General features: G+C 44.2%; 1 protein-coding gene across 1 annotated transcript; it reads left to right on the top strand.

The window, feature by feature from the left end:
* The first annotated feature begins 22780 nt into the window (after nucleotides 1–22780).
* On the top strand, nucleotides 22781–29963 carry BMP2 (bone morphogenetic protein 2). The gene is made up of 3 exons (XM_005287429.4): nucleotides 22781–23805; nucleotides 24690–25030; nucleotides 27978–29963. Exons 2-3 carry the CDS (start codon nucleotides 24697–24699, stop codon nucleotides 28820–28822), a joined length of 1179 nt encoding a protein of 392 aa, XP_005287486.1. The 5' UTR covers nucleotides 22781–23805; nucleotides 24690–24696; the 3' UTR covers nucleotides 28823–29963.
* The last annotated feature ends 42126 nt before the right edge of the window (nucleotides 29964–72089 follow it).

The raw sequence follows: 72089 nt of genomic DNA, 5'->3' as shown, positions 1-72089 counted from the left end.
AAGTTCCATTGACATGCACATGATATACCAAGGCATGCATAGAGAAAGACAAAACAGTAGCATCAAAGCCTCGAGATGGAGCATGGAATACTAACGCTGTAATTTCAGTTGTGTCCTATTAACCCACCGCCACCAGTGTTTCCCAGAGAGCTGAAGTCCTCTAAGCACCATAATATACTTACATGTGTTGGGAAATGCATGTAACAGGATCGTGACAGAAAGTGAGACTGAGAAACCTGAGTAGACTCATCAGGACAAGAAATGGAAGAAAGGGGAGTGCACAGAAGAACCAGAATTAACACACTCTCTCTGTCCCTTTGGCACATTCTGTTGGGCACTAACTTTCTGTTCCTCCTGGGCAAATATCGGCTTGAGGAGAATGTTTGTAGTGGAAGATAGTTAAATGATATACGGGATCCGCTAGGAAAAGTTCTCTCTCTGCATTTGAACTTGGGCGTGTTTGTCTTTCAGTTGCGCCCTGCATGTAAATCTTCCTGGTGCTGTCGTTTCTGACAACGCTGAACTAGGTTGTGGTGGTTTTTTCATGCAGGATACAAATTTAAGTCCATTCTTTGCTATGCCCTCACATTGGGAGAGCCCAAAAATGTTTATTTGGTCATTCCAATGCTCAACATTGCCTAGAGTTTTCAAATTTTCCTCTACATTTTAACAGGCAAAATCTAACTTACGTGGCCTCTGTTCCCACCACAGCTGACACTCTCTGATCTGTAGTGCACTCTGCCTCACAACACCCCTAGGAGTTAGGGAAGGGCTATTTTAACCATTTGACAGCTGCAGGATTGAGGCAGAGAAAGAGAAGCACAAGGTCGTGCATGAAGTTTGTGGTAGAGCAGGAAATTGAAACCAGGTCTCCTGTATCCAGGATAGTGACCTAACCACTGGCCCATCCTTCTCCTCACGTGGCATGCAGCTTGAAAAAGAAGCCCAAACCCTTCCATGTACAAACACTGATGCCTTTCTTCCTCAGCTGAGATTTAGTCTCTGGCTCTGTTACCTTTAGCCAGATCCTTCTTTCCCCAGTACACTGCTGTTTATCTAAGCCCAGCCCAAGAAGGGATAACTGACATGTCTTGCCCTGATCCTGCGCTTTGAGTTGCTGTACCTTTGAGGAGCATGCTATCAACCCGCAACACTGGAGGATGCTTCCTTCCTCTCTCCTCCATGGGACTCAGATCTCAGTGAGGACCCTCCCTACTTTTGAGGTTAACTAACTGGGTCTGTCTTGAATCCTCACAGAATCTTTCACTAGCGGGGTTGCCAGAGCCTGACCCACCCAGGAGGGGAGTGGGAAGGAGCTTTGCATGCTACTGTGGACGGGGCTTTCCCCATTCTCTCCATGCATTAATCCCATGGCGCTAACTGGAGCTACTCTCATCTGCTGAGCAAAGAATGGACTCCCACCCAGAAAACTAGTGACTATGGGTATGATCCAGAAACACCACTGAGTATGGGAGTCTTTCCCATTGACTTCAGCGGGCTCTAGATCAGGCCTGTATCTTTGTATCATGCTCAGCAGAGCGTAGGCAGGGTGAGGCCAAGCCAGTAGAGTGGTCTAGGATAAGCAGAAGCACGCTTTCTTCTCCCTGAGAACCTCCTGGGTGAGTGTCAGAAGAGAGTTCAAAGGTGGCTTTTATAGGCATCTGAAACCGCTTGCTGCAGCTCTTTCTTCCTGACTTTAATCCAGCTGCCGCAGTGATCCAGCTGGCACTGGTCTGGAATTGGCTTCCTCTACTACATGCTCAAACACTTTCTCTGAAAGCGGCTGCTGCAGTAGGGGAAGATGCCTCTTGCTCACCCAACTTACGATGGCTGAAGGCCTATTAACAGATGTCTTTTCCTCCTTTCCCATGCGTTTTTTACTGCTTTCCTGGATCGCAGCATGTTACATTACTGTGGGCAGCTAACAGCCGTGTCCAAAAGCAGAAACAGGTTCCCTCATTTGGACTGACACTCTCATGGCAGCAGCCAATCGTAAGTGGTGCGACACGCACTGCTCAAAACAAAGGCTTTATTCCATCTCCCCATTTGATTCCTTTTATACCAACAGACACGCTATCTTTAAAATGCACGGGGGGAGGAAGAGCAGGGAAATGTTACAAAAGTGCAAGGTCTCAACACGCTTACTAAGCCTGTGATTTACTTGTAGAGCTTAACTCTTTTGGCCAATTATTTTAACGATGCTGCAGACGCTCCTCATTCTTGCGGTGCTGCTGAAACAGTCTGTGCAGATCACATGGGTAATATTCCGACAGAGAATGGGTCACCCAGTAAGAAAAAGCAGCTAGGGAAAACCACTGCTCCTTTTTCAGGCATCCTTTTCCCTCCTCCCCTTGTGTGTGTGTGTCTCTCTCTCTCTCTCTTTAAGCTTTGAAGGCTTAAATCTCAGATGGGGGCTTACTTGAGCTTTTATTGCCTTTTTTATCCCCAAAAGCTTATGTTCACTGAAAATGGCAATTACTCGAATTTAATTGAATCCATTTTGTGTCACTCCAGACTCATTGCTTGATCTCAATAATAAATGAACTTGCAACGTATTTTGATTACTCAAGGCTCTGTAGTCATGTAAGCCAGCTCTCCTGAGTTAGGCTTTCCCTTTCGTACATAATACATACCGTATTCAGTTCTGAGCTAGCGCTTGTAGATTTGAGCCGTGATAAGAACATGAATGTAGCCGTCTACATTTGAAATCAGGTACACTGACGGAAGAGTTTAACTAACATCTGTCAGCGTATTATGGTTTGTTTGTATTGCGGTAGCATGTAGAGGCCTCCACTGAGATTGGCCCTCTGCATATATACATAGTAAGGGTATGTCTACACTATAAGTGCTACAGTGACACAGCGGCAGCTACACTACACTAGTGTAGACACATAGCCCTGATCAACACTACAAAGTTAGACTGATGTAACGTTGATCTAACTCTGTAAGCGTCTACACTACAATGTTGCTCCCATCTATGTAACTCGCCCACTACACCGACTTAATAACTCCACCTCCGTAACAGGTAGGTCAATGTAGTTAGGTCGACGCAGTGTCAGTGTAGACATTGCGTGGCTTACATCAACTGTGGCTGCCTTTCAGAAGCCATCCCGCAATCCCTCACAATGCCAGGTAAATCCGTGCAAGCGATCCTGGTGAAGATGCGCACCGCCGACACAGAGACCATAGAGTGAACGTACAAAAGCGATTTAAGTACAAAGACCATAGAGTGAACGTGCAAAAGTGATTTAAGTGCTGCGGTGGCTGTACGTTGACGTAAGATAGGTTGACTTAATTTTGTAGTGTAGACATGGCCTTACTACAGTGCGGAAGGTTTTTCATTACTATAGTAAATCCCGGTAGCTAGGTTGACAGAAGAATTCTTCCATTGACCTAGCTGTGTCAACAGTGAGAGTTGAATTGACCTAACTAATGCCACACAGGGCATGAAACTTTCCACAGTCCTGAGCAATGTAGTTAAGTTGACCTAAGTTTTTAGGTGTGGACCAGGCCTCAGAGGCAATGCCTGTCTCAGACAGTTTAAATACTAAATTGGCAACAAGGATAAGGGTGGAGAAAGGAAGGGTTGTTTTCCCCATTTTTACAGATGGGGCAAAGAAATATTAAGGTCCTGATCCTACAATGTGATCAGAGCCCTGCACTCACACACAAACCCATTGACTGCCATGGGACCCTGCCTCGGTGTTGCACATGAAGCCACTGGCAGAGGTAGGATATGAGCGCAGATTGCCCGAGTCCTAATTCCAGTGCTTAACCCCAATCCCAGCCTTCCTGCTTGACTGCAGTAGAATAAAACACTAACTGGGGGTCAACTTAACCCTTTGTCTCCAATGTACAGGAATTTTGCTGGCCTACTGGATAAAAATGTGTGAAATGTTGGAAATGAAATATGAACCAAAGTGAAACTTGCCGTGTGACAAACCCAAAACTCAGACGAGGTCAGCCACAATGCCAGTGAGCTTGGCACCTGGTTGACCCAATTTTTACTTTTGTCTCAAACCCATATGGAATCCTGATTGGCTGCTGTCAGCAGTTTTGCCCGTTCCCATTCGAGCTGCGGGGCAGTGTTGCCATTATGGGCAAGTTTGTCATTATGGGCAGTTGTCTAGCTCCCCAAAGGAGCTCTGTTTGTACCAGCTGAGGATGTGCCCCCACGCCCTCCTGGAGTCTACATGGGCATTCCTGCCTTTCTCTGACTTGGCGTTATTCGAAGGATTTCATTCCATTTTATAATCAGTCTTGCATGACAAGGTGCTGTCTGCATCACTGAAAGGCCATCTCCTTTTTAAGGTGTGTTAGCTTTCAGGCTGCCTTAAAAGCTCTCGTATCAAGAACCTGGTTTTCTTTAAAGGTTTGCTCTAACCAAGTGTTTGCAATCATGATTAGAAAACTTTCCAAACCTGCTCTCAGTTTGCTTAACTGATGGGATCCTGATTGGGTCCTGGGAGGTAAGCAAGTCCCCAGGTGAGGCTTAGGAAAGGGAAGCCAGACAACATCCTCAGGGGAGGAGGTAAACACAGGGAATTTGGAAGCTGCTACATCAAATGGCCAGGGAATTATGATTAAAAGACTAGTCTGACCCAGGGATAAAGGTTAAAATCCTGGCTCTACTGAAGTCAATGGAAGATTTTTCCCCTTGAATGCAACGGAACTATAAGGGAACAGCTATTCATGTGTTAAAATAATCTAACCTTATCAGACCTAATGCTGAGTAGCAGAAAGGGGTTAGCCAAGAAACTGGAGCCGAAGAAAGGTTCTTTAGTAGTGAAAGGGCCACTTAATCTGTAAAGATCACGTGTATGTAGGAAATTGCAGTGTTCCTAACTAGGCGTCCACTCAGCTCCTAATGGAATTTTGCCATTGACTTTGCTAGGAGCGGGATTGGCCCTTTAAAATGGAGCCCAGAAACAGCCCCGAGAAATTTACTGCAGAAAGGATGGAAAGGCCCAATAGGTTTGGGACTCCTAGGCAGTAATAGCATGATGATGATAGTTAATGCCGGGGGGTATGGAGTGCCTCGAATTTCTCCAAGAACTTCTGAGCGGTGGCTGAGGGAGTGGTGTGACAGGGCACTCAAAAGCAGTTGACTCTAGATTTCTGGTTTGATGAACTAGCAGTGTTATAAACAATGTGTCGGACACAAATGAGGGAAAGATGAAGCCATGATTTTTCTGCACTAGAGCATGTCCAAAGCCCTGGATCTGAAAACCCATTCTCTTTGTGGGACTAGGAAATCCAAATCTAAACTTTGCAGTATACGTAAGGCGAGCAGAACTATTATCTCTGACAGTGCTTACTCCCCCGACTAGCCCCAGTGCCCCGAGCACCAGCATTCTGAAAATCACACCAGTATCTGGAGCTTTGAAACCTATGGACATTGTGCCCTGCTCTGAAAGATGGAAGCCAGAATTTTCAAAAATGGCTGCCTAACGTTAGACTCTGAGGGCCAGATTTACAAAGATACTTAGGCATCTAAAAGAAGTAGATGCCTAAACTTCTTAGTCAAGGGAAGGGGCACCTAACTCACTTAGGGGTTTTTGGAAATCCCACTAGGTGTCTACATCTTTCGGTTGCGGGTACGTAGGTATTTTTCAAATACCTTTGAAAAATTGGCCCTTAAATCCTTCTTTAGGTGCCTGAATATAACTGGTCCGATTTTCAAAAGTGCCGAGTGCTGCACAGCTCCCACTGCAGTGAGTGAGGTGGTTTGAATGTAAGACAGAGCCGTGGTAGCAGGTCCATAGTTAAGGCTGCTAGCTCACTTTCCAGCATGGACGGGGTTTTCAAAAGCACTCGGCGTTGGCCTAGTTCTGCCTCCATTCAAGTCAATGGTAAAACTCCCATGGACAGCAGTGGGAGCAGAGTTGGGTCAATGTTGGGTGCTTCTGAATATTCCACTGTCTAAAACCAACTGTGACCCATGCAACCGTCAGGCCCTCTGTGGTATGCAGCGTTGTTGTAGCCGTGTCGGCCCCAGAAACTTAGGGCATGTGGTGGAGATGCTCTATGCCAATGGGAGAGAGCTCTCCCATTGGCATAAAAAAACCACCCCCGCAAGCGGCACAAGCTATGTCGGCAGGAGAGTTTCTCCCGCCGACAGCGCCGCGCACACTAGCGCTTATGCTGGTGTAATTTATGTCGTTCGGGGATGGAATATTCACACCCCGATCTGATTTTTTCCATCACGCTTGAGATTTTTCCTGTGCTGTGTAAATAAGGCCCAGCTATTTGGGGGAGGGGACATAGGATTGAGCTCTTAGGGTATGTCTTCAGCCTTAAATCCATTGCTTTTTGAAAAGCCCTTTAAACACTTCTCCCCAACCTGGTGTTCTCCCAAATTTTGCCCTCTCATTTTTGTACAACTATTCAGCTTTTTTATTGGTCCTTTGGAACAGTTTTAATTATCCCTAAAAGATCATAATCAGCTGCAAGGAAACAACCTGAAGAAGAAACACACTGATTAAAGCATCTATAGCTGTTGGAGTTCTGTGGCATGATGCTTCCAGCTGTTTAAGTTGGGTAAAAGAGCATTTTAATGGCTCAAAGCCATTTAAAAATGTGTTTTTTATACATATAACACATGCCACTGTTTGCCAGCTGGCCCTGACTGACAGCAAATTGCCTGGCCTATAACCTACTGCACCATAAAGCTGCCTGATTCTAATGGGTTATTTATCCTTTCTTGCTATTACCCCATTGTTTGTTTAAAAATAGCAATATTAAAAATTCCTTTGTCAATGGCAGGGCTGACTAGGAGATTGTTGCAAAGTTCTAGCTGGCAATCTTGAGGGGCATCAAAATTGAGTTACATCTCCTAACACAACCGGGATATTCTCTTTGCTAATTTATTGCTGACATTAAAGAGCTTCATTTGGCCAGTTTACACCTGACAATCCAGCAACCTCTACATTGACAGGATTCTTTAGAAAAGCTGAAAGGTCTTTCCTTGGCTTCAATGGACTTTGGATCAGGCCCCAAATCTAAATATTTCAGTAACTGAAACCCATGTGGTTGGGATTGAAAACAGAGAATGGTATTTTCTGCAACCGTTTGAGTTACTACTGGGGGAATTTGTATGCACAACTTACCAGCAGGGTGGATGGGCTGGACAGCTTAATACACTAGTACAACTTCCCGCATACGCCATAAGTCTGAACACTTAAATAAACCTTTCAGCTCTTGCCTTTTGTTCTTGCTATGGGGACATTAAGTCAAGCAACAACTTTTTGTCGCTGGCCTGTTTTCATGCACACTCTGTGCAACTTCAGAGGTTGACCACAACGTGTCTGGGGTGCGCTGTGGGTGAAATTCCTACCCACGCAGTGGACCAACACGAGGCCTATGTACAACTTAAGTCATAGTTTGAGGGCTTTGATGCACCATACATGGTGCATAGGAGTTGCACTGGCCCTTTGCCCAGGAGTGAATTTCACTGCTGTAATTTACAGGCTTGTGAAAAGTGGGATATATGTTTTACCTAAAAATCTTCACTACCATCTGGTGCAGAGGAATTTTGTATTTGCAGTTTTCCATTGAGAACTAAACTTCATGCATGTCTGTGTGTTTCTGGGGCATGTTGGTGTGTGGTACCATGTGCTAACATAGATGGTTTTACTGGCATTCATTTAGGATGGCTGCATTACTGAGAGTGATACAGTTCATCCTGACCTAGTGATAATGAAACCTTCCTACTACCACATTGTGATGGGGTGTATAAACCCCATCCTGCCACAGTCACTAAGGGGTTAAGATAAAAACATGAACAATGTCATAGAAAACTTTCAGCAAAAATGACAAGATAAAAAAGACGCCCCCACCAGAACAGAGTCTTTATTTACATCACTATTTTTTAATCTCTTTGGGGGGGGGGGGGGGGAAATACCCCACCAGCTGTAGCAATGAACATTGCATTTCACTGGGCAACGTGGAATTTCAGTTTTCCACTAATATAAAGACTGTGGCCTTGATTCTCCAAACACTTATGCATGAGCTTAACAGTTATGCCTTCTATGGGACTGTCCTTGTAAGCATGTGAGTAAATGTTTGCAGGAGCAGAATCTGTGGTTTGTATTCTGGATGGCTTGCTAGTATAAGATGAATTTGACTAGCAATTGTTGGGTATCAGACCAGTAATCCATGGGCTTACCTGATTCAGGTTCCTGACATCTTTGGGGGATGGGGGGGTGGGGTGAAGAATAATATTTGGTGGGCTGTTTTGTTTTTGTTTTAAAAAGTGACTGTTTGGAAATCTACTCAGAGGTTTGGAATGTTAGTCCCAGTCCCGACGGAGACAGATCAGGGAGCAGAGAGGAGGTGAGAAGGTCAAAGATGCAAAATAAATGGAATTTATTCCATGGTTCCACAGCTTGTTTGTTTATTGAGTGTTTTGATTGATTTAAAATGAGTTTATCCCATGGCTGAGTAAAGGCATTTATTCAATGTTTGTCATACCTACCCACCACATGGGAGTGTGTACTGAGTGTATATGTGTAATATATATATATTGTATATAAATATGACTCAAAACAATATAAAAGGCAAAAATCAAACACCCCCATAGTAATGCTATTCTAACTGCACCATTCAAATTAGAAAATGCAAAGTTTAAGGCACCAACAGGAATGTTAACCAAAATACACTGTGCATCCTGTATGTTTTATGCTGTATAATGTCTTAAGATCCTGATTCCCGGAAAAACTTAAGGACATGCCTGACTTTAGGGCTATTTGCAGCATGTATTGAAATGAGTAAATGTGTCAAATTAAATGGATAAGTCACTCTATGCAAGAGTGGAAACTCCAGTTGTTAAATACTGTAATCTGCTCATTTAAGAAGAAATGCAGGTAACTTTTCTATCCTTCTGTGCATCATGGGCTGGTTAAAGTTGTTGTAGGAGATGTAATTTTTATATTTACTGACACTGCAACCCTAAAATTCCACAGTCGTTTGCTTTTAATTTTCTAGGGGGTTTATATTTTAAGGGGGGGGAAGGGAAGAGAAGGGTCTGGGACATAAATGCTCCCTTGCACAGCCAACAGATACCTACTAACGCCCACCTACTAACTGAGTGATGCTGCTGAACTTTGGAAAGTTACAATCCCTATTATGAATGTGTCACATCACCCTCTTCTTATGCCCTTGGATCTACAATCTTCACAACAAGAGGAAGATTCCAGTGACAGCCTGGTTGCTAATTTTGGAGCAGTCTGTGCCAAACAAATTCCAGGAAAATGAAAACCGTGGCGGCTGACTGCTCTTAACAGTGGCTGGAAGAAGAGAGAGAACCGAGGAGGAGGTTCTCATGAGCAATCCACCTGAAATACTGGACTTGAAGGATGGCAGATTGCCCCATGCTCCCTGGAAGACTGCACAATTGCTGAGGAAAGATGGAGAGACGAGGAGGGAAGACAGGAAAAGCAGAAGGACGCTGAGGAAGGATGGAGGAGAGAGATGCAGAGGGGAGAACAGTCATGCATATTTGCTGCTATGATTGAGATTTAGCAGCAACACCTCTGGTTTAGCTGACAAAGACCTGATGCATCAACATCCCTCCAAAGCCCCCAATGATGTCCTGGTGCTGCTGGAATGTATTAGACTGCTGCTCCAATATGGGGCAAGACCCATGCAGAGAAAATCAAACACAGGCCTGGTCAGACACATATTGTCACTCTCATGTACCCCAGCAGTGTTCTCCCAAGGGGCAGGACTGGACTTGGTCCGGAGTCCTACCTGGCCAAGCTGAACCAAGCACAATAAAGACTTGAACCTGGATATGGCTTCTTCTTATATTGCCTCATCTTTCAGGAGCATTCCTGCATGCTCACCTTCTAAGCAATCACACATAGAAATGGGACAGCCAGAGGATGCAGGACACGGAGCCACCAAACAGCTCTCAATGTTCAAGAAAAGCCAGGGGGACCTTCTTGAAAATCTCCCACAAATCCTCTAGGCCAGCAGCACTATAGGAGACTATGTGTAGGATCGCTGCCTGGATTCTTTCAGAGTACACTGGCATGAAGATGTGGACAGACACATCCAGGCTTGACTGACTGCTGTAGTGGTAACAAATCTGCTGTGTAGACATCCTGAGTAGTGTCTGTTGTAACACAGGTCAGACAGCTGTGTTGGAGCCCATTTATACTAAATGAGCTTCCACTGACAGTGAGCATGATACATTATAGACCCAGAGATGTCCTCTAATGCAAGATGCTCATATTCCTGTTGGGCCTTGAAGGATACAATAGGAACAGTCATCAGCCACCCCCCAAGGATTAGGGCCAGACTTTCAAAGGTATTTAGGCACCTAAAGATGCAGCAAGGCACCTACTGGGATTTTCCAATAGTGCCCATTTGCATCTTTAGGTACCTTTGATCTTAAATGTGTTGCCACTTGCTCCTATTCAGCATGACAAAAGGGCTGAATGCCTGTTACAATAGGAAAAAATGGTTCAACATACGCTCTCTTTTGTGGTATAACTGTGGATGCTTTCTCCAATTTGATACAGATTGTTTAGGGTAGGGTGGGGTTTTTTTGCAGGGGGTGCTTTGCAGGGCTTTATTTTACAGCTCTCATTTCTTCCGTTCTGTACTCACGTCAAATACAAACTTTGGGTGGGTTTTTTGGGGCGCGGGGGTGGGAGGGGAGAAAGGCAAACACTGTTCGTTGGAGTTGTCTACCTCAGTCTCCTGTGGACCATCCCGCCCACGGGCTACATTATCTTCTGTTGGCTTCTATGCAATTAGCCACAATCAGGTTGAGTAAAAACAAACGTCTGATCTATGTTCTGAATTGCAGTGATTTCATGTAAGCTATTTGTATTGCTCATGGCCGGAGGCCCAGCCAGGCTCAGAATGGTAGTGTGCTGAACACTTACAAACACAGAGGACAGTCTCTGTTCCAAAGAGCTTGCAAACTAAATCGAGACAGACACATGGTGGGAGGGTAAACAGGCACAGAAAGGTGAAGTGATTTACCTGGGATTACCCAACAGGCTAGTGTCAGGAATAGGGTCCAGGTCCCCTGAGTCCCAAATCAGTGCCCTATCTACTGGACCCTACTACTTCACTGAGTTCTGATGCAGGAGGGATAATCCGGGGGTTAGGCTGTTGGCCTGGTATTTGGGAGGATAGCGTTCAATTCCCTGCCCTGCACAGTCTTCCTATGTGACCAGGGGCAAGCTACATAAGCCCAGATCCTCAAAGGTATTTATTTAGGTGCCTAACTCCCATTGACTTTGTCTCTCTGTGCCTCAGTTCCCCATCTGTGATGTGGCATAATAGCACTTCCCTATGTCCCAGGAGAGTTGTGAGGATAAACATTGCAAGATCATGATGGACTCCAATACTACAGCAATGGGCGCCATGTTACCCTTGTCTGATCTTTACTTGTTTCTATTCTATTTCCAGGGGAGGAGCACTCGGGAAGCCCAATCAAGATCAGGGCCCCATCGTGCTAGGCACCATACCAAGACATATTCCCTACTCCAAGAGCAGCCGCTGTAAGGTTCCACTCCTGTAACTGGATCTGCGTGGGCTGACCCTGTTCCAGTCCCTACTGTAGTCAACAGGGCTCTGAAGATCGCATGCCAATCTGATTTCAGCAGCGAGGCCTCTAAGACTATCACTTATAAGAGCCTCGTTAACTATTAGTTTTTTCAACTAATGTGATGTGAGTTGACAAAGCAGGTGGCAGAGGAGGGATGTTCCAGGGGTTAGAGGCACAGGCTTCCTGTGTGACTTTAGGCAAGTCAGTTAGGGCTAAATCTACAAAGGGACTTAATTGCTTAAATCCAACACTTATGTGCTATCAAGAGTCTCAAAACCTCTGCTCAGATGCTGCCTTGCTCTGTGGGTACCTAGGTTTCTGCTAGGAAAGTCCCATATGTCAGTGGTTCTCAACCAGGGGTATGTATACCCCTGGGTGCACGCAGAGGTCTTTCAGGGAGTATATCAACTCATCTAGCTATCTGCCTAGTTTTACAACAGGCTACAGAAAAAGCACTAATGAAGTCAGTACAAACTAAAATTTCATACAGACAATGACTTGTTTATACTGCTCTATATACTGAAATGTAAGTACCGTATTTATATTCCGATTGATTTATTTTATAATTATATGGTAAAAAGGAGAAAGTCAGCATTTTTTCACTAATAGTGTGCTGTGACACTTTTGTATTTTTAGGTCCTGATTTTGTAAGCAAGTAGTTTTTAAGTGACATGAAACTTAAGATATTCAAGACAGATCAGACTCCTGAAAGAAGAACATGTAGTTTGGAAAGGCTGAGAGCCCCTGCCTATGTTTCTGCTGTTGGGCATGTGCAAAACCACCTAAGTCCTGATGCTGATGCTCATGCCTAAATCCTGGCAGGATTCTTCAGCTGGGCATCCCCCTGCCTATCTCACTTGAGGGGCTTGGTCTGGTAGATGTTCTTAGGCCTTCCACAAAAGACAACTGGGGCTGACCAGGATGGGAGTCAGGGGGTGTGCCCACCCCAGCATACCTAATAGCCAGGGCCCTCATCTGGGAGTGAGAAACCTGCTTTCAGATCCCCACCACTCCATCTGATTCACAGCAAGGACTTACACTTGAGTCTCCTCCATCCCAGGAGTGCCCTCACCTTGGAGCGATTGGCTATTCTGGAGTTGGATCTCAGTCTCTCTTGCGGAAGCTGTTTTTTCTTTGTATGAACTACATATTCCTGGGTGAGACTGACTGGATAGCTCAGTGGTTAGGGCCTCAGGTAGGAGACCTCAGTTCAAGTCTCTGCTGAGGAATGTTTTATTTATTCAAAGTGGAACAGCTTCACCAGGAGATACTGAGAGATTCATTCCATGATAACCAAGAGCCTGGGGATTGGGGCTCTGATGTGGAACAGGAGAGACCAAAGTTCAAATCTCTGCTCCAAACCAGACAGAGCAGGGATTTGAAAATGAGTCTCTTGCATCCCAGGGGAAGGCCCTAACCACTGGGCCTCTGGCTGACCTAGCTTAGTCACCTAAGCCCAGGAGAGGGCTCACGGCTGAGAAAACTGATAGGAGATAGATGCCTAACTACATTTCAGTGGTGGGACCTCTCCTTGACATTTCTGACTGGCTAGCTTAGGGGCTCCCTACTGAGGTTGCTAGCCTCTGTGAGTCCCCTCCTTAGGTACCAAACTCCTCCTGCATAGTATAGGGGATCTGGTCACCTAACCATGAATTTCACCGGGCAGCAGGTGCCTAAACGTTAGGGGTTGAAATGTTTAACTCCCTTTGTGGATCTGTTCCTTAGAGAGGGTCTACACCACAAATTAGGTTGGCTTAACTACATCGCTCAAGGCTGTGAAAAATTTCACACCCTGTGCGATGTAGTTAAGACGACCTAATTTGTAGCATTAGATGCCACTAGAATTTGTCCCTCAACCTACCAGCTGCCTCTTAGGTGGATTTACTACAGTGAGGGAAGAACCCCTTCCGGTGCTGTAGTAAGTGTCTACACTACAGCTGCAGCTGTGCTGATTTAGGGTTTCGAGTGTAGACGCACCCTTAGCCTCTCTGTGCCCAATAAGCATACTAACACTGCCCTACTTCACAGGAGTAGTGTGAGGGTAAATACATAGAAAGATTGTTAGATGTTCAGCTATTAGAGTAATGGAGGCCATATAAGTACTGCAGATAGATAGAAAGCCACTATAAGTTGGGGGAGCAGGGCAGGGTATTGCTGCTAATGTCTGGTCTCTGTATTATAACAATGCTCCCCAATTTGCTGTAGGCGGAACTTTCAAAAGCCCCAGAGGGACTTAGTGACGGGACCCATGCTCCTAAATCACTTAGGCTATTTTGAACACCTCAATCCTGTTCTCATCTTACAGTGGATGTAAAAAAAAAATTCATCCACCAAAAGCTACATTAAGAGCAACATTCAAGATGATAGACTATGTATGAACTAAGACAAATCATAGCTAAAGCTCCTCTGAAAACTAGGCAGAGCTGGGACCAAGCGAGTAATTGAAACAAAGTGATCAAAACCAAACCTGAAAACAGCTTTACTTCCAACGTAAAACAAATGTCCTGCGTGAGCACTTGTGCAGAGTACATACCATACAGCAGCCACAAAACTGTATTATTATTTTTTTTTTGCAGTCCTGTCAAGTTCTAAGAGGATATTTCTATTCTAATCGGATATTTTAAAAAACTGGAATGATAATGAGCTGAGAAAACATGACTCTAGACCAGAAAATAAAATCGCAAGTGTTCATTATCAAGGGAATATTGGCAAATAAGTGTTCGAGAACAAGAATGCCTGATGATGCAATGTTTTTCATCTGACACTGAGCACAGAAAACCTTTTCATAGGCTCTAAATCTGCAGCTACAATAAAGCCTTCATAGAGACAATCTGCTTAAACTGAACGTCATACTTGCCTTTATTTTATTTTAATTGCAAAACGCTATCCAGTTTCACTGCTCAAATACGCAGCTCTTAAGGCAATATGCATAGCTCCATATTAGCCTCCATTTTATTGGACGTCAATATCTCGGCAGTGACGAAGTTATAAGCTACTGAAGTGGCATAGCTGTGACGCAGCCGTCTCTTTTATGCAGGATAACGCCCACACCTAATTTTTTAACCATTAAGAATTATATAATTGAAAAACCCTGCTTGTTCTTGACCTTCCTGTTTGAATCCGCTACCTCTCCATAACACTATTGTTCAAATATCCGATTTTACACCATTGAAGTAGGTGGAACTTTTGCCATTGACTTAAATGATCACAGGGTAAAGCTGAATAGTATTGGGATAAAGCGAGAAGTTGGCCCCAAATAATGCCTACCTCTGGTATACTACTTTTTATCAAAAACAACAAGGAGTCTGGTGGCACCTTAAAGACTAACAGATTTATTTGGGCATAAGCTTTCGTGAGTAAAAACCTCACTTCTTCGGATGCATAGGACAACTTTACGAAAGAGGTCAGTCTGATTATCCCCATTTTACAGACGGGGAAACCAAAGAACAGAGAAGGGTAGTGATTTGCCCCATGTCTTTCAACAGGCCACTGGTGCAGCTGGGAGTAGAACTCCGGTCTCCAAGCCAGCGCACTATCCAATGAGCCATATTGCCTCCCACAATAAATGATATTCATTATTCATGTAACATATTGTTATGCCTAAAAATCAGCCAGATCATGGCTCCATGGTGCTAGGGGCTGTACAAATATATAAAAGAGCTGGAAACACACTTTTTTTTGTTGCAAATTTCAAAATTTTGAAATTTCAGGAGGAAAATATTGGGGAGGGTGGCAAATGATGTGAAAATGTTTGTTTCCTCCTTCCCCTACTGGCCTTTTTGGTGTGTGTGTGTGTGCGTGAGAGTTTTGTTTTGTTTTCTGAGCAGCCCTATAAATGATAATCACAGGCGTTTAATATGTCTCTTAGCATTAATGCCTCACAAACGTGAACGGATCAACATATTCTAGATCCTTTGCAGATGAAAGTCAATTGATATTAATGGTACTTTCCTTGGATTGAGAGCAACATATGGCTCTGGAGACAGTGAAGTAATAAATCCATAAAACAAATATGGCCTTTAGTGTGATCTGGAGCTCAATGAATCTTGGGGTTGAGGGTAATGCTGCAAATGTTCATTCCAATTGTTAAATCAATTTCTGTTTGCTTTCCGGAAACACTTGTGCAGTTGAATTTTACTAGCACAAATGGTTGCAGAAAACAAATTTCAAAGCCATATGTGTGAGTATTCCTGGAAACGTAAGATTAGGACAGAAGACAGCAAGGTCTGGAGTTTTACACCAATGCACTTCTCAATTCCCTAGTTACATTCTACTTTATTCACTTTGCCATTTTGCAGTACTACACAATCACCGAATCAGTTTCTCTAACAACATCATTTTCATCTGAAAGGCTTGTTTGTCCCATACGTGAGGCCTATTCTAGTTACAGATTTGTTCTTGTGTGAAGCATGGGCTCCTTTTCGATACTGCCTTGTTGAAATGATCAGTTAAAAACAACATAAAGAGCAGAGATATCAACGTGGAAAAGACAAAGAGCACCGAATGGAGTCACACCCAGTCACAACAGCAGGATATCACACCCCAGTTAATTTATGGTGATACATACTTCTTAATTTTGCATAGTCACAACAACCATTACAGAGATGCAACACTGCAGAACAAACCTCACAATGCAACATTACAGTATTGCCTGTGACTGCTTATTGGTTCAAATCCTCAGCTAGTACAATCAAGCTATGCCGATTTACACCAGCTGAGGAGGTGGCCCACTGTGGAGTCATTCATAGAGTTTAAAACCAGAAGGAACCATTAGATCATCTAGTCTGACGTCCTATATATTGCAAACTCTTAAATTTCACCCATTTACCTTTGTATTAACTGCAGTTCCACAATGGCTGGGCCCTGTCTTAGAACATAAGAATAGCCCTACTGGGTCAGACCAAAGGTCCATCTAGTCTAGTATCCTGTCTTCCGATAGTGGCCAATGCCAGGTGCCCCAGAGGGGATGAACAGAACAGGTAATCGTCAAGTGATCCATCCCCTGTCGCTCATTCACAGCTTCTGGCAAACAGAGGCTAGGGACACCATTCCTGCCCATCCTGGCTAATAGCCATTGAGGGACCTATCCTCCATGAATTTATCTAGTTCTTTTTTGAACCCTGTTATGGTCTTGGCCTTCACAACATCCTGTGGCAAGGAGTTCCACAGGTTCACTGTGCATTGTGTGAAGAAATACTTCCTTTTATTTGTTTTAAACCTGCTACCTGTCTTCTTCTTTTAGGCATGTGCTAAAGTCCCACTGATGTAACTGCCTTAATGAATAGGGATGGATTTAAGCACATGCTTAAAAATGCTTTGATGAATTGGATGGAAGTCATTGCTCTGCATTCCACCTGTAGCCTTACTAAGCATAGAAAAGGGCTCTTCTTGAACCCACAGCCTCAATAAATGCTGCAAATGTAAATGGATTGGTGATTTCAAGTCATTTGCTGGTCTAAGGCAATACCTACAAGGAAAACTTTGACGGTAAATGACCCTGAAATCTCCATTCTATCCCAGGAATACAGAAATTAAAGTACTATTGCTTATAAAAACACTGAATACAATTTTACATGTCATTTTTGCTCTTTGATGCTTGTAAGTTTTGCAGTGCAAAGAGAGAGAGAAAGGTTCACGTGATAATATTGTCGCCGCTCTGTTCTCTGTCCCAAGCAATGTAGGCATTATGGAAATGTGCAAAACACTGGGCCTGTGTTTCTTAATACAATTCTGATTTCCTTACAGCTATGATGGAAAGGAAGTCAAGATTTGATTAATGGAATTGAGAGATGCTGTTAAAGAAAGCAACAACTTTGAAGAGATGCCAGACATCAGACAAGGCGGAAAAGAATTAAATGGAATGACTGTCATTGAAAACAACTCATCTCGTAAGTAGCCTCCTGAGTGGGAATCCATCCTCTTTCTTTAAGGGGACGGAAGAAAGGCGGGCCAGAACATACAATTGGTAGACCTTAAAAAACCAAACCATCAAGAGCAAACATAACTTTTAGGCTCCTATTAAGTGAGATTGTCGGAAATGTCCACCCATCAAATGCACATCGATGCAAACAGGAAGAACAGTTTAGAAAGAGAGAGCGAGTTCAGGATGGTCTTGACTAATTATGAAGCCAAAACGGCACTGGCACTAACACCTTTCAATCGTTTTCTGAAACAGCCCCCTCCCTTATGTGAGATCACTTATATTTTCCATATTTTAGCATAGATTTTTTTCCTGATTTTGAAACTGATGGGTTTGGGGGAGCACGGTTGTGACAGCTCAGCCTGGGAACTTAAAATCCAGATGGCTTCTTTCTGGCATGTGCATCATCACCAGGCTAAAGATTCAGCAGGCCAAATGCTATGCAACTCTTTCTCTCCACTGGCAACTGTGAAGGTGTAATTTGAGGACGGTTGGGTTGTACAGGTGTCCCTGCAAGTCAAACCTGGTTAATGGTTATGCTGATGAGGCATGAAGGGGAAAGGATTGTAGACCCGATGCACCACACACAGCTCTATTTGGGGCTGAAGGATATAGCCAGAACTTCGCTAGCTGAGTCCTCCTTTGATAAAGGCACCTTTGTGGGCCTTTGTAAGCTGCAGGGATACAAGCACCTTTGTGGGCAAATTCTTCACGAGCTTCAAATCAGTGCATTTCTGAATCTCTCATTAGCACCCTCAAAAGGTGGTGCACCCAGACTAGAACATCCTACAGCTATTAAAATTGCTCAGCAGAGGATCTGCTATGGGGCAGGAAAATAGGCACCGCCCTGTATGCCTTACCTGTTTCATATGAGAAATCTGAACGGATACAGGTCTCTCTGCTTCAGTTCTGATATGCCAGTCTGTTCAGATTCCCACTTCCAATGTAGAAGTCTTTTGAAGGAAGAGGGGGACTAGGCATTCAGGTCTGGATTTCATGTGGGAGCAATTGGTGGGGAGGGTATAATGAACTTCCCTTCCACAGCTAGGCACTTGAACAAATAAATAATAGGAGAGAGTCCCTGCCCCCAAGAGCTTTGTGGCCAGATGCCCAAAGGTATTTAGGTACCTCACTCCCATTGAAATCAATACCTTTGAGGATCTGGGCTTTACATTCTGCACAGACAAGCGACAAAGGAGGGGAAGGGAAACATCTCTCCTTTTACTCCATTAAGTCCAAGGCTTTTATGGCTTTAACATCCGAAGGATCCACGGACCTATTTATATTTAAAATCAGAAATAGGCAGCAAACCTATAGGAACCGTTTGACATGTTAAATCAGGTCAGAGTTTATCCAGGCCTTTGGAACAACTGTAGACACATTTCTCCCTGCTATGGCTCATCATCCTAATATAGCAACCATATGTAGATAAAGTGAAGTTGGGCATTCAGTACAACCCATGCTCCAGGCGCAGGGACTAAGTGTTAAGGCAAGAAATGACTTTTTCCTGGCGTGGCCCACTGCAGATTGAACTGGAATTGGCAATTAGACGTTGAAGTGCTCATTTAATGTCAGTGATGTGTAAACTACATTGCTATTGTTATTTTAGTGCTGATTTACATAATTGGAGTGCCCTGAAGTCACACTGCATGCACCTTAAATTCATGCTAAAGAGCTCCAGGAAGTCATAAAATTAAACATGATCTGGGATGGAATGCTGAAGGAAAAGTTGCTAAGCTATCACCCTCTCTAGGGCTTGAATTTCAGCCTGGGCCACGGCTCCTGCCCATGCAATGAAGAGGTAGCCAGGTAGAAATCAGAGCTTGGTGAGTCTCAGGACTTGTATTCTTCATAGGAAACGTTTATCAGTGACATCATTATCTCGGTATCGTTAAAGTGCTATAGTTATACTGGTATAACTCCTCGTTTGGACACTCTTGCTCCGGAATAAGAGTGGCTTTCTCGGGGTTGGCTTAACGCCTTTCCAAAGCAACAAAAACTAAACCCAAAAAGGCTGCTCTTTTACCAGTGTCTCCATGGGGAATGATACCCGTGTAACTAGAGCCATTTAAATTCACACCTTAGCTTATACGGGTATAACTTTCCTATATAGACAAGCCCTAAATTGTGCAAAACAGGCCACTCAGAATGGTGGAAATGACCATGGAACTGTCTCCTGGTGGTTTACATTCTCCACACATTGATTTGATCTGTCAAATCCCATCAGTCTTTTGCAAGGCCCTTCCCCCGCCCCTCCTGGGCAGTGCTCCGAGGAAGAGGAGCAACACGGCAAGGGATTCTGGGCAGTTCAAGTGCGTCTATGGTAGGATCTAGAGTAGACAGTTGATCCTTTGTATCATTGTTTCTATTGCATTAGTACCTACAGGCATCAACTTTGACCAGGGCCCCATTGTGCTGGGCACTGTATATACATATAATAAGGGACAGTCTCTGCAAGGAAGAGTTCATGATCCAAGTAGGACAAAGGGTGGGGGAAAGGAAGTATTAGTAGTAACCCTATTCTACAGGGAACCACGTCACAAAGAGATTAAGGCCCAGAAGTTAGGAGACTAAAGACTTGCCTACTGTCACACAGGGGTTTCACAGCATCACACTCCAGCACATGCTCTAGGATAGACGGGGACTAGTCGTGAAAATGGGCAATCAGGCCACGAAGCCTATAGACCGGCACCCTGCGTCTGCTGAGTAGGACACAGAGAGCGGCTCAGTGGTAAAGCCAATCCCAAAAGGTTTTCTAATGGGGAGCTGCACATCCAGAGAGTTCTGACACATTTCCACCACTGGAGGGCAGGCATATCTTAAAAACATTCAGGGCTCTCAGCAAAGCAGCCCTGAACTCCCAAGAACTAGGGGGCTGAACCTAGAAAGTCAAATGCATTTAAAATGATGCTTCCCAAAGGATAAAAGGAGCTTTCTCGGGAATCTGATGCTTTTCTTTCAATCGGGGCAGCACATGATTTCCAGCTCCCCGTGTGACTTATGGGCTGTGTGAAATGCAAGGTGTAGGTGGCAAACGTTTTAGCAGGGAGCTCCACTTCTCTTCTGCCACTACTTATCAAACTAGATGCTAGAGTTTAACAAAGAGGGGCCTATGTCACTCTGAGTCTCATATCTCTGCTCAGGCCTGGGGACACAGTGTCAGAGAAGCGGCCAAGGTTGGCCTGTAAGATGGGTACATTTCAGGCAGTGTTCTTTGAAGGAATGAAGAAGACAAGGTGCCTCTGGGAAAAGGAACTGATCTGAGTCCAGGGGAACATTTCTAGAGGTGCTCCCACTACAAGAAAGCAGCACAATGAACTTGATACCTACTAAAAAAAACAACAACAATATATTCTTGGTTGTGGAGTCATTCCTCTGAAATCTTTTGAATATGAAAGGTCGTACCCCTGGGAGATTCTACAAGCTGGCGATATGCACCTCCTTCATTTCAGGGGTGCTTATGGGAACTCAACCTATTTTTTGTTGCTGGCATGACAGTAGCAGTTAGTTGTCCTCTCCAAGAGCCAAACACATCCACTGCAATCTAAACAGGTTTTAAAAAGTGAGAAATGAGCTTTCTGTTATCTGTGCAAAGTTCAAACAATGGTTGAGGTTTGCTTTAGATTTGACCAGGGCTACTATATTGTGTTAGCCATTTTAACATTAGACAGAGTCTATGTAGATGCATTAGACACAGTACCTTTAGATCAGGGGTTCTCAAACTGGGGTTGGGACCCCTCAGGGGGTCACGAGGTTATTCCATGGGGGGGTCGCGAGGTGTCAGCCTTTACCCCAAACCCTGCTTTGCCTCCAGCATTTATAATGGTGTGAAATATATTTAAAAGTGTTTTTAATGTATAAGGGGGGTCACACGCAGAGGCTTGCTATGTGAAAGGGGTCACCAGTACAAAAGTTTGAGACCCACTGCTTTAGATTAACCATTCTGATGCTGTTTCTAAGACCCTGAAGTCTTTGAACCACAGACATGGGGCGAGGCCATTTACACCAACCGAGGACCCGGGGTCTGTTGTTTATGTCATCAACTCTGAATGCTTTGTGTTCACTCACTGAAAAGCTGGCGTGCCTGGATCATTTTTACTTTTTCTATAGGCCTAGTTTATTTTAAAACACTCCCATTCTCCCCAAACCTTATTTGACCTTCACACCTTAGAAGTCAGCAAACACCTAAATCCCACTACAGGAAACTAATCCGATTTGTATAAGCAGAGCCCGAGACTTATTTCACTCTTCGCGTACAGAGGGAACGTATAATGAATGGATCATTGTTCAATATACATCTCTGATTTTCCTCTGCCTTTCCAGGCTCTAGCTAATGCAATTGTCATTCCCTAACTCCAAGGTTGTGCTCTGCTGGACGGTTTAGCCGATGCATGGATTGATCCCGATTCCCGGGTCTCGGGAGAAGAAACTATTCCCTGGAGGGCTAGAGCTTGTGTCACGGGAGATCCCTAGGACTAGATTTATTAAACTTGATGCGAAACTTAACAGCTACCGGGTGACAGCCTGATCCAACTCCTATTGGAGCAGAATTATCCGCTTCCCATCGGAGGCGCCTTATTTGCAAAAATCACGCTGCACGTCCGTTGTCTCTCATCGGTAGGACTAGATCGGATACCGGCGGGCATGGCACCGTGCGATGCATTTATTTATTTACTGCATTAACCGGCAATGGTGTCTGCCGCAATCAAACCGCGACAGGGGGGCCGTATTGATGGGAGAGGAAAAAAGGGGGTGGGTGGAGGGAGAGACAATAAAGATTTTATTTTCAATGCAGGGAAGGTAAATCCCCTAAAAAAAAAACAATTTAAATGTCCGGATCCTTGATCTTGGTTTAACTTTAGCGACCAGGTTATTGGAGTATTTAAATCACCATCCTCCGAAATAAACCACCTGGAGGGAGATAATGCTGCAGGCGCATGGGCCAGGGCTGCTGTGTCGCGTGACTACTGCAAATACCCCCCGCTTCCTCCCAGAAGTTTTAAAATAAAGTGCTTGCGGGTTGCATCTGGCAGCCGAGCCTCGTCCTCGCTTCCCCCATACCCTTCTCCTCCTTCCCCAATCCGGAAAGGCCGGGGAAGCAGCAGCAGCAGCAGTGGGGAGGAAAGAGGTGAATGAGCCGGGACTGGTCCGAGGAGGCGGCGTCCCCTTTAAAAGCAGCGAGCGCCGCGCGGCAACCGCTCGCTCCCCGCCTTGTGATTGGCGAGGAGCCTCAAGCCCCCGGGGTCGTGACATCAGCAGCGCCACAAAAAGCCAAGGAGGCATCCAACCACCTCAATCAATTTGCAAGCGAAGGGAAGGGCCCGGGCACCCCCCGCCTCCCCCAGTGCGCCGCGGGAGGAGCGCGTGCGAAGAGAGGGGGTCCCCCTACCGCTGCTTCCTCCTGCCAGGCGACTTGCAAAGGGAGCGGAGGGAAGAAGAAGAAAAAATAAAGAGTCAAACTTCATCTGGCTGCTGCTGGACTTGTCTCGCTGCTGATGCTAAGGGCATATTTTTTCCAAGGAGGCTGTTAACTGTATTGCATATAGATCTCTCTCTCTACACACACACACACACACACACACACCCAGAGGAAGCAACAACGCTTGTGGCTCGCTGCTTTGCAAAGGGAGAGCCCCGTCCCTGGCTGAGACTTGCCCTCTGCCGCCTCCTCCTTCTCAACCCGCTGGCTCCAAGTATGTTTCAGGGGCGGACTGCGCTCCGGGGCGCTTCTGCGTCTTGCCCCGCCGCTGTCAGCGGAGCCGCGGCGGAGTGACAGCCAGGGATGCCGCAGAAACGCACCGGAGTCCCTCCTGCAGACACGACCCCGCTGCTGCTCGCAGGTAGCGCCCGGGCCGTCGCGGAGCGGCGGGAGCCCTCTGCCCGGAGATGACTCCCCGGAGGAGCGATGGGCTGCAGCGGAGGCGTTAGGGCGCCCAAAGGAAGAGGGCGACGAGCCCAGCAGCCGCCCAGCCTCTCCCAGGAGAGGGAAGCCGGTGGCTTTGGCTAAGGACGTAGCAGGACTATTTCCCTCTTGCTCGGAGAGCTTCCCCCCGGGCTGCTGAAACTTGCCCGGAGAAAATAACTTCCCTCCCCGGCTCTGTCTGCTGGGAATCTCGCCCCCCTTCCCTACCCACGGGGGTACCTCATCGCAAACCCCGCACGCCACCGGGGAGGTGCTTGTAGCGGATACAAACCCCCTACCCGGCCGGGAACCCCCTTCGCTCTTCCCGGGCCAGACCCTTTCTATGTGGAGCCCGTTTCAATGGACGTGCCCCAGTGCGCCGCTGCGGCTGCTTAGGCGATCGGCGGGCTCCTAAAGGTAAGCGCGGCGGAGGGCGCCCGGGCTGGGTGACAGGCGGCGGCCGGGCACCTGGGCTGGCCCCGCGAGCCTCTAGCTTTTGCACACCTGTCCTGCCTGGCTCCGACCGGACGCCGCTACTCCCCCTTCTCCCCAGGGCGGATCAACACACTGCAGTCCACACGTATAGCCTCCCCCCCACACACACACACATTCACCCTCAGTGCAGCCCGCATTGGGGCTACTTTATGGTGGCTGTTCGCACCATGCGGGGGGCTCTTTCTAGTGGTGCTAGGTCCAGGCTAGCTCAGCCCTTGACCCGCCCCCCGATCTTCTTTGTTTTGCACCCCCATCTTTCTGTAGCACCCCGCAACCACCAAACGAACACCTCTGGCAACAGCTGGCCATGGCCCTAGTATGATCCTACCTAGCCCTGGCGATGGCCAGACCGGTTCCTGCCCACAGTCGATAGCCGTGTGGTCGCATAGCTGCCACCTGCACAGAGGTGCCCTGTATCTCTACATCGACCAGGCTCAGCTCTGCTGTGCAAAGGGGCCTGGTCCATGGCGGGGGTTTGGATCAGGCCTGGAATCAGGAGTCACTTCGGGAGGCGGTGGAGCTGCTCCAGGTGTAACCGAGAGCAGGACGTGACCCGGTGTGGACGGGGCAGTCCAGCTCAGATCCGTTCCCACGGCCACTAGCCGTGGCCTTCCCCCTCCCTCTGCAGGGGGAGCAATAGGTGATGGGCAGGGTGGGGAGCAATAGGTGATGGGCAGGGTGGGGTCCCTCCCTATCCCCACTCCTAGGGCAGCCCGCTCCGGATCGGGGCCGTGAGGGTCATGCCGGGGTGGGCGCCCCGAGCCGGCCCTCCTGACTTGCCCCCCGTCCCTCCCTTGTCCGCGCAGGTTGACCATGGTGGCCGCCATCCGCTCCCTGCTAGCGCTGCTGCTGTACCAGGTGCTGCTGGGCGGCTCGGCCGGGCTCATCCCGGAGGTGGGCCGGCGGCGCTTCAGCGACTCGGGCCGCGCCGCCCCGCAGGAGCTGCTGAGCGAGTTCGAGCTGCGTCTGCTCAACATGTTCGGGCTGAAGCGGCGGCCGAGCCCCAGCAAGAACGCCGTCATCCCGCCCTACATGCTGGACCTCTACCGCCTGCAGGCCGGCCAGCAGCTGGGCCACTCCGCCCCGGGCTACCCGCTGGAGAGAGCCGCCAGCCGCGCCAACACGGTCCGGAGCTTCCACCACGAAGGTGTGTGTGTGTCTGCGCTGCCCCCTCGGGATCTCCCCCCTAGCGGTTCTTGGGAGCCCTCGGTGCTGCCCCTTCCCCTACAGGAGCGAGGGGAGGTGGGAGGAGACGGGGTTCGGTTTGGGGGAGTGTGTGTGTGTGAACTGGGGGGGGGGTGGTTGGTAGGTGGTCACTTGCTATGGGTCCCAAAGCCTGTGTTCGGTTGTCAAGAGTGTTGTGTATATGAATGAGTGTGAGGGGGGTCTTGTGTTTTTGTGTGTGTGCCATCAGCATTGGACCAAAAAAAAAAAAAAGTGTGTGGGGAAATCTTTCCAAATAGTGACTAAGTTTTGGCTGCTAATAACTCTTAACTCACAAGAACGGTGTAGTCAGGATTTTTGTTTTGTTCTAAAAGCCTTCGTCAAAGCAGTCTTTTTCAATGTAATGTTCTGAGGCATTTATTCTAAAAAATTCCTCCCTCTTGTCTCCCCCTTGTCCCCTTCAGCCCATATGACATTTTCATTTTATTTTTACAGCTTGGGTTCAAATTAAGAATTCCTACAAATAGCCTTCAAAAATAAAAGCTAAATACCAGAAAAGTCTCCTTGGCTTATAGTTGATCTGGGTTAGTTTTTTAGAAGGTTTCTAATCCCTGGGAGAGATCAATGCAACAATCAATTGTATTGTTTGCACAATGACTTTCTTGTCTTGTGTTTGAATCTAGGATAGATTTAGTGTAGATCTAAGGTAAGCCTTCAAAAAACAGGTTGATAAAAGCATTGCCACAGCTGGTCATTGGACTTCATGTGCACCTGAGCCATCAGGTAACATGGTCATCTCTTAATTAAGATGCTGAATGCATTTTAAAAGAAGGTAAAATGGGTACTCACAAGAACTGGAGTGTCTATAGCATAAAGTAAAGCTATTCAGTTGTTCAACAAACGTTTAGTACCCATCCTCTCTCAGCTTTAAGTGTGCGCATAAACCTATTTGTTGAAAGCTTTCCAAGTTCTGTGAGTTTGAATCTAATTAACTAGATTAGTACTGTATAACTAGTCTTACATGTCAGTTTCAAAAACTAGTTGCATTTAGCTGTTATATTCAGCTGTCTAACACTCCTATCTTTGATGCCTACTAAATGCACACAGAGATGATGATTTTGACTTCCTGGACGAGTTTCTTCCTTTTTAAATTTGTCCATTTTGTAGTTAATTGGCTTACCAGTTGTATGTCCATGGACTGACTAATAAACTCACATAACATAGCTGAACTGGGGTATCTAATCTGACACAGGTAGACTTGTAGAGTGAGTGGCTTGCATGTTTCCCATCTGCTCTTTGCAAAAAAAAAAAAAAAAAAAAAAAAAAAAAAGTTTCCAGAACTTGTAAATAACTTCTAGCTATTAGTCTTCAGTGGTGGTATGCTATAGTCTCACTGTACGTCTAATGAAAATACAGACTCCACATGTTATAACATGGAGCTGTGATGAAAGAAATTTTATTAGGATTTAATTAAGTTGGTATACAAAGGAAGTGGCCTAAGATCAGTGGTTATACTGTCTGATGGGAAGCCTTATAATGAGGAAGGAGATTAATGGTGAAATCTAACCTTGCACTGTGGTTTGTGCTTGTGTGTGAAAGTGGATTTCCCCCCATTCATTATGAAGAATTTAGTGTATGGTTCATTCAGGCTAAAACATTTCTGAATGTAAAACTATACATGGGAGGGAGGGGGGGGGACTCTACAAAAGTTGGAAAGTAATAGCACATTTTATAGCTATGTAGGTCAGAAAATCTGCAATTCAAGTAATCATGCAACAAATAATAATTTAAAAAAAAAATCTCACCACTTGCCTTAAAACCATTGGTCAGTTCTAGCTACCTGGAAATCCTGTTGACTGATGGAAAAAACACGAGTCCATGTTTTGAGGTAGACAAATACAATACAGCTGTATATATTTGGGCTGGATCCAAAAATGTTTATGAATAATGCTTACTCATACAAGAAATCGAAATTAAAATCAATGGGATTAATCACTTGATTAAGAATTACTCACCCAAGTAATGATTTCAGCTAATAAGATGAATGAATTATCTTCTAGCATGTTTATCACCAAAGTTAAAAAGAACACTTTTGGAAAGGCTTCTTTGTAATACTCTTGTTTATAATTTATAGGGCTACAGACATGGTCTGAGCCACATGCATACTTTTTTTTAATAACAAAAAAAATCCATTTCCCCCCTCTAATATCCCAGAATGTTTATTATTTGGGGGTGGGGGAGAAAACAGAATACATTTTAGGAAACCATTTTTCATTTGTATTGTTTAGAATGAACTCTGTTTCGTTGTCTGAGTACCACCCCCTGAGTTTCAGCAGAAAAAATTCAATACAAATGCCACCTTTTATGGATATTCAGAGTAAAATAGTAGGGTGTGCTTCATAAAATACCATCACAGATGTGGAGTTCCTGGTCTCCAATTGGGACTCAAAATCTGTATATTAAGATTTGTAAATCTAAATAGTGGAGTAATATTTTTGGAATGGAGTTTAAGGGATTGACATAAAAGCCATATTTTTGGAAAAACCAGAAATGCAATAACTACCTTAAATCCTCAATCAGTTTTAATTATTCTGATTAGACCTCCACTAACTACAGTGCTAAAGTTTTCTTGCTAATGTCCTTGAATTCCAAAGTAATGCTTCACATTTCTTACCCGTTATTATAACCACCTGGAATGCACAGTCTACCAGAATTAGATCAAAAGGCTTGACAATGAATGAAGTATTCTTAACTTCATGCTATACATGCTTGCATAAATAAACAGACAAGGGAAACAGTATTTTTTTAATAAGTTTCAAATCTCGCATGTGGTGTTACACTGTTTAAAGCTTCCAGTAGAAGAGTAATTCACGTTTTCATTGCTTGTCTGTTACTGATTGTGTTTTGTTTTCCCTCTTTGATGAACTTAGAAGCTTGGGAAGAGCTCCCAGAAGCAAGTGGGAAAACAGCACGGCGCTTCTTCTTTAATTTAACTTCCATCCCTAACGAGGAGTTTCTCACCTCGGCTGAACTTCAGATTTTTCGGGAGCAGGTGCAGGAAACCTTTGAGAACAATAGCAGCTACCATCACCGTATTAATATTTATGAAATTATAAAGCCAGCCACAGCCACTTCTAAGGACCCTGCCGCAAGACTTTTGGACACCAGGTTGGTGCATCAGAATGCAAGTAAATGGGAAAGCTTTGATGTAACACCAGCTGTAATGAGGTGGATTGCACATAGACAGCCTAATCATGGGTTTATAGTAGAGGTGGTTCACTTGGACAATGAGAGCAGTGTTTCGAAGAGGCACGTTAGGATTAGCAGGTCTTTGCATCAGGATGAAGATAGCTGGTCTCAGCTCCGGCCGTTGTTAGTAACTTTTGGCCATGATGGCAAGGGACACTCTCTCCATAAAAGAGAGAAACGCCAAGCAAAACACAAACAGCGCAAACGCCACAAATCCAGTTGCAAAAGACATCCTTTATATGTGGACTTCAATGACGTGGGGTGGAATGACTGGATTGTTGCCCCACCAGGATATGGTGCCTTTTACTGCCATGGGGAATGCCCTTTTCCATTGGCAGATCACCTAAACACAACAAACCATGCCATTGTTCAGACTTTGGTCAATTCCGTGAATTCCAAAATCCCTAAGGCTTGCTGTGTTCCGACAGAACTGAGCGCTATTTCCATGCTCTACCTTGACGAGAACGAAAAAGTTGTATTAAAGAACTATCAAGATATGGTTGTGGAGGGTTGTGGGTGCCGCTAACTATATTAGACAAATACAAAAAAAGCTGACACTTTAATATTTCCCAATGAAGACTTTATTTATGTAATGAAATGGAAAGAAAAAAATACAACTATTTTGAAAATTATATTTATGTCCACAAAAAGTTTGGGAAAACAAATATTTTAATCAGAGAATTATTCCTTTAAAGATTTTAAATGTATTTTAGTTGTACATTTTATATGGGTTTAATCCCAGCACATGAAGTATAATGGTCAGAATCTTATTTTGTATTTATTTACTATTATAACCACTTTTTAGAAGAATAGCTAATTTGTATTTATATGTAATCAAAAGAAAAAAAATATAGGGTTTGTACATAATTTTCCAAAATTGTAGCTGTTTTAATTGTGTGTATTTAAATTGAAAAGAATACATGGAAGGTTACTATGGCAAAGTGCATAGCACATTTGCTTTCTGCTGTGCTACTGTTAAGGTCACAAGTTCAAGTCCAGAAAAAAGTGGATAATCCACTCTGCTGACTTTCAAGATTATTATATTGTACAATTCTCAGGAATGCTGCAGGGTGGGCTGTCCAATCCATGAGAACTGGCATCCTCGTTAGGTGGAACATTTTGGATAAGAACCAGACATTACTGATCTAGTATACTGCTATTCCCAACTCATTTGCAGAGTGAATACAAGCAGGGCCAATAGAAATCTTAAGGAAAAAAGGCTGAACTCTTCTTAGACCTACAGAAAAGTTGAATGTTTGTCATTCTTCTCCTTTACTAGTCCTCTCATTTAAATCCTTATCCTGGCCAAATATTAAATAATAAAATATGATTTCTTTTTCTTTTTTTTGTGTGTGTGGTGATATATGCTAAAAAAGGAACAACAATTTTCTTTCTAGTGGCCCTTGTCTAACAGTTGGGAATACAATTACTTTTTTCTTACCTCAAATGAGAGCTCCTTTTATGTGGAATACTATAGAGAATTAATCTTCAAACTTTATCCTAAGTAGAGCCCACAGATAACAATAGTTTGCTGTATCTACTTTCAACTGCTGGTTTTGCTGACTCTTGGAGTAGTTTTGTCTTTCTTTCCAGGGTCTTGTGTTTTGAAAGCATTTTCCCGCCAAATGTTAAACCGATTTCAGATAATAAATAATAGAGCTCTGACATTTCATTCTGCAAAGTCCCATCTGTAAGAGCAAATGGTTCATTCACAAAGATAAACTGTGTTTTCTGGGTTTTCTTGCTTCTTAAATTCTTCATTTTATTATATAAAAAAGGGCAAAAGCATGATTTGCAGTTGGCAAGCAAGGCCTTAATTGCAGCTCATACTTACCGAACATTTACAAGACTGTTGGTGTAGTAATTTGCAAGTAACTTGTAGAAGATGGGAAGAGGATACAGAGGCCTGGGTTTCTTGTTGCATTGGAAGCCCTGCCAAATATTAGACTTAAAAAATACCTGAGATTGGCTTCTTGCTGATGTATTGTAAATTGGACTGAAGCCAAGTGCAAAATGAAGTCAAATTAGCCTACAGGTGGTAAGTTCATTCTTAAATTCAGAACTCCTAGCTCTTTAAAGCTGTAGAATTGGCCATAGAATAATGATTCTGTGATTATATCCTCCAGGAACTTTGAAAGTTGCTTTTTTGTTTTTAAATCCAATCAACCAAAGCCTTTGCCAGAAGGTGTCACTTCAAAGCCAAGAGGGCAGTTCTCCATCCATGGACCTTTTAGGTCAGCTTCTGAAATAATATCAGATGCCAGCCAGTCACTAACTTGCTTAACGTTTGGGGTTGTTTTTTTGTTGGTTTTTGAACTACTAATAAATACCAGTATGCTACAATGGATATACTAACTGGGCTTGTGGGTCAAAAGATTTCTAAATAGATGATATCTTTAAGGCCTGTTAAGGAATAATTCCTCTCCCTCTGCCCCAAATAAAGCTGCAAATGCAATCGTCATTAGAGGGGACAGGAGAGAAAAATTAGCGTAATTACCAGTTGGTTGCCTTTTTTTTTGTGAGCCTAAAATATTTACTAGGTTCATAGTCAACTTCTGTGGCAGGATAAGTTTAATAGATACATAATTTATTCTAGCAATATGATTTTTAACACCTCTATAAAGAGATCTTCCATTCTATAGCTTTGTTTATTTTGGAACATCTAACGTTTATTTGTAATGCTGATTCAAGATTGTGGCCTATGTTTTTGCTGGATGACCAGTCATCTTGGTTTCTAAAGTGCTCGTGGCATTTTGTGAAGATCTGCTTAGGCTATTATAACAATCGCCGATTTTAACTTTCAGTTCCTTGCCCCCTTAAAAAAAAATATGCACCGTGTTTTGGTCTGCACTCGAACTTGTTGAACAAGCCGCTGGCCATTGGATCATGAAGGCTGCAAGTCACAGGAGTATGGGGCAGTTAACAGATTCTCTGAGAGTTCAATAGTGAACAGTTGCAATGCATAGTCTTTGCAGTCAGAGCGATACTGGAGCCTTCTCCCCTCCGTGCTGCAGAAGCAGATCTTGAACCGCAGAGAAATTCAAGAGGTCATGCCTTGGATTAGACCACTTTTATTAGCGTGAAGGGTCCGATCCAAAACCCACTGAAATCAATAGGAAAACTTCCATTGTCTTCTATTTACGCTTTTGAATTAGATCCTAAATTCTTGTGTCTCCTGACTAAAGTTCACAGCTCCTAACTCATTGTATGAAACACTAATTTTAGAGGCTTAGAGAATAGTGACTGTTTCACTTCTCCTCTAAGGCATGAGTACACATTGATGCTACAGCACTTGTCCAAGCATGAGCTGTAGCTGGCTCAGGGCCTGACACTGCATTCCTTTATAAAGGCAAAATTCATACTGAAACCAATTGGCTTGGTTTCAATTGGAAACCAATTGGTTTGGCTTGACTAAAGACTGCACCTTAGTAAAATACATGGTGAGGCCCATGAGTAGCTGTAAGTCCATTAGGGCCCTGATCCTGGGAACACTTCTGTAACTGTGAATGACTCGTGTGCACAAAGAGGCTTCTTGTGTGCGTCAAGTGAGGGGTGTCTGCAGAACTGGGTTTACAATATTTATATTTTTGAAAAAAGTGTAACCCCCAAAACCATTTCTCTAGATTGAAAATGTCATTGAGTTGAAGGGGGTGGTCAGGGACTTTAAAAGAATAGCATAGAGTACATCTATTTGTAGTGAATTTGTCTTGAAGGTTAATTGGGACCCACGACTAAACTCCAGAAAATAGTCTCTGATAGTCCCATTGGAGTTTTGGGTCTATTGACAATTGCTAAATCAGCCTCCTCAATACTAAAAGTGTGCTATTATAACAGTCCTTAGAGTATTCTCTTTCTACAAGAAGAAACAGTTGTCTTTTATTTTATTTTTTTTCCTCATAAGAGGAAAATTCAGAAGATACAGAAGCCATACCCTTGCCCTTTCTAATCTGCCAGTGTTTGAGACACAATCTTAAATTTCCATTAGCAAGCATATTACTTGACATGCCTCTGATCTATGTGTGGTGAATCTGGTAGACAGGCATGTTATTGTTATTTGTAAGTTTCAAATAAGCATCTCTCCAACTATGAAGTGATCGGCATCTCTGCCTAGTATCCCTGACCTTTTCACGGGACACCCTAATGCAGTGGCTCTCAGCCTTTCCAGACTACTAGACCCCTTTCAGGAGTCTGATTTGTCTTGAGTACCCACAACTTTCACCTCACTTAAACTACTTGCTTACAAAATCAGACCTAAAAATACAAGAGTGTCACAGCCACTATTACTGAAAAATTGCTGACTTTCTCACTTTTACCATCCAATTATCAAATAAATCAATTGGAATATAAATATTGTACTTACAGGTCAGTGTATACTGTATAGAGCACTATAAACAAGTTATTGTATGAAGTTTTAGTTGGCACGGACTTTGCTAGTGCTTTTGGTGTAGCCTGTTTGTAAAACTAGCATAAGTTGATGTACCCCCTGTAAGACCTCTGCGTACCCCTAGGGGTACGTGTACCCCTGGTTGAGAACCACTGCCCTAGTGAACCTAAACATTTTTGCATAGAATTCAGTCTGGTTCTGAGGTCAGCAACATATAAAAACATATGTGGGAGATCCATGTAAATGACCTTATTTATACAGCGAGGTCTTCATTGCTGGTATGTTAGGGTTATGCCTACACCAAGAACTATTTGCTTTCACCCCTCTTAAGCTTCTAGTGGACTTTCACTTTTATGCAATCAATTTTTATGAGGCTTGGATATGAAAGCTACTTGCTTATTGTATTCTTGACTATGAAGTAGGAGCTCATCTGGACTGCATTTACATTCGATCCACTTTGCCACACCACTAGGAGTGAATAATTATTGAACTATTTTACTGTACAACTATTCCTAAATTGTTGTTGTGTGTGTGTTTTTTTTAAATTTGATTTCGGGAGGCAGCTAATTGCCATATGGCAGCTTGATGGGAATGTTTAATGAAGATCAGGAAACAAAGTTTATGAAAAGCTTTTGTATAGTAACTGCAGAGTTTCAAGAACTGTTTTATACTTCCTGACAGTGCAGGTCTGGCTTAATGGCTTGTTTTTATTGCTTAAGAGTGTAAACCTTTCTTCAGCGATGTGTGGAAATTATATTCTCATCCTGCATTACGCATTTCTCATTGCTCATTACTCATTCACTGCTTTCCTTTCTACCATCTGTAAGCAGAGCTTTGCTGTTTCAACTACATGCAAAATACTCCTATCCTTTGCACAGTAAGATACTTTCCTTAGCACCCACCCACCCCTCAAAAAAAAAAAAAAAAAAAAAAAAAAGCCTACTCTGTGTCTATATTGTTTTTCTCTGTTTTGGGTGGAGTCTGTCTTAGATTTTGGTTGCTAGATGGTTTCTGTAGTAACAAGCAGAGGAAAAACTGAAGCCTGAAAAGGCATTTGTAAAGATGCCGTATCTTGCCTGAAGTATTATTTTATCTCATTATGTAGATGGAATATGCCTTTTTTTAAAATATAAAGGCTACCTTTTCCCTTTTGGTAGGGCAGACTGCTGCTATGAGACTTGATTTGTTGTGTTCTTACAATATAGGAGTGCATGAGAACCGCAAGTCTTGTTCCCCATCAACTTAAGCTGCTTGAAATACCAATAAAAGCCAAAAAGTATTAAAGATGTATTTTTAAAGAAGTAATAAATGGTTCTTACAGCCACAAATCACTTTGTTTGTTTTTTAGTTTACACAGGGGTCAAAAAGGGCTAAATGCAGAACCTTCATAGTTTCACAGTATGTCAGAATTGTGGCTGTTTTTTACAACAAACTACTATTTTTAAAGAAATACCCTGGTCTTTGCTTAACATACTTTAAGAACCTAATTTTACTTGACTGTACTTTAAAGCACTCATCTGTTTCTCTAAGAAATTCCAGAGATGTAATAGAATTTAATGGTTCTCACACATCTGTCACATTTGACTTAGTGTCCCAAGTGCATCTGGGGACAAAGTTGATGGGAGAAATATTGTAGATTGGATCTTTGCTTCCCTTGCAGTGTTCACCTTTTGTTACCTGTACCTCGACCTTACCTGTAGCAAGCACTGGGTTTTCATCTACACTGAAATCTAGTCAAACAGGTAGTGCTGTCTATGACTCTTCTATACTGGTCACCTGGATCCCAGAATATCAAGTAAAAGGCTTGGTCCTGGTTCTGCAGTCTTTGTTTTGTACATCCTATGTCAAAGGAGACAGGCTTTGTAAGACCAAGGGCCATCTTTGTAACGTGCTAGAAGTCTGAGGGCCAAAGCTCTTTTGCATATATATTTACATACTGCTCTGAATGCATTCAGCTGTGATACTTGTCGGGACTTGTATTGCCCTTGGTGAATAGAGATTAGAGAACTCCTGACAATTTACAGAGACAGAAAACCTGCAGTGGATCAGCATCAGCTTGGTCCTCAACTTGTATGGAGGGCTGGCCCTGGGTTGTATGCTTTGACTCCACAGATCCCATATGAGGTAGCCCTCCAATACATCCTTAGCCGTCAGTGTAGAAACTATACTAGATGTTGTGCTGAGGTACTGGGGCCGGTCCCAAGTTGGGGTCAATTGGCATAATTCCCCGAACGCCACTGAAGCTATGCTGATTTACAGCAGCTGTGAATCTTGCTCTCCCCCCCCCCCCCCCCGTTTGTAGTTTTCAACAGGTGCAGGCTGAGATTTTGGGGGGGGGGGGGCGGCGGAAGGAACAAGGAAGAGAGTTGAAGTTGAAAGTGCTTAAAGCTTCTAAACTACTTCAGGTAGAAAGATCACAGCAGTAAACTGATAAGATTCCAAAAGTTCAGTTTCCCACAACAGCTGGATGATGGCAGATTTACAGTTTAATGAGGCCGTTAATCCCATTAGAGATTAAATTAAGAAGGTCTTTCTGGGAGATCACCAAGAAACCTCTGAAGATTGTACTGCAGTTTGAATAGTAATTCTAAGGCCAGGGAGGGTTGTCAGTCCTTTCTTGAACTGCAGGATATTGTTTCATTCAATGTCTTTCATTAAACCAGAAAGCATCCAACTTCAGCAGCACTTAACCCAAAGCACAGGATTTTTTAAAATTATTATTCTGGAAGTAACATGTAAACAGAACTTTGAAATATTTGGCTGGATCCTTGGGGGGGGGGGAGGAATCAGCACAGATCCATTGACATCACCAGTTGAAGATCTGGCCCATCGTATTAAAACAAAGCTTTGGAAGCCAGAAAGCCCATCTATATTTAAAGTAGCTATGGCCATAACTCCAGGAGCTTGGAACGTGCACAAAAGCATTTTTATGGCACTCGCTACATCCAAGTGATGGGCAAGTGTTCTATGATATAATGATGGTGTAACCACAGGCTTCAAAAGCATAGAATGTCTGTGGTATGATGCTGTTTCCCACATCAGTAATATACATACAGGCATATTGAAGCTTTAATTGCAAGGCCAAGGGGGGATGGGGAGAATATCTCACTACAGCTGCACCAAGCCTGCATGCTGAGCAAAATGCTTCGGCTCTTTACAGCCAGAAACAATGCTTCATTTCATTATAACCTTGACTTTTGCATTTTTTCTCATGACTTATTGATAATTTCATATGAGACTTAATAGACTAAAGGAGTCACTGACTTTTTAGGAATTGGGACAGGGTACATACTATTTCTTGTTTCCATCAGTGGGGCTGATGTTTATATTTTAAAAAACCCATTCTGTTTAAGGACAATTCAGATATCATTTTCCTGTTCTTATTTTTTCCCTCCTTCCTTCATTTGCATGAAAAGACCCATTGCTTAAAAGCAGGATCGCCCTTTAAGAACTCATCCGCTCCTGCTCTTTTCTTCATCACGACAAATTCTAATCCTCCATCTGACATTATGATATCCACAGCAAGTTAGTTTAGTGTTGCAAACTGCTGATAGTGGGCTAGACCCTAATTTACAGATGCCCCTTATAGCACTGGCAGGGTAAAGGGATCTTACAGTCAATGATAATTGGGGCCCAATAACTTTAGATGAGGAATAAGAAAGTGCAAAGGCCTCTATGGTAAAATGGTGCTGCCTTTATTGATACAGTTCTTGTTGTTCATCACACAGATCACATAGGAATGGCTATGTAGATTTTTTTGATACCATATTCAATATATGAAGCATGGGCAACTCTCACAATAGTATCATGAGTCTTGCAATAACTGGTGATTATCTTAAAGCTCTAGCTCCTGGAGTCAAATGATAACATCAGAATCTCAGCTTTCAGTTTTTTTAAAAGGAACTTTTTAGCCCTCCTGATTGCAGCAGAGGAAAACTTGAAAGTGTGACCCAAGTGCACCCTATAGGCACAGAAAGCAGATGATAAAGAAAATGAACTCGCAACTTTAAAAAACAAAAAACAAAAAACACCTTCCCTAGCCTTAAAAATCATCTCACAAATTTTGAATGCTCGGGTTTGGCAATGGTGTACATGGTAGGTGCTTTTAATATAAAAACAGGATAAAAGATTAATATATTTTTCCTCAGATATTCTGTGGTTATTTCTTGCAAGTGTTAATGTGTTAACTCTTAAGTTTCGATGTTTAGGGGCAAACAGTTTTTCAAGGCCGACTGAAATGAAAATGTTGAGCTTTGAAAATAGGGCAGAGTGTTATACAGCTCACTTCTACACCTGTTAATAAGGTGTTGTCTCGCGCCCACTACGATAGTTACTTGGCTATTGGCACAAAGGGATGAGAAACTGTTTGTGCCCATTGAGCCTTCTGTCTTTGAAAATGGGTTATTTTCCTGACTGTTGATTGGACAAACTTTTGTATCTGTCTCTGTAAGATAGTTGTCTTGTTAGAGGAAACTCTACAGAAGCATAATACATGCTTGAGTGTCCCTCTATAAGCCAGTGGCCCCACACTTTGGCCTGTGCATGAATAAAGCTCCTCAAAGCACTAAAATTTCTATCCCTTTCTTCAGAGATGGGTTTATTTTTCTGAACAGAAAGAGTTCAACATAAAGCAGATAAACCAGGCCCTTCCTAAAGCCTCTTCCTTCCTAGGCTTAAGCCTCTGACCATCCAAGAGGTGTCTCCAGCCACGTCTTCCACCTGGCAGGTGTGGAGGGGCCCCTCCCAGGTCCTTTCCCATGAGTCTGGATTTCCTGCAGGAGCCGGCCCATTCCCTGAAGACGTCTCCTGCTCTTCCAGGATGCAAGCCCCTTCCGCACAGCTCCCCAGTTACTCTGGTACCAGAGCTTTTAATCCCACTTTCCCTGTGAGCACAGGAACTCTGCCAGACACACTCCAGACTCCGGGTTAGTTTGAAGAGAACTTTCCAATCTCTGGTCTCCCTCCCCATGACAGAGCAGGTTTCCTCTTGGAAATCCCACTCCTGGGAGATCCAGCCCTGCCCCCCTTTTATGATTTATCTACAGAGACTGAGGGGAGCCCCACATCAGAATATCCCATAGCCCAGTGACTAGTGCACTCTCCTGAGAGATGAGAGATCCCTATTCACACTGTTTCTCCCCTCAGGCAGAGCGAGGAATTGAAACTGGGTGTCCGGCTTCCCAGGTAAGAGATCTACCCACTGGCTAAGAGGTTTAAGGTGGGCGATGGCGGCCAGATTTTGATGTGACCCGATCCAGTAGGTGCGCTCAGAGACTGCTTAGGTGCCTACAGGGTTCAGCGGGAGTTCTGTGGATTGCAGTGGAGACTAAAATGGGGATGTAAGTACCTGAATTTGAGACTTAAGAACCTAAGTTTGAGGTTTAGGCACCTAAGTACCTTTGTGGACTGGCAGTTCTGTGCCTTTTGAGCTTCTTTATCCCTACTCTAGCCCCATTCCTTAGCTACCTCATCCCTGCTCCATCTGGCCTTCTTTAAAGTAGCTCTGAGCTTCCTTTTTCTCAGGTGGTCTTCTCCCAGCCAAGTGATGGGCTATATGAATCGTCATTCCCCCCAAAAAACTTTTGGTCGTTGTTCATTGAATATGCTGCCCAGGAGGAGCCTTGCGAGTTATTATTCTGTTTAGAGAAAACATTTCATTCATAACAGTTATGGCAGAAGATATTTTTAATGATTGTTTATGCAAACTGAATGTAAGCAATAAAACTAGTGAGGCACAGGGAATCTCCTTGAGATTTAAGGGAGACAGGCTCAGCCTGGCCTAGGACATAGCAGTTATCCCCCAGCTGATCCTGATCTGGTGGCGTAAGTACCATTAGTGAGCACAGCTGTGAAAGGTCCAGGGCAGACTCCAGTGCAAGAGAGGAGAACTCAGTCAGGAAGGAGATCCAGGAGAGTGGAGGTAAGGAGTCTCTCTGCCTAGGAAGGGTCTGGAGAAGGTAGTTTGAAAAGGGCCTTAGGGATGGAGTTAGTCTCTGGAAAAGGGGCATGGCCCAGTGCGGTAATGCTGTGGGGTACCATTCCAGGGGAGGAACGAGGAGTAGGTGGGGACTCAGAAAGAAGCCTGTGAATCAGAGAAGAGCCTGCATTAACCACAGGTTACTGGGAAACAGCACAAGGGGCTTGGAGGTGGGAAGTGGCCCAGGAAAGCAGCAGCAGGAGCAAGGCTTAGCTGCTTAAAACAGGGTCTCTAGGTCAGAACCCAGAGCAGAGGGTGGGTCTGGGTACCTCTACTAGTCCCTACGAAGAAGCAGAGAAGCTCCAACACAAATATCCAGTCAGGTGCAGCTGAGGATAGCCCAGAAGATGGGTTGAGAGGTAGCCTGAGAGGGGTGAAAGGATTTCTTGTTGGGAAGTTTGGACTTCTAGTTGTCCTTTCCTTACCCCGGAAAGGCTCCGGACTAGATGTGACTTAGCTAGAGGGCTAAGTTGTGGACAGAAACAGGCCATTGTGGGACCCAAGTGGCTGCACAAGAGTGTTTGAGGTGAAGACACCCACAGCACCATCCTCTGACACCAGAGGGCGACTGCTACACAGTTCCTCTGTGGGCTGAATCCCATAGGCATGTCAGCCAAGAGTTTCAGAACCAACTAGTGATTTGGGGTGCCTCACTTCCCGAGTGCCCCAAGTAAGAGCCTTTACGGTGCCTGATATTCAGGGGGTGGGGGCTTAGCACTTTCGGAAAATCAGGCCTCTCAAGTTGTGTCCCCAAGAATTGAAGCACCTGAAGTAGCGAGTTGTGCTCAAAACTCTTGGCCATGGATTTCTCTTTCTAGGAGGTGCTGTACTTACCCTGGTTACCCACAAGGCATTTCTAGGGAACTGTGCACTATATATTCTAGGGAATTTGCTTCAGCTCCATGCAGCTTAGAGAGCGCTTCATTGTGACTGTGAAATATGACCCAATTGTACATAAGGATAGGAAGTGCCTGGGACTGGTGATCTGTGCGAAATGCCTCTACTCCTGCCGGAGAAGCCTTCCCAGAGCCAGATACACAAGGGCTCGGCTCTGCAAGGCAGCAATACTTACAGCTTTCACTCTTTGGTAACTAGTTTGGATGTGAATAAGGTCTGGTCAGTATTAGGTTGGGAAGGAAAGATGGTTCCAGTGATTAGGCCACTGGCCTGGGAATGTGGGGTCAGCCATAGACTCCCCGTGTGACCTTGGCAAGATAATTAGGCTGAGATTTCAAAGCTGTCTAAACAATTTGGACACCTGGTTCCCAGCCATTTTAATTAACTGGGAAGCTTTGAAAAATTACAGCTTTAGTTTCCCTGTGCCGCAATTCCCAGTCTGTAAAACAGGAGGGAAATATTTCCCTACCTCAAAGGGGCATTAAGAGGATACATTAATTAATGATTGTGAAGGGCCACAGAAGTATCTAGCTAGATCTACATAGACACAGGTGCTGATGACTTTCACTCAGGTTGATGAGAGTAGATTGTATTCAGCACCTTGTAGGCTTGGGCCGCAACGATGTATCTAGCCACATTTTAGGCATGGGATATAGAGATTACGTTAACAGCGTGTATATATGTGTACACACACACACACACACACACACACACACACGTTAAAGAAAAACAAATACACTTGCTGAAAGTTGCAATATAACATTTCTTTCTTTCTTATGCCTGGTCTACACCTAAAACTGAGGTTGAACCAGACTTCTGGCACATAAAATGAAAAAGAGTGTAGAGGATTTTTTAATGTAAGGGTTGGGGGAAAGCCGACTGGTGTGGAGGAGCACACGTTTTGGGCAGAGACATCCCTTAGGGGTGAATTTATTAGCAGGGGGAACTCTGTATTTTAGTAGAGAGGATAGGAAAGAAATTGGTGAAGTAGAGCTAGGAGCTAGTGAGGATCAGTTGAATGTAAGAGTCTCATGTAAACAATACACATGAAGGCAAGCAACTAAATATTGACAAAATGTACTAGTACTTACATACAAATGCTAGAAGTCTAAATATTAAAACGGATGCTCTAGAGTGCCTGGCATTAAATGAGGATATTGATATAATAGGCATTGCAAAAACTTGGTGGAATGGGGATAATCAATGGGATGTAGTAATACTAGGGTACAAAATATAATGGAATGATAGTAGGTGGTGCTGGGGGGGAGTGGCGTATATGTTAAACAAAAGCATAGCGTCAAATAAGATGAAAATCTAATATGAATCAAACTGTAGAATAGAGTCTCTCTGGACAGAAATTCCATGCTTGAATAACAAGAGTATAGCAGTAGGAATATACTACTGACCACCTGACCAAGGTGGTGACAGTGATGGTGAAATGCTAAGGGGAGTTAGAGAGGCTACACAACCAGAAAACATAATAATAATGGGGGATTTCAACTATCCTCATATTGACTGGGTACATATCACCTCAGAGCATGGTGCAGAGAGAAAATTTCTAGATACCATAAATGAATGCTTCCTGGAGCCGCTAGTCCTGGAACCCACAAAGGGAGAGGCAACTTGATTTAGTCCTAAATGGACCCAGAATCTGATCCAAGAGGTAACTATAGCTGAACCACTCCATCATAGTGACCATAATGTAATTCAATTTAGCATCCTTGTAGGGGGGCGGAATATGAAAAAACCCACTACAGTAATGTTTAATGAGGAAAATAGGAAGGTTCACAGATTCTGGCAAGTAAAATGTAAAAATATAAGGCAGGCCAAGGAAGAATGTGAGAAGCAACTTGCTAAAAATGCAAAAACTATTTTTTTTGTAAAAGTACTTCAGAAGAAGGAAGCCTTCCAACTAGGCAGTGGGGCTACTAGACAACAAAGGTGTTAAAGGAACACTGAAGGATCACAAGGATGAATTCTCTGCATCGGTCTTCACTGAAGAGGATGTGGGGGAGATACCCACATCCAAGCTATTCTTTTGTGGTGCCAAATCTGAAGTGCTGTCCTGCATTGATGTGTCAATAGAACTGGGTTTAGAACAAACTGATAATCTAAACAGTAATAAGTCATTAGGACCAGGTGAGATTCACACAAGAGTTCTGAGGGAATCAGGTTACATTACATACTACAGTTATTGGTTCTGCAATTTCATAGCTATCAATTAAATCAGCTTCTGTACCAGATGACTGGAAGGTAGTTAACATAACACCAGTTTTTACAAAGGGCTCCAGAGGAGATTCTGACAATAATAGGCCAGTTAGCCTAACATCAGTACTGGCTAAATTGGTAGAAACTATAGCAAAGAACAGAATTATCAAACACATAGGTAAACATAATTCGTTGGAGAGGATTCAACACGGCTTTTGTAAATGGTGAGGTTTGACTTCCCATCTGAGAATGCTTTGAGGGAGTCAGCAAGTAGGGGGATAAATAAATATCATGTACTTGGATTTTCAGAAAGTCTTTGACAAGGTCCTACTTCAAAGGGTCTTAGGGTAACTAAGTCCCCGTGGGATAAAAGGGAAGATCCTCTCATTGATCAGTAACAGTTTGAAAGGTAGGAAACAAAGGGTAGGAATAAGTGGTCAGTTTTCACAATGGAGGGAGGTGAACAGCTGGGTCTAAGGATCTGTACTGGAACCTGTTCTGTTTAACATACTCATTAGTGATCTGAAAAAGGGGGGAACAGTGAATTGGCAAAGTCTGCAGGTGATACAAAATGGTTCAAGACAGTTAAGTCCAAAGCAGACTGCGAGGAGTTACAAAAGGATCTCACAAAACTGGGTGACTGAGCAACAAAATAGTAGATGAAATTCAATGTTAAGTACAAATTGGGGGGGGGGGGGGGAATACATATTGGGGGAGGGAAAAATAATCCCAACTATACATATACAATGACATGACATATACAGTGTCTAAATTAGCTATTACCACTCAAGAAAGAGATCTTGGAGTCACCGTGGATTGTTCTCTGAAAACTTCCAGTCGGTGCACAATAGCGGTCAAAAAGGCTAACAGTATGTTAGCAACTAATAGGAAAGGGATAGAAAATAAGACAGAACATATCATAATGCCACTATATAAATCTGCCACACCTGTGCCACACCTGGAATATTAAAGACTAACAGATTTATTTGGGCATAAACTTTCGTGGGTAAAAAACCTCACTTCTTCAGATGCATCTGAAGAGGTGAGGTTTTTTACCCACGAAAGCTTATGCCCAAATAAAACTGTTTGTTAGTCTTTAAGGTGCCACCAGACTCCGTGTTGGTTTTTGTGGATACAGACTAATATGGCTACCCCCTGATACTTGACACCTGGAATATTGTGTCCATTTCTGGTTGTTTCATCTCAAAAAGAATATGAACTGGAAAAGAGAAGGGCAACAAAGATAATCAAGGGTATGGAATGGCTTCTGTACAAGGAGAGTTTAAAAAGATTAGGGCTGTTTAGCTTAGAAAAGAGACTAAGGGGGATATGAAAGAGGTCTATAAATTATAAATGGTGTGGAAAAAGTGAATACAGGAGTGTTATTTACCTTTTCATATAATACAAAAACCAATTAAGTTAATAGGCACCGGGTTTAATACAAACACGAGGAAGTAGTTTTTTTACACAACATACAACTAACCTGTGGAACTCATTGCCATGGGATGCTGTGACGGCCAACAGGCTAATTGAGTTAAAAAAAGAACTGGATAAATTCCTGGAGGATAGGTCCATCAACGGCTATTAGTCAGATGGTCAACGATGCAACCCCATGCATGGGGTGACCCTAAACTTCTGACTACCAGAAGATAGAGGTGGATCACGCCATAATTGTTCTGTTCTGTGCACTCCCCCTGAAGTTCTGGTGTGGGCCTCTGTCAGAGACTGGATACTGGGAAAAATGAACCATGGTCTGACCCAGTATGGCAGATCTTATGATATAGCTATGGTACTATAGGGAATGAAAAATTCATATTCTGAGCTCCACAGATATGCTGGCATAAATCCCCGTGTAGACACAGCTAGGTCAATAGAAGAATGTTTCTGTCGACCCAGATTCTGTTGCTTAGAAAGGTGGTGGGCCTAATGCGACAGAAAAACCCCTTCTGCTGAAGGCTTCATCTACACTACGGGGTTAGGTTGATATAGTCACTATCGCCCCTGTAGTGTAGTGCACAAGAACCCCAAAACAGAGAAAGATGAAGCAGGTTTCTCCCTAAAACAGAGGCACAACTGAGCCCACCTTACGCTTAGGCTGACTGTAGATTGGCTGCTGCTCCCAGAAACTTCCCTACAGAGCCCCCTGCCCTGCAAGCAGAGCCAGAAAACCCCTTAAAAGCGATAGTTTGCACTTCCAGCACAGTCCTCAATACACCGCAGAGTTTGGTCAGGGCTTCTTAAAGAGAGATTTTGTTTACACCTAGGCATAAGCCTGGATAGTTACTCACAGTACACAATTGGGCCCACAGGGAGACAAACACCATTGCAAAAACCCTATAAACAAAATATTTATTAGCGGGAAAAGCTCATTTAATTTAGATTTCATTTAAGTTCCATAATGTTCTGCCATTTTTTTTTTACAGTGAACATTAAACTTTTACAAGACAAAATGACTACTTATTAATATTTCCATTTATTCAGCCTGACTTCATAACAAGCCATACACCCCGTTCAACATAACTTACGGTATGTCCCGTTGCCCAGCATTATGTGATCATGCAATGAAAGCCCCATAATGCACATGGGCAAAGGGAAGGGTTAGAGGAGCCGAGGGAGCCTTAATTTCTGAGTTCCTTGATTTTTGTGGGGTTAATTCACAATCTTAACATTCCGTTAATAAGTAGTTTGTTTTTTCTCTATTTCACTTCAGAGATTCAAAGCTCCTTCGGAACTGACATTTTTGTTGCTCTCTTCAGTCATGTATCAGCCGGGAAGGAAAGGGGAGCAGTTATCAATAACCAATTTTTACATGTCGCCAATCTTACTCCCAAAACTGGTCATCAGAGATCTGTTCAACACAGGGCTGCTACTCTTAATAGGACTTCGGTCAGAAAAGTGTTTTGGAGGCAGTGTTTCCTATTGGCTAGAGCACGGGACAGGAACTCAAGAGACTGGGATGACTTTAGGCAAGTCACTTTCCTGCTCCGTGCCACAGTTTCCCCATGTGTACAATGGGGATAATGATACTGACCTATTTTGTACAGTGCTCTGAGATCTACTGATGATAAGAGGCTGGTGGCATGATCATTTCAGTTGCCTGCTGTTGGTGGGTCTGATGCTGCATATCACCCTTCTTGTTTATATGACAATAATACCTAGGAGGCCCACACAGGGCCTTACTATACAAACACAGTAAGAGGACAGGCCCAGATACTCAAAAGTATTTAGGCTCCTAACTTCTATTGAAATCAAAAGCAGTTTGGAGCCTAAATACCTCTGAGGATCTAGGCCCTACCCCCAGTGCTAAAGAACTTCCATTAAAGTCATGGTGTCTTTAACTTAGGCAGGAAAAAAAATCAGGCCCATTGTCGCCAATGCGTGTACTGGTGTATCACATGACCACTTTGTGGCCAGAAGACCAGATTCTGACACCGTTACTGATGATGAGTGGCAACTTGCTCTACGAGTAATTCCACTGAAGTCAGTGGGATTACTTTTATGGAGTAAATTGCTTTTTAACATGAGCAAGGGTATCAAATATGGCCCCAAATTAATCTTTGATATCATTATAGGTTTTACATGAACTAAGTCCTTTCCTCATTTGTTGACACATTTGTTTCCAGGGACCAAAGATTTGTGTAGCAGATTCTTCAATCTCCCTTGTACATTCTTTATTTTGAAAGGTATGTTGAACTTCACCGATACTATCGTTTTCCTCTAAAGTTTTACAGTGTCATGTTCAAATCCCTGAGCCTCTCTCTCTCTATATGCTTTCAACTCTACTCAAATGTTATCTGTGAAAACTGAAACCACTTGGCATTTTAAAATGAAGTTGGGACAGTGACTATTATTTTATAAGATTTTTCTGATTACTCTAGTTAATCTTTATTCCCCCAAAAACCAAGATATTAAACGTTGACATATGGTCTTCCGTAACATGTACATAAAACTATTTCCCCTAGAGAAATTTCAGAAGGATTTCTATTAAATGGCCATGTAAGTATTTTCATGTACTTTCACACCTCTAAATTTGCTCATTTGCCTCTGCCTGGTAAATATGTGGTTTAAACCTCTATGCAAACATACAATATGAAAGAATCCTGTCTAAATACTTATTTACAAAAGAGGGTTAGAATGACAAATATTTGCCTCCTAATCTTCCAGAAAAGATTTTATTTATTTCTTCTTTCAGTAGAAAAACAAACAAGCACCATCAAAATGACATTAACATTTTTGCCTGGGGCCCTGATCCTGCAAAGACTTACATGTGTGCTTAACTCTAATTGTATTGGGGCCTAGGCAAGACTTTTGTAACAGAACCACAAACCATCCTGCCTCACTTCGTATCTTGTTACAAACCCCAAATGCTGTCCAGGTTTACCAAAGTTTGTGACCCTTCTGAGCGTGCCTGTTCCTCCACTTTCTTGCCTTGGGTTCTTGGGAGGGATTTATGGTTTTATGTGAAAAAGACTGTGAAACTTGGCACTTCTGCATGGTTTCAGCCCTAACAACTCCAAAACTCAAAGTGAAACCAGGGCTGCGAACTCATCCACACCAGAAGCAAAGAAAAAGTTCATTGAAACCCATGTGAACTACAGCTATTAGGGTTTGCAGTGTCTGTCTACATTAGCAGTATTGCCCACCGCCAACTGTTCAAAAATCATGAAGTTGCCCCCCTGTAGCGAGGTGGTGGGATACCCCACAGTCCCGCTGAGGGCCGAACCTCCCCTAACACCAACGTGGGAGGAGCCACCGGGTCCAGCACCCGCCCCTCAGAGATCACAGCGCTGACCCGGAAGTATAAAAGCCCGCCTGCAGAGCTCAGTGGAGAACAAGCCGGCGGAGAGAGCAGATGTCTGTGGCCGAGCTCCTGGTTGGGAGACAGCAGCAGGCCGCGACCGGCCTGCTGACTCACCAGGCCAGCTGAGCCTACCCCTCGCCCGTTACCCCGAGGAGGATTGGCCGAGCCTGCCCCTTTCCAGCTACCCCGAGGAGGAGCCGAGCCTACCCTTTGCTACCTACCCGGAGGAGCCGATGCTGGTGGAGAGCACTGAGGACACGAGTACGGCCCAGGTACCGTACGAGGGGGAGTGTGGAAGTAGCCCGGGGGCAGCCAACCCGAGTCTGGCTGCAGCACTGCCAGAGCCTATGTTAGTGTGTTGCAGCCAGGATCCCCATTGACAGCAGCGAGTTTCTGCCACTGCTAGGGCCCCGGGCTGGGATGCCGTGGAGTGGGAGGGTCTGCGTCCCCCCTGCCACCCACTCCTTGGGTGGCAGACTTTCCCTGGCCTAGAGAGGCTGGGACCTCTTGCTCATTGACTCAGCCCCTGCAAGGGCCTGGGTTCCTGACTATTTGATTGCTGCCCCGCCCTGACCTAGGGCCTGGGCCGCTAGAAACCCATTGACTCAGCCCCTGCTTAAGGGCCTGGATTCCCGAACTATTGGCTCAGCCCCTGCTTAAGGGCCTGAGTCCCAACCATGTGTTTGCTGTCCCACACTACCGCTGGACCAGGACTGATGGCGGACCAGAGCAAGGCGGTGGGATACCCCACAGCCCCGCTGAGGGCCGAACCTCGGCCGAGACTTCTACACCCCCTTCTACACAGGGCCTCCAGCCCTGGTTCAATGGGCGGTGTGGGCACAGAGCCGGGCGGGCACTGCGGCCCGAGCTCCAGCTGCCCAAGGTCCTCGCGGTAGGCCGGCCAGCAACAGCCTCAGCCAGCCTGGGCCAGGGCAGCTGCAGAACAGTGGGAATAGCAGGCGGGAGCCTGGGGGTGGAGCGTGGGCAGGGCCACGCCAGGCTGTTTGGGGAAGTACAACCTCCCCCGGCCTATGATACCCGCTGCCCATGCTAATGTTGCTAAAACCAGTACGACTGAACTAGTGTTAGCACCAGTGGGGCTTTTTGTGGGAAAATTCAGGAGTGTGGAAATTATGGTATCACTGGGACAAAACCCAGACCAATTATTTCAGTGGGAGTTAGACACCTAGGTACTTTTGAACATCCCACTAGGCATCTATCTGCATCTTTAGGCACCTAAATACTTTTAAACATCCGATAGTCTCTCTGTGTTCCCCATCAGTAAAACAGGGATAATTGCTCTTCCCTACCTCATAGGGGTGTTGTGAGGCGATATATGGCTCTTGTTGCCACAGTATCTGAGCACCTAAGTACCATAGATAGAAAGGGAGACGGTAGATGACCAAGAGATGCACCCAACGTATTCTGACCTCATTCCCAAATGCCAATATTTTGGCTATTAGAAAAACAAGGTGACTTCTGTTGGGCCAATGAAAGATATTATCTCATTCGCCTCATCTCTCTAATATCCTGGGACTAACACGGTGACAACTACACTGCATACAATATTTTTATTAGGCAGAGTTACAAAACTATCCCTGGTCAATCACAACAGCCTTCCCCTAGGACAAGTGCATCTTGGTACAGAGAGGGATTAGGACTTGCCTCTTCTCAAGTCCAACTGACTGACATAGCCAGTGTTTTATACTTCGTTGTTCTGAGTCTTCTGCCATATAAGATCTCACAATGACAACAAGATTAATTAACTAACTCCAGCTTTATTGTGGCTGCTTACAACATGGCTTCTTCAGCCTCATGGCTTCTCAGGCCGTTCCCCGGAGCTATTGCCTCCAAACACTCTTCCCCCCTTTCCCCCCAGGAAACAGTAAGCTGACTGAAAGTGCCTGCTTAAGCAACCTGCAATTCCCAGATGTGACTAATGAACTTTGTGCCTTCTCTCATTCTTCATTCCAAAAAGTATTTCTAACAACTCTTTTTCAATTTGAGCATAGACCTTCTCTGTCACGGACAATGCTCTGCTTGCAATCGCAACAGGTTGTCCCCTTTACAGCATGGTAGTTGACTCAGATGGTCAGGGGTTCCTCTGCATTGTAATATTTTGAAATGGGAGACTTCCCAATCCTCTCTTTTCCTTTCCAGAATGTTTGAACGTGTTGGTCTGTCCAGTCTCATAAGGTGTCTCGACTTGTCAGCTGTCTTAGGATCTCGCAGCTCTCAGACAGTTGGTTGCAAAACTTTTCTAAATAATTGACCGATCACAGAACTCTTTGGACTCCTTTAATATCACTGAGACTTGGCTTTTGCCTAATTGCCTTCACTTTCTCGGAGTCTACTTTCAGCCCTTTGAAGGTCTCCAAATGTCCAATGTATAGTACTCAGTTACTCTCAACTTGAGCTTGTCTAAGGGCAATTTAATATTCTTTTCTCTGCATCTCTGTAAAAATTACAGTCATGATCTCGTTGTGCTTGTTCTGGGTGGTCATTCTCTCCCTCGTCAGTGCATAGTCTGCTATTGTCCAGATTCCCGTCAGGGTCAATCTGGTCTGGAATACTTCTGGTGCCAGACTGATTCCCACTGGCATCCTTACGGTTCATTGGTATCTCCAATATGGAGTTACAAAGGTTGTCAAGTAACTGGATTCTTCCTCCAGTTCGATTGTGCCAGAATCCATTTTTTACATCACACACTGTAATGAGTCTCGCTTTAGACCAATCTGGTAATATGTCCTCAATTGTAGGCACAGGGAAATGGTTCCATTTCAAAGCTTTATTTAAAAGTTTTGAGTCTATGCATATTTTCAGTTTTCAGAATGGCTTTCTTACCTCTGCAAGATTGCTTATCCAGTCTGTGATCTTCTCTATAGGCTGTATAATTCCACAATTCTGTAGGCTCTGCAGTTCATCTTTCAGTGGCTGTAGTAATGCAATGAATGCTTTTTCTTTTTGGCAATTTAACTGGCTTCACACTGGTGTCAATCTCTATTTTATAAATACCATCTAGCAGTCTGTCTCCCTGAACACATCTCTATACTCCCTCTGTATCACATCCTGATCTCAAGTAATACCATCCAAGGTATCTTCAGTCACCTTGCTATCCACTTTCATTATGTTCTAGAACTGTACTTCTATCTGGTTCATGGTTGGGGCAGTCTTGCTGTCCAGAAGTGGGACTGCTGTCTCATCTATGACCACAAAGTCCAGTCTGTATTTCTTCTATATCTTGGATTTCTTAATTTAATTTTACATTTCCCCCATCGTCGTTAAAGTGGTAAGCTTCTACATTGTTAACAGCAGGTTAGTCTCTTCCAACTGTATGTCTGGGTTCACTGAACTGATCGGGATAATGTTACAACTTGTGCCACAATCTAATTGAAAGCGCATCACTTTCTTCCCAAGTAACATGGCTGCATATAACAGTTTCTGGGGCTTACTAGGGCCTTCTTGCGCTGCGTTTACCACTATTCAGTCACCCACATAATGTCCTCATACTCACTGTTGCTCTCTTCGGTTACTCTGTGTACCTTGGATTTGTTTTTCTTCCTTCTGGACAGACACTTGGCTGCAAAATGATTAAATTTGTCACAGATATGGCATTTCCCCCCATAAGCCAGGCATTTCTCTTTCTATCTTATGTCTTCTCCCACAGTAATTGCATGTGTCCGCACTGTTGCCATCTACTGATGTTGTACCTGGTTTTGACTTCTCTTATGTATTGCATGGACAGTTTCCGCTGACTTCCCTTCCACATGTCTAGGCCTCTCTTTGGACAGCTCTGCAGGCCTGCATATCTCCAAGCTTTTCTCCAAAGTGAAGTCAGCTTCCCTCGGCAACCACTCTTGGCTTTGCAAAGCTCACATCCCACACACTATCCAGTCTCCTATCTTTAATATTTCCAACATTGCAGCTGGCTGCTAGCGCTTTTAAGTTGGTGCTCTGCTGAGCTATACTCTCCCCAGCTGTTTGATCCCAAGTAAAGAAATTGTATCTTTCCACCAGTTCATTCTTCCTGGGGTTACAGTGAGTATCAAAACAGGCCATTTGCTAAGGTGCATTGAGCTTGGGGAATTCCTATGCACAGAGGCTCACTTATCTCTCTCCCCCTTTCTCCAGTCGGGTACCAAAACCGTTTTATTTTCACAGGATCTCCTTTATCTGCCATAGCGATATATACTAGAGGTTAAATTCCTCTTTCCAGGTCTTCCACACTTAGCCTGCAGGTTTCATGTGCCTGGAGACTTCAGCCCCTCCATTTTCTGTTATCAGCCCTGTCTTGGAAAACAAACTGTGTACTGATAGAAGTATCCTTATCTCTGCAGTGCAGCTCTCTCCTGCTGTCTAGGGCTCTATTACCACTGCCATCGTGTTTTATGGGACGTCTTCTGCCCTATAAGATCTCACGTCAGACATGGGGTGAATTAATAAACTCCAGCTTTGTTATGGCTGCTTCCAACATGGCTTCTTCAGCCTCCTGTCTTCTGAGACGCTTCCCCAGGAGGTGTCGCTTCCAAACATTTCCACCCAGGAAACAATATGCTGCCTGCGAGTGTCCTCTAGCACTTTCATATTGCAACAGCCCACTTCGAGCAACTTCCCACCGTTTCAGACATAAACCGAAGGCCTAGTTCTCCCCTCAGTTACACCATGACTTTCAATGTGGTGAAAGCAGTGAAACTGGGGATTTGGCCTAGTGCTAAAAGGCTCCCTGCTACCTGTTTTCTAAATCAACAACCCAAAAAGGGCTTTGTGCATCAACAGCTGTCCACTGAAAAGTGACACCTTTTGAAGATTTACCGTATATACTCGTTCATTAGCCCGTTCGTTTATAAGCCGACCCCCCAAGATGGATAGGTTAAAAATAGCAAAAACTGTATGACCCTTTCATAAGCCGACCTTCTATTTCAGGGGTTGGCAAACTTTGGCTCCTGGCCCATTAGGGTAAGCCACTAGCGGGCCTGGACGTTTTGTTTACGTGGAGCGTTCACAGGCACGGAGCCCCTCAGCTCCCAATGGCTCTGGTTCGCCGTTCCCAGCCAATAGGAGCTGCGGGAAGTGGCGTGCCATTTCCCGTAGCTCCCATTGGCTGGGAATGGCGAACTGCGGCTACAAGGAGCTGAGGGGCTCCATGTCTGCAGACACTCCTTGTAAACAAAAGGACAATGTATTAGATATTCAATGATTCCATAGAGTTTAAAATCATCAAATTTTGGTGTAGACCCGTTTATAAGCCGACCCCTGCTCTTTGATGCATCACTTTTTTACCAAAAATATTCAGCTTATGAACGAGTATATACAGTATATCTTAATGTTCTTAAGCTCCACCTCCACAGAGCACACTTTCATAGCATCTGTTCCAAAGCCTATTGGAGTTGATGGAAAGACTCCCACTGACTTCAGTGGGTTTTGGATCAGGCCCATCATGTGCTGGGAGATTTCTTCATTCACCCACAACTGGGTGAGCCCTGCTACCAGGAGCGACGGAAGCACCCTGAAAATGGGGGGAGGGCCTACAGGCACCCGAACTATGGCCCCGCCTCCCACCTGCCACCCCTTTCTCTGAGGCCCTGCTCCCTGTTCACTTCTCTTCACTCCCTCTTCCCCCCCCACTTGTCGCTTGCCCTTTCGGCCAGTGAAAAGTTCCCGCCCCCATCCATTCCAGTGCCCCTGCCTGCTATTTTGACAGTCATTGCATGTAGGCTCTATACCTTTGGTCTTTCCATCCTTCAGAAGGTGAATGTTAACCCTTTCCTTGCCAGCTCCTGAAATGGGTCAACGCATCTCCTCACAAAGCCCCAAATTAGTTCTATGCAAGCACTTCAGGTCTGGGAATTACCCACTTCTGCAGAGCTCAGGATACTCACAGTTCCTCCTCCACAGGTGGTGCAGTCAGGCTGGCAGTTCTAGTCTGAATAGACCCTTTACAAAGCGACTTGCAAGTTGTTATTGCACTTATAGAACAAATGCTCTAACTGAGATCCTAATTGTGCTTATGAAACTAGTCGCCCTGCCGATGAATTCAGGGTGAGGCTGTTCCACCATAAATACGTACCCATTATCAAGAGGTACGTGCACTTAATGACAATGGAACAAACCTCCTTTAAGAGGAAATCTCATCTATTGGGACAATCAGAAAAGCAATTAAGGAAGAATGATAGTTTAGCGGAGTCCTTGTGTACTTAATATCATACTAAATTGTTTTTGCTCTCCACTTAATTATCTGGCCATGTGTTTTGCGTTTCTCTCTGTTATATTTGGCTACAAATATAGAAAATTAGCTGCATTATGCAGATTAAAGAGCTAATTATTCATTAAAACAATATAGCCAATATCTGAAGAAATGGATTAGTTGCCTCCTGTGTTGTCTCTGGCAGGTATTTTTTTTCCTCTTAAGTTTCAAACATGAATGATTTCTAACAGGGGACTTAAAAAGCTTTATATGGAAAAGAGACTATATAGTGCTAACTTCTATCCTACCGTACAATAAAAATCCATTACCTTCAGAATGGCAAATGACCACAATAGAAGACATGAAGAATGTTTTGGGTTCTTACTTACAAAAAATGTTATGCCAATGCTGATAAAGTGCCACGAGGAAATCTTTAACCGATGGGAACTTAAATACCCACATACAGGCATTTGAATCAATTAAAATTCAAACTTATGCTAGGGTATCCAGTTTGTGATGAAATATGGGGGGGGGGAGAAGGAGGTGCGTGCACCTTAAACATTGCTTCAGATCCTGGTGTTATTTCACAGGTGTATCATGTTAAAGTGAACATGATCGTTTTGTTAATTGCAGTTCAAGCTCATTATGGAACTATAAAAGCAGAAGAATGAATGTACCCATGCATTTAATGGTAAATGACCTTGGGGTGGGAAGCAGTCAGGTGTGTTGCCCTAGGCTATGATTTCCTCCCCCCCCCCCCCAAATTAACATACATAGCAAAGAAAGGAAGAATGAACAGGGGGAAGGGAAAAAGACAGCAGGTAACCAAAGCAATCTCTCAGACTTCCAGGGACATTGAAGGGAAATGTTCATTTCTAAATTGTTGGGAATCTTGCAGTGGCTGGGTCACACCAGGTGACTGCTGTTGTTGGAAGAAACCTAAACCAACAACCAAATATGGTGAAAACTAAACCAGTGAGGTTTTGAAACCGCCAAACTCACACTTTCGACTATGACTGCCTGTACGACCAGCCAAACGCTTCCCCTCTGAGTTTGAAAGTGTTTCTCACAAAACCTGGCTGCTTGCATTTCCTTACTGGGATCCCCAAGCTACCCATGTTCCACATCCTTTCAGGTTTGGTTGGCCAAGATTTTCAAAAGTGACTAGTGATTTTTGTATGTCTCAATATGGGGATGCTTAACCTGAGCCAGTTTCAATGGGCTGAGATTTCCCCCCCACCCCACCCCACCCCCCAGAGGGCAGGTGCACAGCACTTTCTGAAAATCTCAAGTCGCTTCACTTAAACACTGACTATCTTGGCAGTGCTGATGATAATAAATAATGGAGGTGTTGACAGAAATAGTAAATCTAAGGCTGGTTAAAATTTGCCATTGGAACATTTTTGACTGAAAATTGGATTTTTGACCATGTAAAATTTTCGGTAGAAAATGTCTATTCTCCTTTAACATTTCTAGGGTGTTGTTTTTTTATTTTTAATTTTTTTTTGTCAGAAATGTTTTCAGTTTTCTGCAGGTTCTGGTGTGGGTGGGGCCTGGGGGGGGGGGGGAGGGAATCAGTTTTCAGCTGTTCTGGCCAAAAATATTTGGTTTTTAGGTTCTCCGTTTTTCAACAACAAAAAAAAAAAATGAAAATAATTGTTTTTGGCTTCCATCAACATTTTCAGTGGAAAAAATTAAACCATTTTCCAACCAGCTCTAACTAAATAAGTCATTTAAATATACAGAAAAAAAACCCTGTAAGGTGTCAAGGATATACAGCATTAATTGCCATCATTAATATCTGTTGACATTCTATACTCCTAGGTCAAAGGCAGAGTTTAGTTGTTTCATTACACCTGACTCAATCTAGTCATATTTTTCAGACGACTCCTAAAGGACAATAATGGCTAAATAATCCTTCCTGGCCTAAGTATTTAGGTTGTATCTTTTGTTCCTGGTAGATGACTCCTAAATTACTAGCCTCAGTCCTGAATGTTACTGCAGCAAATAATGGCCATCTAAAATTTGCTGGAGGAGCTGTTTAACAATTCCAACCCAAGAAATCTATAAAATAGAAGGCAGGATTACATAAATCTATAACCTTTCTCTGCAACGTCTGGTGCTGGTCATATCCAGAGACAGAATATTGGACTAAGGTATGACTTCATTTGGAATGCTGTGTATAATTCTGGTTAACCATGTTCAAGACAGGTGAATTTAAACTGCTACAGGTGCAGAGAAGAGCTACTAGGATGATCAGGGGAATGGAGAGCTTATCTTGAGAGGAGACTGGAAGATCTTGTCTTGTTTGGTCTAGAAAAAGGAAGACTGAGAGGGGATATTATTGCTTTCTCCAAATACATCAGTGGGATACACACCAAGTAGGGTGAACAGTTATTTAAGCTAAAGGACAGTGTTGGCTGAAGAATAAATGGGTACAAACTGGCCATGCACAAATTCAGGCTGGAAATTAGCAGAAGGTTTCTAACCCTCAGAGAGGTGAGGGTCTGGAACAGACTCCCAGTAGGAGTACTGGGGGGGGGGCAAACAACTTAATTAGTATTAAGAAAGAGCTAAATGTAGTTGTTTGACGGGGTTGCTTCAGGGAGCAGGGCTCAGAAGCCTTGGGGCTCACTTCTGATTTATGTCTTATGTTTCTAAAGGTTTGTGCTTCAGGATTTCAGCTAGCTACCTGAAGGGTTCAGGAAGGAATTCTGCCCCCCTCCTCCTCAATATTTTTATCTCCTTCCTCTGAAGCACCATGGATGGCCCTGGCTGGAGATGGGATATTGGTTGGGGTGGACCAGTGCTCTCAGGTGGCACTGAGCATTCTCTTTCTCAGGTGCTTGTTTGGAAGTTCTTGCTCACATGCTCAGGGCCAAACTGATCACCACATGTGGGAGTGGAAAGAACTCCCGTCCCGCCCCCCCTCCCCCAGGTCAAATTGGCAGGGACCATGGTTTGTTTGTTTGTTTTGTCCCCCCCCCCCCCCACTGCAGTGTGAGAGTATGGGTCACTTGCCAGAATTATCCAGGTGTTTCTCAATCATTTTCCTGCTATTGTGTGGGCTGCAGGCACTGGTGCACTTCAGTCCCTCCTATTCTCTTCCCGTGGCACCTAACAGTTTAGTCTAACATTGGGCTGTAATGTTATGGTCTAATTTCAGTTGTCGGGTTTAGCAAGCAGGTGCTGGGTAGGGATGGCCGCCTGTGATATACAGGAGGTCAGACGGGATAATCTGGTGGTTCCTTTTGGCCTTAAATTCTATGATTCTGACTAGATGGACCCCAGATCTGATCCAGTCTGGCGATTCCTGTATTCCTCAGATTCCTAGCCCAGCTACCAATGTTAATTTTAGAGCAGGAAGAGTAGATTTCGAGTGCTGGGTCCAGACACCTCAATGGCTTCAGTTTGTAGTACCCAAAAAGGTCAATTAAACAGGATAACTCTCTAGGAAGTACAGATATTGATCCATAACAAACTACTTCAACAAAAAGGGAGTGTGGTACTACTTACATTGCCACCTTTATTTCCATTTAATCTGATTACTTTCATTAGTTAATTTTATCACACCGTCAAGCAGTTTATTTGCTTACCTGCAACACAAATATGATCTATGGCACTTCATGGATCTAAAAGAAGAGCGTGCCACTCTCTCTAGGCATGTGGAGCTCTGCAGCTGAATGAGAGGAACAAAATTATACCTGGTTGACATCGACAGCTCATGAAATCACATTTAAAAAGGTTCAAATTGGAATGAAATCTGTCTGTTTGGGAGCACTGAGACAAATATAGTGGAAACACTTTTTAAAAAAAAATGGCATGCAGGAGTTTGCAACCATCATAGTGTTTTGTATAATTACAATGGGTGGATCTGAAAAACAGCAAACTTCAGAGAATTTTTATAAATCCGAGCAGATCCAACCCTTTACTTAACAATACAAACATTTCAGCAGTGGCCCTGCTTACCTGCTCTTTGTGTATGTATATATGAGTGTGTGGTATATATTTATATAATGCCTTTCTAGCTATCCATCCTCTCTGCTCTTTAAGACAAAATGTACTAGGTTAGTGATTAGTTATTAAGAGGAAAACCTGGGGGTGGGGGGGAGGTATGTTGATCTTTCACTCCATAAAAGTTTGACTGGATAAAGATTTTCTTAAAATGCATTTGCTTTACATAAAACAGCAATCCCCACTTTAATTTTCATGTGGAGCCTGTGTGAAGACCGTACTTCTGTAAACTTCATTACAAGTCATGTCCTTGCGTGCCAAATTATAATCGCCACGATCTTTGAAATTAGGCATCTGTTATCTCTTGCCTGCCGTTTACTTAATGAAAACAAGAATTCAAAACATTAATGAACAAAATCTTTACAAAAATACTGCTGTTTACAGCATGACCTTTACTTTCTAGGGTCTACCTAAGGTAGAATTATGCTTTGGCTTATAAATGTTTATCCGCTACCAGGAGTGGTATCAGAGTTCTCAAGAAAAATAAGTGCCACTAAAACGTTTGTATGACAAGAACCATAGTGAAAATAAACCATGCTGAACTTTTAAAAGAGTTGCAGTTTTGATAGCATAAAATAGACCTCTGGCAGATTTTCCTAAAGTTTGACCACTGTGTGTTACCAGGAGATGGCAACAGTCAGCTCAAAAAAATGGAAAAAATCTGGGCCAGGATGTCTCAAAAGACAGTGGGTTTAAAAAAAAAAAAAAAGCCAAAATCTTAAAACTTGGCAGTCTGAGGTCAAGCACCGAAACAGATATTTATATACCTAAAGTGACCTGATTTGTAGAGATGTTGCGTATATAGCAGGTCCCAGTGAAGCTTATCTGTTGTACCAGAGAGAGAAAAGGATTAAGTGCTGGAGGAGGAGGAGGAGAAGGAGCTCAGTGAGAGTTGTGCCTGTCACAGCTCTTGCGGATCTATCTGCAAAGAAAGGTCAAGGGTTGTTTCCCTCAGGAAGGTTCCTATAAGTAACTCATTCCAAATTCTCAAGTAAGTTTGTCCATTCCTGCACACAGGAGGCCAGATCTTCTGGTGGTATATACTGCTGTAGCTGCACTGAAGTTACTGGTGTTACACCAGCTGAAGATCTGGCCCATGCACGTTCAGATGAAGCATAGTCACAACTGCTTAGTTCTCTTTCCTGCTTGCCTTTGGAGCTCGATGTAATGGCTATTAAATGGTATTCAATCATGGAGACCGATCCCAGGCGGAGTTTAAGGGACTGGCATTTAGAAAGACCATCGGCCTGGTCCTCTCTCATTCTACTCCTTGTGAATCATTTACACCAGTGCACAGTTGGCATGAAACACTACTCTTCTAGCTTGTGCAATGGAGAATCAGGCTCCATGTTTACTTGTAAACTAAGCACAGCTGGCCTGGAGTCACTGTATCTCAGAAAAAATGGTACCCCATAATGCCATTTTTTACACAGTCATGTTTCAGAATTGCACTATAATAGTTAAGCACTGTGGGGATATAGTCAACACACCGTTTGGTGTGATGGATATGAATTGCTAGATAATACAAAGAGAGCTCCTGAGGCCTCAGGAGCTATCTAATAGCCAGGAGCTTCTCAGAGTTTACAGGTGAGGCAACATTGCTTATTATCCCATATAAATGGGAGTGACTAACAAAAACCTTAAGTGGTATTGGTTAGATTCGACTATTAGCTACATAGGTGGCTTCAGTAAAGTTACTCCTAATTTGGGGTGAGGGATAGCTTAGTGGTTTGAGCACTGGCCTCTTAAACCCAGGGATTGTGAGTTCAATTCTTTGAGGGGGCCACTTAGGGAACTGGGGCAAAATCAGTACTTGGTCCTGCTAGTGAAGGCAGAGGGCTGGCCTGGCCTTAATGACCTTTCAAGGTCCCTTCCAGTTCTAAGAGATAGGATGTCTCCATTTAATTATTATTGGTACTGGTGTCAATTAGGTCAGAACAAGGTCCAGCTGTTTAATAAGTATGTGCTCCTGATTTGTATATATTATATGTGGATGATGACTCCATTAGTTAAGCTCGAGTTCTTGTGGCCAATCATGGAACTATCCAACATGTTTTTTAGTCCCACACATATATGCAGGTAGCATCTATTTTTAGGCTAGGATTGGAGCTTGTGGGGAGGGGCTTACATGTATATCCTTGTCACCGTCAGACCATTCCCCTCTGTAGGCTGATGTCTGAACTCTTCATTGTGCTCTTTGGGGTGGTGGATCTATTTCATTGGTCACCTCCTTGCAGATTAATGGACCTAATTTGGATCCAGAGTTCTCAAAGGGTGCAATACTATACAGTTGGCAGCATGCTCTGTTAGTGGCCATTTTAGCCATTGTTTTCCCTTCATCATCAACATGATGGCTCCTAAATGCCCTTTTCCTTCAGATGACCTGTAAGCGATGAATAACTTTTTTCTATCTCTTGAACTGGAACCAAATGGTCCATCTAAAGCATTTGATCACAGGAAAGTGAACTGGATGCTAGACCATTGAAAGTCCAGTCAAAGTTACTGGTCTGTGTCTGCTATTAGAACTGACATCAAAGAACTATTAATACTAATGGTTAGCAGTTGTAGTTTAGCTGATGCATTTGAATAATAGAATTATTATTATTATTTTGTACACAAGCATTCTATTAATTCTTTCCAGTTTGCATACCTGTCCAAATTGTCTATTGTCCCATGCTATCTTTTAAAGCATTGTCTGATAAAGATAGACAAATTCGTTAATAATACAATGAAGGCATTGGTCAGTTAATTATTAACTCCTATTTAAATATCAGAGTAACAAGAGAAACTGCCTCAATTGGATGACCAGTTAGAAGGGTAAACGTTTCCCTTGTTCTACTCATTTAAAATTAACTGCCAATGCCATCAGCAATCAGACTTGTATTTGGTCAAAAATAATAGATGGTATTATCAGTCTTTCCTCTGGTACATTTTTTGGGGGGGTGGGGTGGAGGGGAGGGCTAGATCCTAGTGTTAATCAGCATTGCTCCATTGAAGATCTCCTATGCCTGTACTGATTCACACCATCTGGGGATGTTTCTTTGTCTATCGTCCTGCTGTGCAGTATATAGTAATTTGGAAAAAAAATCTTGGCTACTCCATTCAAATATCAGACCTTTTTAGTTTTTTGCATGTAAAGATGCAGAGGAATTATTACGTTCACAGGTAAGCCACCACGTGACATTAGGCAAGCGAACTTCCAAAAGTGCCTCGAATTCAGTTTCTGCCCTTCAAAGCGAGGCTTGTTTGGTTCATGTGAATCCATTTTATTGAGGTGCTGGCTAAACCATCAGTGCTGAGGTGATTAAATATGCACGCAAGGCTCTGGGCTTTTCTGTACATTTGCCTTCATTGCGTTATCCCGAACCATTTATTATTGGAGGGATGACGGTTATCTCTCTGGTAAAAGGTAATTAATTTACTACATGAGGCTAGATTCACTGAGGCATGTGACAGGAGGTGCAAACTACACCTCTCTCTGCTGGCAAGGCCCTCTGTGGGCCAAGTGTTGATTAACCACAGCAAAATGAGGTTGTCAGTCCACCACTGTGCTCCCTCAGCGTTTCTTGCCAGAGGGAAGCCATGTCCATTTCCGCTTGGGTAAGATAGTGTTCCCCTGACTTGGAGATGCTATGGGGATACAATGTGGATCAACCTGCCACCCCCTTTTCCTATTTATCTAGCTGTTTTGAGCTCCTCCAGTTCCCTTAGTGTGAGAGATGTTTCATTGGCTTCGAACTGGGCTAGCTTTCTTGTGAAGAAAGTGGTGGACTTTCTGCCTCTGAAACCCTCTGCTGGGCTCTAAGCCCCCCCCCCCCCACCCGCATCTCCTGCCACCCCAGCCCTGGGCTCTTCTCCCCCCCTGCACCCACACCCCCTGCCACCCCAGCTCTGGCCCGCACCCTCTGCCGCCCCAGCCCTGGGCTCTCCCCCCACCCGCACCCCCTGCCGCCCCAGTTCTGGCCCCCACCCACACCTCCTGCCGCCCCAGCTCTGGGCTCTCCCCCCACCCCCATCTCCTGCCACCCCAGCCCTGTGCTCTTCTCCCCCCACCCCTGCACCCACACTCCCTGCTGTCCCAGCTCTGGCCCCCACCTGCACCTCCTGCCGCCCCAGCCTGGGCTCTTCTCCCCCCCGCCCCCCCACACCCGCACCTCCTGCCGCCCCAGCCCTGGGCTCTCCCCCAAAGAAGGAATTGGGTGGACTAAATGGACATTTCACCTCTCTATCTGAAGTCTAGCAAGGCAGGTACGTGGATCCCACTAGAATTTAAAATGAAAAGTAAGGGAGGGGAGGCTCTACTAGACTGGGCAGCTTTTAGATACAGTACCAGGCACGTAGGAGGATTTACACTTCTGAGCCATGGAAGCAGAAATTGACTTTTCTTTTCCAGATTTAGCTAATATTCAGAAAGGGAATCTAGCACCCACCTTCCAGATTTGAACACCCTCAAAATTCAGGAGTGCTCAAGCTCAATTTGGGCAGCTGTTACTTCATTTCTCCCAAATCAAATATACTGATCCACTGTAACTTGCTGTAGGAAAAGTAGAATAAATTGAGCAAGAAATGCTTCCCAGTGGTTATTAGGACTGGAACTGCTATTTTCAACCGCCATTGATTTATTATTATTATTATTATTATTATTACTACTATTTTTAAGTTTTAGTTTTATTTGTTTAAAAGGAAGACCGTGATATTGCATTGGCAAATTCCCCATAGAAACACAGAATGGAACAAAAGAATAATAAAGGCACCTCACCTTTTCCTCATTTATGTAGGACAGTCTTATAATATGCATCCAGATAGCTTTCAATCACACAAGCTGAAAATTGTTCCACTTTACTGCAGTTCTGTAACCATGCGGGAACCAATCCTGTCTGTGTTCTGTGCACATCCAAAATTCCTGATGAATGACCCGCCCTGGGAGCGAGTTACCAGTGACCCAGGGCTGGGGCGGCAGGAGGGTGTAGTGGGAGGGAGGGAGGGGGGGCAGCCCAAATTTTTTTTTGCTTGGGGCAGCAAAATACCTAGAGCCGGCCCTGCAAAGCATATAGGAGAAACTTGGGACCTTATCCCATTTGACTCCAACGCTCCAGAGGTAAAAGGCTAGATCATTACATCACTAAGTTACCTAGTGTCCCAGCCTTACTTCTATATTTCTGCTTTGCTGTTTAAATTCTGACCTTCTTAAATGTCATCATATTTCAGCAGTTCCCTGAGTCTTTGAGTTGCACTAAAAGAGAAGTGCCCTTGACTTTAGCTGTCTCTATGGGATCCAGATTGTCAGCTGATGGAAATGCCCATTGCTCCAGCCTAGTCAATGGAGTGATGCCTGTTTATACCACCTGAGGACCTGGCCCAGGTGAGGCAGAGAACACGCCATCTATCAGCAGATCTTCACTTTGTGAGACAAAAGACTTGCTCTGTGAGCAGATGGCCATCTCTCCACCGAAAAGCTAGTTTAAAAGAGCAAAGCATAACCTGTTCAAAGGAGAGCAGAGAGGAAGCTTTTCAAAGGGCTTAATGAAGCACTAATTAAGACTGGCAGGGACAGATTTCACTTCTGAGCTTTCCATTCTACATAGAAAAGTAAACACCCCCTAATGCTGTTCCTGCCAACAAAGCAGTTTGCATGTAACAATGAGGCGCTCATTTAGTAAAGGAGGAGGGTAATAGAGGAATACAAGGTAGGTGTGAACTGCATTCAAGTAACCTTTATTATTTGTTGAACAAGAGCAGCTAAGGACCTCGCTAGGCTAAGCACCATACAAGTGCTCAGGTAGAGACAGACACCAAACAAACATAGTAGGAGAGCGAGTGTGATGGCCACTATCTTGGGAATTAGGGGCCTAAATACCTTTGAGGGTCGGGCTTAAGGTCATAGAACAGTGTATTCCTAACAGTGGGTCGCAACCCAGCAGTGGGCGTTGTGGTAAGGCGCTCGATGAGTTGTGGGGCCCCAGGCGGACATTACCTCTCCCATCCTGGGGTGGAGTGGAGACGCTGGGATTGAGGGTGTTGGAGAGTGAGCCCACCCCACACTTGCCCCATGGGGGGGTGGTGCCTGTTCGTGGGGGTGGGCCTGTTTCCATGCTCTGGGCGTTGCAACCTAGCACACAGGGTAACAGCGCACAGGTTTGGACCGGACCATCCCTCCGCGACATGCCAGGTCACAGCATCACTTACGCAAAACTGGCTCGGCTGCCCCTCCATCATGATGGAGGGACAGTGGGGCCAAACCTGACAGGCCCTGCACCCCCATGCTGCAGGTTGCAACGTGTGGAGCAGGGAGCTGGGCCCAGCCCCACGGGAGAGGACCTGCCCCTGCAGGGTGAGCGTGGGGCGGGCCTGCTCTCCAACAGCCGTCCCTTCTGCTCCGGGCCGGGGTTAGGATTGCAGGGCTAGGAGGGAGGGGGCGTACCTCTAAGGATGGGTCACAGAAAAAGACACAATGCAGTTGGTGGGTTACCTTAGTAAAAAGTTTGGGAACCCCTGTCCTAGAGGTAAATCTATGGCAGAGCTTGGGGTGGAATGCAGGTCTCCTCAGTCCCACTCCCGGGCCTTCAGTGCAAGACCAGCCTTTATTGCCATAACCGTGTGTTCCATAACAAGGGGCAGATTCAGAATCGATACGGTTGCTGACTGGATGGACCCTCATGCTACACAAGCTAAAATGCTGCCTGAGTTCACAGATACATGGAATGAATGCAGAGCTAGGTCAGGGAGGGGGTCTGAGAGCCAGAGGGAAAGCACGTGACATGAGGGCCGTTCCTTTTTTTACATCATCCCGGTTTTGATCCGAGACTGCAGCAGCCTTGTAAGGAAAGCAAAAATAAGAACACGGGGGAAATTCTGGCTATAAACCTATATAATCAGCCTGAACGTTGGCAAAAATGAGGTCATTTCTTGTGTTTATATTTTTACATGCTTTGTAAACTTTCGCCGCCTCCTCATGCCACTGTGATTTGAAGGGAATTTCCTGCGTATGCAGCATTGTTTTTGCAGCACTTTTGGGAACAAAACCCCACCCCAAGTGGCAAGGAGAAATAACACTTGCTTCTGATGCTGAGAGAGAGAGATGAATTTATTGAAGATAAGAGGCAAAAAGATCATTTTGATTGTTAATTTGTCTAATATTTTATATAAGAATGGAAAGAGAAATGATCACTTCCATCAAATGGTGATACATTTCATCACTGTACATTTGCACGGGCCAGGAGTGTCGATCAACCTGGCTCTGCTCAGATCAGTAGGACCCATGACTATTTACATCAGCTGAGGATCTGGCCTGGGGAGAAGATGCTAGTGAGAACTCTCTGTCCTAGTGTCTTTCAAATTGTCCATCAAATCTACAAGTGAAAGAGGTTTGAATAAAAAGTGACTTGCTCGCAGACTCTCTTCTTTGTGAGCATGAATGCCGCTTGCTACGCACATTAGTCAGACAGGTTGAGGCAGGAAGAATTAAACCTTTGACCTTTGATTCCCATGAAATAGAACTTAGTGAAAACTAATTTATACATGGGAGGAAGCCTACACCTTTGCTGGCTTTCCTCTGTGTGTATGACAGAAAAACCCACAGTTAGATTTGCATCCGATGAAGTGCGCTGTAGCCCATGAAAGCTTATAGTCAAATAAATTTGTTAGTCTCTAAGGTGCCACAAGTACTCCTGTTCTTCTTTTTGCGGATACAGACTAACACGGCTGCTACTCTGAAACCGGTTAGATTTATGATTTTTTTTAAATTAAAAAATGCAAAGGATCCATTATACAGAATAATAATAATAAAAAGCTTCCTCAAGGAATCCACATCTAAAATATTGGCCTAAAAGACAGAATTGCTTAAGTTCCTTTGGGGAAAAAAAACATCCGTAATAGAGACCTGAACCTGCTGCAACTCCATGATTATTGGCCCTGGGAAGAGCCGTGAAAGTTGTCTCTGTTCGTATAACGAATTAAGTTACAAACCAGAAGTCCAAGAGAGAGTGCTTCCTCCCCCGCTCCCCACCCCGATATGCTGCTCTGGCTGTAAAGGTGCTGCAAAGGGTAGGAGCGAATTCTTCCTGGCACAGGTGCCCTGCAGGGCCAGCGTAATCACCCCTGTGCTCCATGGCAGATCAGCACACGGGCCCATGCCCAGGTGCCCTGGCCAATTTGAGGGGCCCCGCACAAGCACTGGGTGTGAGGGGCCCAATGTTCTCTGTACACAGGGCCCCAATAAATCTTAATCCGCCTCTGCACTGTGCTACTTCCCTTGCATGCCCCGGGTGTGTTGGGGAATGGGAGAGGGTGTCTCCATAGCACATGACACAGACTTTAGGAGAGTACCATAAATCAGAGAAACCCCTGGGTTCCTTTAATTTACACTAGCGGCTGCAACTTTCCCTCCTGTCCATCCCATCCCCCAGAGATGCCTCCTGGTGGTGCAGCACGGAATGGGACCCCAATAGCAGGGCAGAGTTTTGAGTCCTACGGGGAAGTACAACTTTACTTACCAGAAATAAAGCAGGTGGCGGAAGCCATCAAGCCAATTTATTAACACAGCTGTAACGAGAGAGGGGGACAAAGAAATGGGTCAATGGGTACTTCACACCTGAGTGCCCTGGGCACGAAGCCAGATCCGAAACCAAAAATCGGAGTCCCTCCCAGATACCATCCCTCTCTTTCCATTACATTCGGAAGAGACTTGAAAGAGCAAAGCTGCTGGTGTAAAATCCAAGGTGGAAGAATAAAAGCTCTAGGCAAACATTTATATTGGTGTCACCTGATCTCAACAGAGATTAAATGGATCTACAAGCTTCCCTCCAAACTGCAGACTTTAAAGTGGATCCCAAATCCTGTCTCCACTTTAATTGAAGTGCTTTCCAGTTAGAACATTGTGCTTGCTTTCAAAGCTTTGTATAAACTTGAGATCAGGCATTTAATAGCGCAGGCTTGTCTCATAACTCAAACATCTCCAGCAGTTCACAGCCTCAGCTGCATGGGCCAGATCACCCTGTCCTGCAGTCAGTCCGGAGGGAGGAATTGTGTGTGAGGATCCCCTCCACCATGCTGGCTTCTCAGTGGGCTGAGGTTTGCTTCACCCTCCACAGAAGCCTGGGGGTCCATGCCCACACCTGGCTGATCTTGGTAATCTATGGAGGCCAGATGCATTTGCATGGGACCTCTGTCCCTTTGCAGCTACTCTGGGCTCCCACCGCCCCCACTCCTCCCGTTCTTTGGCAAGTTACCGGGGAATCTCCTAGCTGTGGTAGCCTCCAATATTCCGCAGGAAAAAGAGAATACAGCCTTAGAGAAAAGCAAAGTACAGTCTGTGGGGCCAGAGCAGGGGAAAATGTGCATGCCCCTATAATTCCAATCCCCTCCCTCTGTCCTCCTTGTTTCCTGCGCTGTATCTACTGCCTCCCCTAGAGGCCAGTCCTGGACCACTGGAGTCAATAGGATTTTAACAGTGATTTCAATAGCAATAAAATCAGTCCCCTACTGCAAATCCTGGATGCACAGAGATTCCTCCAAGGGATCTGGAGGAAAAGGGGTGTGAGGGATGGTGCCAGAGAGAGAGCTAGTCACCACTCCATGGAGCAGAGAGGAGAGCCACCCACAAAGGGTGGTGGTCTAGTATTAGAAATTAAAGGCCGCTGTAAAATGCTAGTCTGAAGCTGGCAGTGTGGCCCCTCCCTGTGCCTTTGCTTCCTTGTCTGTTTAGAATGTAAGCTTTTGGGGCAAGGACAGTCTCTTTAGGTAGGCGGTGAGGGGCATGATATAAGCACCGGAATAGAAATGTTTCTTTCGTTAGTCACACTGTCATCTGACAGCAGCCTGGGCTCAGAAATTAGACTTTGTTAATTAAAGAAAGAAACTAGAGGTTGTTACAAAACCTCCTATGAATAAAAACCAGACTGTGTCTTTTAATTCCAATATCTTCCCGCAGTGTAGGGAACACAAACACAACAGGATTATGCCACTCCATGGGAATGGAAGGGAAAAGTCTTAGAAACTGACCGTAGTGAAACCAACCAGTTCAATATTATTGGCCAAGATGAATGTCATGCAAAAAGGAGAAAAAGCCTCCCCCCCCCAAACATAAGTGAAAAAAGTACATTTTGGTTGTTCCCCATAAATGAAGGCCGGGACTTTAAAGGAATCCAAGGGAAGTCAATGGGAATTGGGCCTTTGAAAATCTCAGCCTAGTGTTTGTAACCCAGGCAAGGATTTGCTCAAATGCTTGGTTATTTTTTCTTATTTTGACAGCGTCTCTCTAAAGCCGGGCTCACCTGGGCAAATGCCCTTTGCTGTACAATTTGCACAAAAGAACCCACCCCCACCTTTTTTTTTTTTTTGCTGGGGAGTGGAATATTTGAATGATTGGCTGAATGGAATCACCACTGCCAACACTACCATTCTGTGCACTGCATAAGCCACTGATGCTGCAGGGAGCTCCATGCCGGGAGAAGATAGCTGTGTGGAGGATCAAGGTCGAAATCATTGTCTATTTTCTATCTATTTTCACTTATGATCCCCTGAGGAGTTTGCTAGAAAATAATGCTCCAAAAATGGATACTTTTTTGTGAATGTAAAACCAACAGATCATCATGACATTGTCAAATTATTCTCCCTCTAATTTCCATATATATTTTAAAACTCTATGCAGACAGCCAATACACCTCAAAGAGACTCGATTCTGCTCCCATTGAAGTCAATGGCAAAACTCCCATTCACGCAGTGGTGTAGGTAGGATCAAACTCATAGAGCATAAATAATCAGGCACTGGAGTGGCTCTGTGATCTTTCTGTCCACATCTTTCCGTTCCTCTCAGAAAGCCTCTGAGGTTGAGCCCAATATTAATCTCGTACACAGGCTGGGAGCATCTTTGGGTTTTTTTTTTTTTTTCCCTTTGTGAGTTTTGATCTTTCCCTTTGAAATGGAAGCAAATTCCCTGCAGGGTGCTCTGTGATCACTTGCTGGGTGTAGTCGCATGCTTTCACTTCTTGCTCTAGGTGAAATGGCTCATGTTGGATGGTATTAACTCTCTGTTAGGCATTCCTGTGCTCAGTGAAAAAACAGGAGCACGTTGAATTGGTTTATTTTCCTAGATTCTTAACAGAATGGGCCGCTCTCTTCCAATAAAGCCTTGGTAAAGAATGAATTTATGTCATGTATTGATACTACAATCTAATTTACAAAGATTTAGGTGCCATTAAAGAAAGCAACATTTCCTTTTCGTTTTAATGGAATGGAACAGTAGACATAGTGTAGGATGTTGGACACTGAAAAGGAAAGTTCTGTTTGTGGAGTAAGTGCTGGAAAACGTGCTTAGTTTAAGTGGATCTAGGCAGAACGAGGCACTAATCTAATATATAAGCATGTGCTGAACTTTAAGTGTGTAAGTAGTCACATAGGCTTCCAGCAAATGACTTAAGCCTGGAGCCAATCAGGTGCTTAAAGTTAAGCACATGCTTAAGTACTTTGCTGGATCAGGGCTGTGACTGGCAAGATTCAGAGAGCCACAGGGGACTGATTAGATGGCCTAATAAACGTCCAAAAGTAAGTGCGTAATCCTGTAAAAAGCAACAGAGGGTCCTGTGGCACCTTTGAGACTAACAGAAGTATTGGGAGCATTGCGTAATCCTGCAAAGTCCAAGTCGGCAGGAAGGCTCAGGGGGTCGGTCACCATGTGGTTTTCTTTGCAGGATTGGAGCCTAAAGTGCCTGATCTTGCAAACATTTCCTACCAGCTGTCGTGATGGTGGTTGCCATGAGCAGTGCCACTGAATAGTCCCGTATATGTTTGCAGGATCCGGCCCCCAGGCCTTGTCTGCATTAACAGAAAATCCTGTTAATGAACTATTTTTTAAAGAAAGTTTCATCTAAAATGGCCAATATAGACGGTACATGGATTTTTTCCCCATTCTTGAGCCTTTTAAAGAATCATCTGTTTAAAATCATCACTTTGTCTCAAAGGGTTTTTAAAATCTGCTTTAGCAACGTAATGCCTCATCTGTATTCACCATGTTAGCTGAAACTGTCTTTGAAATGCTTTCTTAACGTGGCCAATTATATGGTGTAGATAATGCCTCAGGCTCTATTCTTCCCTTAGTTATACCCTACATGGCTTGGACTGTCATGCTATTTGAAGAAAAAAATACAGGCACCATGCAGCTTCTCTTTAAATTAGGTGCAGCTTTTCTCTGTTCAGAATTTGGTGTCCATCACTGGAAATAGATTGTGCATTTGTACATGTGTGCCCGTGTGTGTGATGCATGTGATATACCCATAAAAACGGAGAAAAGAACAAAGGGAAAGAATGGGCCTGAAAATGTAAGTGACATATTTTTGGCTTCATTTTTTCCCTTTAAAACCTTCGGAAAACCGAGTAAGTTTCAATCTAAATTTCAACCATTTTTGGGGGTCAAAAAATGCCAATTTGTTGAAACCAAAACTCTCTGCAAGAAAGGGTTGATTTCATTTAATGTCTTGACTTGACTTGAAAAAATGTTTTGAAATCGTCCTGTTTTTGACATTTTCAAAATGAAAAATTTCCTTTCTTTTGTTCTAAACAACCTTTTGTTTTGAAAGTTAAGATGACTCTAGTATACTTATTTTTTTTTTAAATTAAATGGTAAAACAAAACATTTAGGAATCATTATTCAAATAAAATATGTTGATGAACCAAGATTGATTTTTTTTCCTGCCGATTTTCCGTTTGTGAAAATTTTTGAGTTTTTGACTTTTTGTCCCATTTTGAGATGGGAAAAGCAAGCTAAGCAACTGGCTCAAGATCACACGCCCTATTTCTGATAGAGCTGGGGTGGAACTTGCAAGCACTAACCTCTGCTTTAGCCACAAGACCACTTTTTCTTTTGAGACTGTCAGCTGATGAAAGTCAGTGGGCCTTCGGCAGGGTGCAACTCATAGAATCATAGAATATGAGGGTTGGAAGGGACCACAGGAGGTCATCTAGTCCAACCCCCTGCTCAAAGCAGGACCAATCCCCAACTAAATCATCCCAGCCTGGGCTTTGTCAAGCCTGACCTTAAAAACCTCTAAGGAAGGAGATTCCACCACCTCCCTAGGCAACCCATTCCAGTGCTTCACCACCCTCCCAGTGAAAAAGTTTTTCCTAATATCCAACCTAAACCTCCCCCACTGCAACTTGAGACCATTACTCCTTGTTCTGTCATCTGCTACCACTGAAAACAGTCTAGATCCATCCTCTTTGGAACCCCCTTTTAGGTAGTTGAAAGCAGCTATCAAATCCCTCCTCATTCTTCTCTTCTGCAGACTAAACAATCCCAGTTCTCTCAGCCTCTCCTCATAAGTCATGTGCTCCAGCTCCGTAATCATTTTTGTTGCCCTCCGCTGAACTCTTTCCAATTTTTCCACATCCTTCTTGTAGTGTGGGGCCCAAAACTGGAGACAGTATTCCAGATGAGGCCTCACCAACGTTGAATAGAGGGGAATGATCACGTCCCTCGATCTGCTGGCAGTGCCCCTACTTATACAGCCCAAAATGCCGTTAGCCTTCTTGGCAACAAAGTCACACTGTTGACACATATCCAGCTTCTTGTCCACTGTAATCCCTAGGTCCTTTTCTGCAGAACTGCTGCCTAGTCATTCGGTCCCTAGTCTGTAGCAGTGCATGGGATTCTTCCGTCCTAAGTGCAGGACTCTGCACTTGTCCTTGTTGAACCTCATCAGATTTCTTTTGGCCCAATCCTCTAATTTGTCTATGTTCCTCTGTATCGTATCCTATCCCTACCCTCCAGCATATCTACCACTCCTCCCAGTTTAGTGTCATCTGCAAACTTGCTGAGGGTGCAGTCCACACCATCCTCCAGATCATTAATGAAGATATTGAACAAAACTGGCCCCAGGACCGACCCTTGGGGCACTCCGCTTGAAACCGGCTGCCAACTAGACATGGAGCCATTGATCACTACCTGTTGAGCCTGACAATCTAGCCAGCTTTCTACCCACCTTATAGTCCATTCACCCAGCCCATACTTCTTTAACTTGCCGGCAAGAATACTGTGGGAAACCGTATCAAAAGCTTTGCTAAAGTCAAGGAATAACATGCCCACTGCTTTCCCCTCATTCACAGAGCCAGTTTATCTCGTCATAGAAGGCAATTAGGTTAGTCACGCATGACTTGCCCTTGGTGAATCCATGCTGACTGTTCCTGATCACTTTCCTCTCCTCTAAGTGCTTCAGAATTGATTCCTTGAGGACGTGCTCCATGATTTTTCCAGGGACTGAGGTGAGGCTGACTGGCCTGTAGTTCCCCAGATCCTCCTTCTTCCCTTTTTTAAAGATGGGCACTACATTAGCCTTTTTCCAGTCATCCGGGACCTCCCCCACTCACCATGAGTTTTCAGAGATAATGGCCAATGGCTCTGCAATCACATCTGCCAACTCCTTTAGCACCCTTAGATGCAGTGCATCTGGCCCCATGAACTTGTGCTCGTCCAGCTTTTCTAAATAGTCCCAAACTACTTCTTTCTCCACAAAGGGCTGATCACCTCCTCCCCGTGCTGTGCTGCCCAGTGCAGTAGTCTGAGACCTGACCTAGTTTGTGAGAGGCAAAAAAAGCATTGAGTACATTGGCTTTTTCCACATCCTCTGTCAATAGGTTGCCTCCCTCATTCAGTAAGGATCCCACACTTTCCTTGACTTTCTTCTTAACACCTCTTGCTAGCTGCAACTCCAAGTGTAATTTGGCCTTCCTGATTTCATTCCTGTATGCCTGAGCAATATTTTTATACTCCTTCCCGGTCATTTGTCCAATCTTCCACTTCTTGTACGCTTCTTTTTTGTGTTTAAGATCAGCAAGGATTTCACTGTTAAGCCAAGCTAATCGCCTGCCATATTTACTATTCTTTCTACACATTGGGATGGTTTGTTCCTGCAACCTCAATAAGGATTCTTTAAAATACAGCCAGCTCTCCTGGACTCCTTTCCCCCTCATGTTATTCTCCCAGGGGATCCTTCCCAACCACTTCCACTCCGCTCTATTAAAGCTGCCATCATGACGAGCGTTAACTCAGCAAATAATCAAAACACTCACTGAGTTGAGTAGCCCTCGGAGGAACAGGAGTTTTCACACAGGAGTTGGTGTTGCTGAATTTTTTGCCAGTGGATATGGTGGGAGAAGCTAGCTTCGATTGGACATTGTTGTGTTTGGAACACTAATGGCAGAGCCCAGAGGAGAGTAAGAAACAATGGCCATGGAGTTAAATGGAGCCTAACTGGACTGTGCATTAGGAGATAAACTCTGGGGTTTTTCAACAGAACTCCATCTCCAGATCTCTCCAGTAAGTTGTGAACTGACAACA

This window comes from Chrysemys picta, chromosome 3 (genome assembly GCF_011386835.1).
Source record: "Chrysemys picta bellii isolate R12L10 chromosome 3, ASM1138683v2, whole genome shotgun sequence".
In the NCBI taxonomy this organism is placed as follows: domain Eukaryota; kingdom Metazoa; phylum Chordata; order Testudines; family Emydidae; genus Chrysemys; species Chrysemys picta.
Note: the sequence above shows the minus strand (reverse complement) of the source record. Positions and strands in the feature narration are given on the sequence as shown.

Excerpts from the sequence above, each read along its gene's own strand:
- BMP2 (XM_005287429.4), top strand. The coding sequence starts at position 24,697 with ATGGTGGCCGCCATCCGCTCCCTGCTAGCGCTGCTGCTGTACCAGGTG. Across the intron at positions 25,031-27,977 it reads CCGGAGCTTCCACCACGAAG|AAGCTTGGGAAGAGCTCCCA; the intron begins GTGTGTGTGTGT and ends TGATGAACTTAG.